Source organism: Pongo abelii, chromosome 19 (genome assembly GCF_028885655.2).
Source record: "Pongo abelii isolate AG06213 chromosome 19, NHGRI_mPonAbe1-v2.0_pri, whole genome shotgun sequence".
Taxonomy (NCBI): Eukaryota; Metazoa; Chordata; class Mammalia; order Primates; family Hominidae; genus Pongo; species Pongo abelii.
The window spans coordinates 33,561,102-33,633,190 of record NC_072004.2 but is presented as its reverse complement, the minus strand read 5'-3'; the positions used below and the strand labels follow the sequence as shown (position 1 = coordinate 33,633,190).

The 72,089-nt window shown below is 46.6% G+C and overlaps 1 pseudogene; it reads right to left on the bottom strand.

The window, feature by feature from the left end:
• Positions 1 to 33,184: 33,184 nt before the first annotated feature.
• On the bottom strand, positions 33,185 to 56,516 carry LOC134760474 (uncharacterized; annotated as a pseudogene).
• Between the last annotated feature and the right edge of the window lie 15,573 nt (positions 56,517 to 72,089).

Below are 72,089 nucleotides of genomic sequence, written 5' to 3'. Positions count from 1 at the left end.
TACAAAAGATCCTCAGAGACTATTATAAGCACCTCTATGCACACAAACTAGAAAATCTAGAAGAAATAAATTCCTGAGAATATGCAATCTTTAAAAATTGAATGGGAAAGATATTGAAACACTGAACAGACCAATATTGATTTCTGAAATTGAATCAGTGATTAAAAAAAAAAAACCTACTAATCCAAACAACTCTAGACCAACTGGATTCACAACCAAATTCTACCAGATGTATGTAGAAGAGATGTTACAAATTCTACTGCAACTATTTCAAAAAATTAAGAAGAAATGACCTCCCCCCACAAGTCATTTTACAAAGCCAGCATCACCCTAATATCAATGCCTGGCAAAGACACAACAACAAAGAAAACTACAGGCCAATATCTCTGATTAATACAGATGCAAAAATCTTCAACAAATTACTAGGAAACCAAATTCAATAGCACATCAGTTAATTCACCAAGATTAAGTAGGCTTCATTCCTGGGATGCAAGGTTGGTTCAACATGTGGGATTTAATAAATGTGATTTACCACATAAACAGAATTTAAAACAAAAAAACATATGACCATCTCAACAGATGCAGAAAAATATTTTAATAAAATCCAACATCTGTTTATGATAAAAATTCTCAAGGCACAAGATATTAAAGGAACATGCTCCTTAATAACAGCCATCTATGACAAACCCATGGCTGACATCATACCGAACAGGCAAAAACTGGAAGCATTCCCTTAAGAGCTGAAACAAATTATGGATGGCCACTCTCACCACTCCTATTCAACATAGTTCTGAAAGTGCTAGCCAGAGGAATCAGCAAGAGAAAAAAAAAAAAGGATATCCAAATAGAAAAAGAAGTCAAACTACCTCTCTTCACCTGATATTACTCTACACCTAAAGACTCCTACAAAAGGCTCCTGAACTGATAAATTATTTCAGGAAAGCTTCAGGATACAAAACCAATGTACAAAAATCTGTCACATTTGTGTACCCCAATAACATTCAAGCTAAGACTGAGAACAAGAACATAATCTCATTTGAAATAGTTACAAAAATTAAAATACCTAGAAATACATCTAACCAAGGAGGCAAAAGATATCTAAAAACTGTAAAACACTGGTAAAAGAACTCATATATGGCACAAATGCAAAATTATTCCATGCTCATGAATTGGAAGAATCAGTCAGTATTGTTAAAATGGCCATATCGTCCAAAGCAATCTACAGATTCAATGCTATCCCAATGAAACCATGAATATCATTTGTCACAGAATTAGAAAAAAAAAAAAAAAGACGACTCTAAAATTCATTTGGAGCCTCTAAAAGCCTGAGCAGTCAAAGCAATTCTTTGAAGAAAGAACAAAAGATAAATATCTAATATCCAAATTGTAGTTGTAGGTAAACCATGGCATTTTGCCTATGCCCTTTCCTTTTCATTCCGTAGTAAGTTTTATAATTGCAAATGTCTCACGTGTGTGCATACATATCTGTGTATGTGTTTGCATGAGTGTGCATAAACTAAGAAAGCCCTTTTAGTCCACATTACCTGGGAGCAATTAATAGTCATATGATAAAAATAAGTATACAAAAATAAAAATTACCTTTACAGAAGCTAAAAATCAACAAAGAGTAAAAGTCAACATTCTTAATATTCATAGAAATGTGGAGACACACCCTCTATTTCCATAAGATGTCCAAACAATGTTTGAGTTAAGCTTCTCGAATTCTCAATAGTTTACACGGATGTCAGTTCATAAGCAGTACACATAGAACATGGAGACTAGTATAATTCCTGAAGGGTTAATTTACAAATGGATGGATTAGGGTTGGGGTAGAGATACCACAAAAGATAGTGAAGTAACCTGTCACTTCCTAGCAGCCATTTCCTTACCACAAGCACATCTGATGGAGAAGGTGCATTACTCATCATCAGAAGTAAAACATCCTGTACAGTCTGTGTTTTGTTTGAATCAGTGGTTAAAGATGTAGCTACTTACAGGGAAGAGGTAAGATGGATTAGTATATTGGTCTAACTCTTCATCCTTCGCAGCTCCTGTTACGGGTTCACCATGAGCTGAGGCCATTTAGAAGTCAGAGGACCCAGAAAACACAATGTACATTAAAAAAGGTAATGGAAAAAAGTGGCACATGAATCTAAAGACGCAAATAAGGTATCTTTCACAGTTTAGAAACATTAGTTTTCATAGAGATAACTTTTTCAAACACATACATGAGATAGTGTCTCAAACACATACATGAGATAGTGTCTCTAAAATGCTTAGGACAATGTCTGGCTTGCATGAAAGAGGTTCTAAAAATTTGTTAGGTTTGGCCAGGCACAGTGGCTCACACCTGTAATCCCAGCACTTTGGGAGGCTGAGGCAGCGATCAGCTGAGTTCAGGAGCTTGAGACTAGCCTGACCAACATGGAGAAACCCCGTCTGTAGTAGTAAAAACACAGAATTAGTCAGGAGTGGTAGCGCATACCTATAATCCCAGCTACTCGGGAGGCTGAGGCAGGAGAATCACTTGAACCCAGGAGGCAGAGGTTGCAGTGAGCCAATATTGTACCATTGCACTCCAGGCTGGGCAACAAGAGCAAAACGCCATCAAAAAAAAAAAAGAAAATTATTAGATTCATTTTTTTTCCTATATTTGCAAAATTTTCCAGCAAGAATGAGTAAATAGAAGACTCAAGGGCCCTTTTCTCTCAGAAGAAAGCATTTACTATGTTAAAGTGACACAAGCTGCATGTTGATGATACATCATTACACAAACATTTGACAACATCTGCTCCTTCTTTATGAAGTAATTGGCATCAAGATTTAATCTATCAAATACATTTACTATGTGCCATTTTGTATAAACATATTTATATTGCTTTGAAATGAGCAGATATTTGCAATGATACTGTCCTTGAGTGGAGTGTTCATATTACTTTAATTTGGTCTGATAATTGTGGGTAGCAAAATCTAATGGTTGTGGGACACAAACTGTTAACATTGCTAACTGAGGTACGCATTCAACTATGTTTGTATATACTTAATAGTTTTTGATGCTTCCTGGTGTACCTCTTGAGGTGGATTTCAAGCCAGTGCCAAAGATCTTGTTTGTATATACATATATTGAGGAGATATAGCAAAGTAAATAGTTTCTACAGGACTCCATGTCGTTGATGTCACACCGTGATAGGCAGCAGTTGTTCCATAATCTCTGCTAAAACTCCTCATATCTAATAGCACTGCAAATAAGAGAATGGACTTTATTCATGCCAAAGTCAAACAGAATCCTCTAAAAATGTAAAGGAATAATGGTTTTAATGCAAATATTTCTTTTTTGAACTCTAAAATATAGCTTTAGAAATTTATTGGTAAAACATATATATAGTCTACTCTTGATACCTTGAAGAAAAATCTGTCCTGAATTTTTGTACATTTTTTTCTCTAGACATAAATGAAAAAGAATTTTAGAAGACTACTTTACCAGAACTGTTAACATCTAGCATCTTTCAGTTGTATGTGATTTGGGGAAAGAGAAGAGGAGAGAGATAAGGTATTAGATACATTTTTGCCAATGACAGTTAGTAGACAAAATTAAAATAATATGGGCATAACATCTCTAACCAAGCACAATTTCATTGCAAATATCTGTTCAGCTCAAAGCAATATAAATCTATTTTATACAAAATGTTATTCAGCAAATAAATCCAATAGCTTCAATCTTGATGACAATTACTTCATAAAGGAAAAATATTTCAAACATTTATGCAATGATACATTGTCAACATGCAACTTGCCCATGCCAAATATACACTTCATTGTTTTCATTATCAACAATAATTCTGCATATCTCCTCTTGTTCTAGCTGCCACTTAATTTGTCAGCAGAATTTTCTAGAAAGGTCTTAGAGATCAAAAATGTTTTTTAAAATGCTGACGACAGAGAAAAAGGACATGATTAGGAAAGAACAGAGAAACAGTGGTAATAACCAATTTTAACATTTTTTGGAATACGAAAGTAAAAAAAAATGATAGTAAATTCATGTTATGACATGTAAAACAAAGTATGCTTAAGAAGTAGTGTTTGTTTTTTGTTTTGTCTACCTACTGGCAACCTCCTCTGTCTGCTGTAAAATGCTACTAGGAAAAGATGTTGTAGAGAACTTATAGATATTTGTAAAATTTTATATCTCATTTTAAAAAGTATGCCAATGACCGATAGATGTATACTAATTTAGGTAATCTGCGTGGATCAAATTGAGCACCCCAGATCTCAAAAAATATTCCAAATAGATTACCTATGTGTATCTTGATTCTGGTAGAGGCTGTCTGGTCAGTCTGTAATTACATCATAGTAAAAATCATGTTGGTTCAATTAAATAAAATATTATTTATTTAAAAATATAACAGTATGCCTCAAATATGTATGAAATATATTTCTACACTGATATACAAAAACCCAATTTTCTAATATATTGTGTAGAAGAAGCATATGGTTTGATGTTGCAAACCATAGTTGGGTGGTCTGTTAGATTTTACAATAAACATACTGCTCAGCAGGATCACAGAGGAATGTGTGGTAATCAGGTAAGAGTGATGAGGTGAATATATTGGCAACCTGGAGGTTTGAAAAAGACATCTGAGCAATTCTTGTAATTCTTTATATTTCCAACCTATATAGCAAAGGCAGAATTAAGCACAGAAAAAAAATGATCAGGCAAAAAGAAGAAAACACGATATCTTTTCACTGTCTAGCATGATTTTTTGCATGATCCATGGAATAAAAATATAAAAAATTAACTTTCATAAGCAATATAATCTAACTTGCTTATAAACAAAAAAAGCTGTCTTCATCACTAAGATCATGTTTAATCTACAATAATTTTCATTTAGGGAATTTTATAGATTCTTTGAAGTATCAAAATATCTGTACATAATTATAGCACCAATTATATGAGTTGCAGAGGTAAATTCTGCTTGAGGAAACATAAGAAAAGAGAGCATATGTTTTATTTTTTTGCTTCATAGACATTTTTTCTTTTTAGAATAAAACTCTTCACAACCAGAAAAATACATTTCAATCTGGTTTTTAATTTAAAAATAAATCATGTGTTTCTTCATGATTAGTCTCTGATTTGAAAGCTTAGTCATTTGGGAAAAAGTAAATACTGTTCAATCAACACAGTATTTTCTTCTTTAAACTTTTTATTCATGTCTTTTAGTTTACCAGTACCAATCCTGAAATACCTAACACTGAGGGTTTAAAAATTTCGCATCTTTAATATTCTTTTTTAAATTAATGCCCCTTTTAACACCTAGAACTCATTGCCTAGTGAATTCCTTGACGTAGTCTCCAATGGGTAATACATAGCTAAGCTTCCATTGGACAGGTAGTATCTATCTCCTTTTTGATTGATTAAAAGGGAGTAAAATACAAAGTATTAAGTAAAACAGTAATTGAAATACAAATATTTTAGATTATATAACCATCAAAAAATTATTCATACATGAAATTGAAACCGTTTCATTGCACGTATTTTACTGATTACAGAATTTGTAATGCATGTACCCTGTGAAGAATAAAAATATCTTTCCAGAGTATCAAATATGTCACTGAGAATTTTATAGAATATGCTGCCTGGGAAGAAGTAGAATCACCTGACATTGTTATACATTGGCAAAGACAGAAATAACAGCTTGTGCCAATGCACAATGCCTGGAAGTTTGTTGATACAGGTGAACATGGACAGATCTTTCTGTAAGCAGTATCATCATTGGTTTTCTACTTAACAGAAATGAAGGACCTCATATTTATGATGACATATTAGAAATCATGAGAATGAAGCTGTTCATTTTTCTTCTACTACTTTTCTCTATCAAATAGAGACACTACTAGAAGAGTGCATAGTGAGTACTTACCGACAAGGTAGAGTTAAAGTTATCCATTCTGTTTAGGTGATCTTGCCCAAATCATCGTCCAATATAGTATTCCACTCTTGCAGTAAAGAGTGGTTATCCACCGATTTTTAAAGTTCTAAGTCTGTATCCTTATTGGAAGATGCAGACAGAAGAGGGAATTGTTTGAAGTTTATGAGTGTAGAATAGGGAAAAGTAGCACATGCTTGCATTTTACTTAGAGTTGTCTGGGTGGTCATAAAATCAAACCACCTGTTTAGGAATAAGAAGAACTTAGTGGTAACAGACATCAATAAGACAGAGCACATCTCCAATGACCCCAGAAGGATAAGATGCATAAAGAGCTATCACAAAAGGTTAAAACTAAAGGAGAGAAGAGGGATCAGTGAAACAGGAAGATGTATACAGTGATAGTTCTGAGAAAGGTTATTTTACCTTAAAATGGCTTTTGTTTTGTTTTGTGTGTGTTTTTTTTTTTTTTTTTTTGACACGGAGTCTGGCTCTATCGTCCAGACTGGACTGCAAGCTCCGCCTCCCGGGTTCATGCCATTCTCTTGCCTCAGCCCCCTGAGTAGCTGGGACAACAGGCACCTGCCACTACGCCAGGCTAATTTTTTGTATTTTTAGTAGAGACGGGGTTTCACCGTGTTAGCAAGGATGGTCTTGATCTCCTGACCTCGTGATCCACCCACCTCGACCTCCCAAAGTGCTGGGATTACAGGCATGAGCCACCACACCCAGCCCCTAAAACGGCTTTTAAGTATTTTATTGAATGAAAACACCAGATATACTCAACACCAATACTAACACAAAAAGACTTGGCAGCTGGGCGCGGTGGCACACACCTGTAATCCCAGCACTTTGGGAGGCTGAGGCAGATGGGTTCATTGAGGTCAGGAGTTCAAGACTAGCCTGACCAACATAGTGAAACACCATCTCTACTAAAAATACAAAAATTAGCTGGGCATGATGGCGGTCGCCTGTAATCCCAGCTACTCAGGAAGGCTGAGGCGGGAGAATTGCTTGAACCCGGAAAGCAGAGGTTACAGTGAGCCAAAATCACACCACTGCACTCAAGTCTGGGTGACAGAGCAAGATTCCATCTCAAAAAAAAAACAAAACACAACAAAACAAAAAGACTTGGCAAACAAAGCATTGTTGCTCTTAAGATAACGATTTTTTAACCATTTCCAATTTAAGGTCCAAGTGTCCTGACCCCCACGTCTAAGAGATCATTGCTAGTCACAAACGTTCAAGAAAACAATAATCCTAGCTTATACTTCCCAATAACTAATTAGAAGTGTCTCTTCTGCAATTTGATTGAATCATCTCCAAGGAAAAACACTGTTGTAAAGAATAAATATATATAATTATGTACATATTATGTACAATTTTAAATATAGTACAGATATTTTAAATATATATTTCATTACATTGATATTTTAAATATATTTTATTACATTGATGTACTCTCAAAAATAGTAAACATGCAAACTAAACTCCTAACTGTTGTTTAGACCACACTATAGACACATGTAGTCAATAACCTTTCTCCTGAACTGTAATCTCAATGAAATAAACTGATCTTTAACCCAAAGAAATGTGAAGATCATCAGCATGGGATTACATTTCCTTTATAATGGCTTTAATCAAGTGTAACTATACTGCTGAGTATAACTACAATTGCATTAAATTGCAATTCACTTGAGAACATTCAAGAGTCCTTAAACTTTCAAAATATAAATAAAACCTAACAATATTAAAAACTGATTTTCAACAGAAAATGTTTTTACCTTGTATTGAAATTATTAGACACACTACAATTACCCAACTTCAACCTGTTCGTTAGATATTTTTCTGAATCCAGAAGCTAGTAACATATAATCTCTGTACATAACATCTTTACAAGATAGTTTTAAATATGACATATTTACAATCACTTAAATTTTGTTTTTGCTACCGATTGACTAGTGATAATTCATACAATATCCTCATTTTTCAAGTAATAAGCTGTTTTATAGCAGTTAGCATTGAGATTGCTCCACAATCAATTTTCCTCAAACTATAATTTTCTTCTTCTGAAATCGAAATTAATCATAAATAGTAATATCTCTCATGGAAGGACAATTAAGGAGAAGATGTAATGGGTGATTAGTGGACAATTATCTTAGTTCTTTTTACAAAATTCAAAGACTTAATTTTTAAAACAAATTCAAAACCTTTTTTATATATTTGAATATCTTATCCACAACTTGGATATGAAAACTTATATTTTTTATGTTTCTACACTGTAGTTTTGAGTTACCTTTGTGCCATAATCAATTATGGACAAAAAATAAAAATACTAATACAGCACAAGATTTAAGAATGAAACATAATCCTTACCCCTTCCCCCTTTCTGAAAAAGATTATAACAACAATGATTATAAAAATGCATATGTAGCATAAAAACTTTTCATATCCTGATTCTATTGCTGATAATAAAGATATAGAATCTCTTTAAAAAGAAGATAACTGTGGCATTTTAAAAGTATAGCCACAAATACTTTGAATGTCCTGACATCGAAGGGTAGACAGACAGGCTGTGATTGCTTAAACTGAGTATTAAAGTAATTCTATGTGACTTCCGAGGCAAGATTATTAAAGGCAATACAGTGACCCATTAACTGAAACACTTAGGAAAGCTACCTGTATGATTCCATGCTGTGAGGAAGTTCAAGTTACATGAAGAAGCAATATTCAGACATTTTGGTTAAGAGATTATTTTGAGCCCAGCTTTTAAGTCATACCAATGCAGGAGCCAAACATGTAAATGAAGAAGCTTTCAGAAAATTTCATTATCCAACTAAATTCATTCCTAGACATCTAGGACTTCTCAGAGGCCCGAAGTATTGTAGACCACAGAAATGTCACCCCACTTTGCATTTTCAACCCCCTGACCCCAAAATATATGAGGATGACAAAATGGTTATTGCATGATGCCACTGAATTTGAGCAGTTTGTTTTGCAGAAATAACTAGCAGAAGCAATCACAAATAGAAATGTTTTCTTTCTCCACAATTTGGAAGATGATGGTCTTAGTAAGACAAAAAGGAAAGAGGAGAAAATGTGGCATAGCACAAACCTGAGTCTTCCATTTGACAGCTGTCAATTTTGGCAATTGGTATTTAAATCATGGATAATATTCTCATATTCTGGGCATTTATGAAAGGTTAAATTAGATAGCATAATTAAAGTATCAGACACAACTGTGCTTTCAACAAAAAAGTGCATAATTATTTCATCCCTCCCCTTATTAAATAAATTTTAATAGGTCTTTTTATAGGTGAAACATTATTGCCAGAAAACAATTTCAAGCTATATAAATAAGAAAAAAATGTTTGGCTTTTTTGAAATTAAGGAAAATTTCATAGTGAAGAGGTATCGGTAATGCAGTCTACAGACATAAAAAAATCATTCATTTTAATAAATATATGACTATCTCACAGGAAGAATGTAAAGTTTCAGATACACAGGTAAATGAAAGGGTTGCATTTGTAGTCCTCATGGAATTTAGAATCTAGCAAGTAAATAAATGGGAATCACAATTTTTATCCTGATGAATTTTTAATAAACAGACCACAATACTATGGGAATATAGAGCAGCAAAATTTGCCCTTGTCTCCTTGAAAATAAACCATTAAACTGATTCAAAATAATAAACAGTAGCTAGTAAATATTAGAGAAGTATGCCTTGAAGCAGCAGCAATAGACATAAAAGCTGTGAGAAGAATGCAGAACATCTTAGCGAAATCGAGAGACAACTAGTGTGTTTAGGTCACAGACACCAGTAAGCGCACGTGACTGGAGAGAGAAGTCAGGGCTATATGAAAAGGACCTTTAGTAGATTACCGAATTTCTCTTAAGGGCAATAGTATATTATTCAAAGGGTTTTAAGCAAGTGATTTCAGATATTAGTTTTAAAATGTTAGCTAAAGAACGCACAATCTATATGACTCTCCAGACTAAAACTCTTAGGGATTTTCATACTTTTTTTTCCCTTTTGGTGCTCATGACATACCCTAATTCAAAGAAGGTTTGGGCATTATTCTTCTATAATTATATAACATACATAAGAATACTTGATTGAGGATTTGTACTGTCATGCCCTGATTTAGGAAACAGAAATATAAAGCCTTTTTATCACACACACGATACAACTGGCAAAACTATTTAAATTTATCGCTATGTTGTTTCATGATTTAAAAAAAAAAAATCCTACAAGCTGAGTTTACACTCCAAACTCTATCCCAAGGATAGCAGGAAATTTCATAGAAATTAAGAGGATTGGTTAAGTTTTGAAAAACTAGTATGTAGCTTTATATGATTACTAAATTGAAGAACAAAATATTATATTATGATAAACCTCTCATATTATTTTTTGTCATGGTTTCAAACGTCTATATATTTGCTTCACATTTAACTATTGACACTTGTAGTTTGAAAGCCTCTTAGTCTTTCTTGCTGTCTAATGGATGTTTGCTTAATAGGCCTTGATACTATTGTAGGCTTGAATTTATATAAATCTTACATCCAGAACACACAATATAATAACTACCTATCCTATACAGAGGGTCCAGATATTCTACCTGTGTCTTTCTGGTCTCATTCACAGAACTTATTTCTACTACTGGTACACTCTTCTCATGAGAAAACAAACAAAAAACAAAAAAACAAGTCTACTTCCTCTTCACTCTCTTGCTTCTGCTCCCTGTCTCATGAATTCAATTTGCTGGTTCTTTGCTCATGGGAAGGTTGCTTGGATCCAGAATGTGACTTTCCTTTCTGTGGTACTGGCTCTTCTGCTAGCTTCTTTCCTTTTATCCTTTTATTAAAAACTATTCTAACATATTTTATTTTCAGCATATTTCCTACCAACATTCATCAGAATTAGTAAGGAATCTCTGATTAAAATTAAGCATTATGGCTATGTAAGTTAAATGAAAGTTGAGTATATTCAACATGTATAAATATTGGCATAAACATAGCATCCAAGAACACACTCTTAAAAGATAACTAAAACACTTAACTTTGATTTGTGAGAGCTTGTTTTGAAAATGAAACTCCAAGTCTTTGCTATTGTGAATAATGCGGCAATAAACATACGTGTGCATGTGTCTTTATAGCAGCATGATTTATAGTCCTTTGGGTATATACCCAGTAATGGGATGGCTGGGTCGAATGGAATTTCTAGTTCTAGATCCCTGAGGAATCGCCACACTGACTTCCACAAGGGTTGAACTAGTTTACAGTCCCACCAACAGTGTAAAAGTGTTCCTATTTCTCCACATCCTCTCCAGCACCTGTTGTTTCCTGACTTTTTAATGATTGCCATTCTAACTGGTGTGAGATGGTATCTCATTGTGGTTTTGATTTGCATTTCTCTGATGGCCAGTGATGGTGAGCATTTTTTCATGTGTTTTTTGGCTGCATAAATGTCTTCTTTTGAGAAGTGTCTGTTCATGTCCTTCGCCCACTTTTTGATGTCCAGCAATGATAGACTGGATTAAGAAAATGTGGCACATATACACCATGGAATACTATGCAGCCATAAAAAATGATGAGTTCACGTCCTTTGTAGGGACATGGATGAAACTGGAAATCATCATTCTCAGTAAACTATCGCAAGAACAAAAAACCAAACACCGCATATTCTCACTCATAGGTGGGAATTGAACAATGAGAACACATGGACACAGGAAGGGGAACATCACACTTTGGGGACTGTTGTGGGGTGGGGGGAGGGGGGAGGGATAGCATTGGGAGATATACCTAATGCTAGATGACAAGTTGGTGGGTGCAGCGCGCCAGCATGGCACATGTATACGTATGTAACTTACCTGCACATTGCGCACATGTACCATAAAACCTAAAGTATAATAATGATAATAATAATAATAATAATAAAAGAAAAAAAAAAAAAAAAAAAAGAAAATGAAACTCTACACCCACACACAAACGTAACATTTACCAGAAAATTTTCGAGTTTTTTTTCAAAGGAATGTCACCTACTATGATCACAAAAGTTGGATGTCAGGAGTGATTAATTATCTCATACTTTTATTAGCCACAATGCTTAGACAGTAGAATTAAAAGTTTTAAATTGGGACATAAATCTGAAAAAAAAGTTAAATTGGCTCTGTGGGATCTTATGTATAACTAAGAATGCTTATATTTTTCAGCAAACTATTCTCTTTTAAAGTTTTGATTTATAGCCAATTAGTTTTCCTGTATTCTGAATAATATATTTAATGAGAAAAAAACGTTTTCTATATGTTGTTTTAGAAGAGATGGAAAAGCACTTCAGAATTGATAGTTTTTTTCTGACAAAGTAATTTTTCACTTTGTTACAAATTCGAGTGTGTCAACATCTACTCTGTATATTAAAGTCTATTCAACACATGCACAATAGAAATAATATAATTCCATTATATCATATATAATGGAAATAATATAAAATACAAATGACTGTGCAAATAAGTTGACAAATTGTTGAAAGTTATTTGCTAGAACATGAAAGTCAAATAATAAAAGTTGGGAAATACCAAAATTATCATGTGCTTTTTTATCTGTCTGGGGAGATTGATTACTTAATCCACTTCTTTTTAAAGCTTCATGAGCACTCGATAATATTCATACAAAGAATGTCAGGATTTCATGTTGATCTTCCTATTGTCTTTTGTTTTAACAACAAAACAACCTTTCAAAGATAACAATATAAAACAAAAATTATTTGAATATCTAGTAGACTTCTCTGGGAGAAAGAAATACACTGAGACCGAATTTGCTGTAGAGAGTGAGATTCCAATGCATATTTTAGAAGAAAGAGGAGAAATTAAAGAAAACCTTAATTTCCTTGCATAAGAAATAAATGCAGAAGTTCCACCTCTACAATGGCAATGTGAAGAGCTCCATGGAACTTTTATAAAATTGTTGAAAATTATAAAACCACCATCACCTATGTCGCTTGAAAAATCATAATGGTACGTAGAAAATGATGAAGTATTTATTCAAGAAAATCTTCTGAAACTCACTAAGAACAGTGAGAGTTTTTTTGCATTTGATCCACAACCCATTCTTGCAATGTAGCCAAGAACACAGGACTTTTACTAGACCCTATTGAGGGGCTATAGTATCTTTTTGGGAGTAACAGTACATTAGAATTTTTCATTTCTACCCCCACCTGCTGCCACTACCTGTTCTTGAGGTTAAGCTTTTGTTGAATGTGGCCAAGAAGTAGGATGTCACTTCTTCCTACCAGCTTTAATTCATGGAATGAGGACTGTTTGGGTGCAACACACTGAGAACACTGAGCCCTGATTGCCTTCTTTCTGGTTTGTAAGGCAAAGTTCTCATTCCAGGAGTGGCAGACTGGGATTACCAATGGCTACTCCTCATCCCGGTGACCCAGTCTCAAAGTAGGGCTGTCACTCCGAGAGGAGAATGCTGCTCTCTTTGCTGCAATCACCAGAGCCAAAGCTCAGAAGTTTTGCCCAAAGGAAGGGGCAGAACATACAGCAGAGAGTGTAAAGCTTTTCCCAAAAGAAGAGTCTGAGGAAATTTCAACTTCATTGAAAAACAATGAAGTGATGGTAAAAAGCAAGTAAGAGAGACCGGCACTTTATTACAGACATATGCTTTGAAACACAGGTCAGCTAGTTTACCAGGAATAACCCAGGAAAAAGACAGTTAAGAAGAGCCCTTCTGGTGTCAGGAAGAAGTTTCAAATGCTGAACAAATAAAAAGACCTGAAATAATAAATAAGACTGTTAATATAACAAAAGCTGTAAATACACAGTATGTTTCTTTTTATCTTTTTTTAAGATATAAAATTATGTCAAGTGTATTAGTCTGTTCATGCTGATACATATATATATATCAGAGACTGAGAAATTTGTAAAGAAGAAATTTATTTCTCATAGTTCTGCAGGCTGGAAGTTTAAGACCAATTTGCTGGCAGGTTTGGTGTCTGCTGAGGTGCCTTGAATACTGCATCTACCAGAGAGGATGAATGCTATATTTTCATATGGTGAAAAGGATGAAAAGGCGAAGGGTCCTAATTCCCTCCAGCCCTTCTATAAGACACTCTGAAATTAAGTTTCAACATGAACTTTGGAGAGGACAAAACAACAAACCATATCAAGTAACAGTTATAACAATAAATTATCGGGTATATAGCATATATAGATGTAATGTGTACAGCAATAATAGCATAAACAGAAGGAGAGCCAAAGTATACAAAAGTGAACAAAAGTAAAATTTATATATACATAGGTCACTAGAATTGCTATGCATCTAAAATTGATTCTGTTAAGATGTATACAGTAAACCCTGAAGTAACAAGGGAAACATTGAAAAAATATAGATAAATTATTAAATTTAAATTAAATGTTTTATAAAAAATACCTAATTCAAAAGAAAGCAGTAAAGGAGGAATAGAGGGATGAAAAGACATAAGGTATACAGAAAACTGAAGTAAAATGATGGATGTAAATCTAGCTATACTAGTAACCTCAAGTGAAAATGAATTTAAATATTCAAATAAAGGAAATATTGTCAGACTGGAGGAAAAATTAATTAAACAAGATGCATCTACATGTTGTCTGCAGGAGACACACTTCAGATCCAAAGATGAAAATTCATAGAAAAAAAAGGATGGAAAAGTTGTATGATGCAGGCAGTAACCTCAAGAAAGCTGAAATTGTTATATTAATCTCAGAAAAAATAGACTTTGAAACAAAAGGGGTTACAGAGGTAAGGAGAGATTTCATAAAATTAAAAGGACCAATATCTCAAATGTAAGTAATTATAAGCATATGTATGTGTGTGATGAAAGGCTTCAAAATCCATTGACATAGAAACCTCCAAAAATGAAGATTAATTAGACAATTTAACATACTTCTTGCAGCCTTGGATACTCACTTTCACAAATGGATAAAATGACTAGGCAGAAGACCAACAAAGAAATACAACACTTGAACAATACTATAAAATAACCAGACTGATTAGATATTTAAGGAACACTGTAACAACAGTAGATTCTCAAGTGCACACGCAACATTATCCAGGAATACCACATCCCAGGCCATAAAATAGACCTCAATGAATTTAAACATTGGAATAATACAAAGTATATTTTCAGACAATAATTGAGTAAAATAATAAATCAGCAATAGGAAAATTTGGGAAACTCAGAATTATGTGGAAATTAAACAACATGCTATTAAATAACCAATGGGTCCAAGAAGAAATAAATTAGAAAATACTTTAAGAATGCATATCTCCTATGTGATGCAATAAAAGTAGTTCTCATACTCAAAAATTACATTCTCTCACTTGCCACCACAAGGCACTGAAAAAAAGAGCAAATTGAAACTACAGCAACCACAGGAAAGTATTAGGGATATACAAATTACTGAAATAGAAAAACAATTGAGAACCTCAACAAAGCCAAAAATTGTTTCTTTGAACACATCAACAGTGGCCACAATTTAAACAGACCGACCAACAAGGAGGAGAAACTATTCAAGTATTAATGAAATTTTTAAAAGGACACTAAACTTAAAAAATTATTTAAAAAGTACCTATGTACAATTATATCTAAATTTTAGATATTTTTTAAGAACTGGACAAATTCTAAGAAAGATTCAAATTAGCAAAAATGAGTCAAGGAGAAATATAAAATCTTATCAAGGGACTAAGTTAGTAATCAAAGCTACCACACCTCGGGAAACAACAGCAACAAAATCTTCTAGCCAAGAATGCCTCTACCAAACTTTTAAAGTTGAATTAATACAATTATTTACAAACTCTTGCAAAAAAAATAGAGAATACACTTCCCAGTTTATTCTATGAAGCTAGTATTACCCTAATAACAAAACCAGACAAAAGCATCAAAAAAAAAAACAAAAAAAAAACACACAATATCTTTAACAATAGATGAAAAAAATCCTCAGCAAAATGCTAATGATCAAAATCCAGCAATACATAAAACATAATATACTATAACCAGGCAGGACTTATCTCAGGAATGCAAGAAAAATATAAAATAAATGCATCATTAACTAGAGTCAATTATACCGAGTTTCATTTTCCCTATTGATTATCTACTAAGTTGCTTCCAGTTTTACAGTATTTTTTACTGCCATTCCTAGACTCATATCTGGACTGTTTCACAGTATCGACTTTAGAGAATATAGAGGGGTAATCTTGGAAATAGAGAAACACTATTTGTTCATTGATTTTAAAAGCATATATATATACACAAGTAGTCAAAAAGTCATTTTAGCCAAAATGAATTCCATGACAATGTAAATAAAATAACGAAATGATACCATCAATCAAAAAGAGATGAGAAAATGGAGGAAATGAATATTGGAAAATAGAGTCACTGACTTAATTGTTGGATTTCTGGTGAAGCAGATAAACAAATTAAATTCTCTTCTGTAGAGTTATCCTATCTAGGGCCACATGTCTTTAACCTGGCACCAACGAAGTACTAAAACCATATAACAAAACATTCTTTTATTAATTCCATATTCATCAAATGATTTTCTGGTATACATTTGGGTCCTCATGTAACTTTGTCTATGTAGAAAGAACACTTTTGTTAATTTAAAAGGAATATTTCAGTTCCTACGCATTTCTTTACGTTAACTGGTTTCAACACAGATCTCGGTTAATGTTAGTATACCCCCTACCCAAAACAGGATTAATAATCAGGTATCTGGGCAGGAAATGCTTTGCCGCAGGGTCTACCAGCAGTGAATGAGTAAGGAAATGATTCTTTGTGTCTTTCTGTAGTAAAGAATTCATAGCTTCTGTTTTAACAAAGCATAATTATAGCTACCAATATTTTGGAGCCATAAATCATCAGTAAAAGGCTATATTTGTGTGCAAAACATTTGATATAAAAAGTTAAGGCTTCCAGTCTTATTATAACTTTTCTAATTACATGGTACTATATTTTCAGATATGAGTACACACAATGAAAACAATTTAAACAAAATTACCATTCACAGTTTGCCTTCTTTTCATCAAATTGGTCTCATGTCATATAAACGTAGTTTATTTTAGAGATGCAGTGTTCCTTTGTATTCATAGCATCATCACTCAAGATGGTATTATGGTGAACATCTGGGTCATTACACTGGCTTATACTTTAACAGATTGCTATGAAATTGGATCTTAACCTTAAGCTCCAATGTCTGTATGGCTCTGATAATGCTGGAAATGCAGTCCTCCTTGTACTTAACCTTAGGAAATGAATAAATGGCTATATGGACTCCTGCCTCCCTTTGTGCTTTTATATTCCTGAGGGCATGATTTTGTAATACTTCACAGAATGTCAAAGATTAATTGTGAAATAGTTGGATGTAAGTTATTTGGATGTCCCTGACACAACATCTGCATGTAAGATAATACACTATTTTCATTTATGATTTTGTCAACTTCTCAAAATACAGGATTGGCTTTTAACTGAAACTATTTCTGTGTGCTGGCATAATACCATTTGTGCTATTTTGTTATATTTATTCTGTATAATAAAAAGAGACATTAATTAAAAGGGCTTTTGTGCTTATTTTAGACAATAAAAAAATTTATTATGAAAGTTTACACGTAAATATGCTGGATAGTCATTTCATAATAAAGTATGACATTATTTTATTTATGTCTCCCCAAGGGTAAAGATCATTCTAGCAGAAATATCTCCTGTATCGGTATTTATTCACCTAAATAGACAGTTTTGGTTAAAATTTTAATGAAAAGTCATGCTTATATTACTGTATAATTTTGTATATGCATGTATATTTATCTATTCAAAGTAAAGAGGTAGTTGACATGAAGGGATGTCTGCCTAGTTCACAAAAGTATGACCATGAAAATATCATTTCTATGATACTCCCTCCTTATGGGAGCTATCCCTTTGTCACTCCAACCTTGAAACTAATGTCAGAGATTATAGTATCTACTTCCCTGTGCTGTAATTTTTGATCCAAGTAATAGATCCATGATCTGAGAATAGTCAAAGTGAATCTCAGATTTTTCAAGAGTTGGAAAGAGTGAAGGTTTCACTTCTGATGGTGTATGTTGTAGGAATGAGTCTGTATCTGTCAGTGCCAAAGAAAGAAAGATGGAATAAGAATAAAGCTGATGCTCAGAGAAGAGGGAATGAGAGAGGTAGCATTGACTATTTAAAATCCGTCCTGAGGTCAGCCCCACAAATGCATTTTCTGTTATTTTATTTCAATACTGATGAAAACCTTTTTATGTTCATAGTTAGTTCAAATTAGTTTTTTCTATTTCAATTGAAATAACAGGTGTAAAAAAACACAAAAGTACCCCATTTCCCCTTGCAGATGTATTTTTCTGAAGCTAGACTGATGTTGAAATACTCAAGGTCAACCTAAAATGATACTATTTTACTGATGCCTTCATTTTTAGTATCTTTTCCTTAGATTTTACAAGAGGTAAAAACATCTACTACAGATGTGTTACCTTTTGAGGTTGCTTTTCGTCTTGTTATCTGGTGTGTGTGTGGCTGGGACAATGGAATACGATGGAAAGACTGAAAATGATACAATTCCAAAAAGCTGTTTTTACAGTTTGAAGCCTAGCCTCAGAGTAAAATCCCAATACTATCATGCAAAAAATTACTAGGTTTGCACCAAGGATGAATAGTTTGGAAAACTAAAAAGGCCTATGAGGCCCTATAAGAAGAACCTTATTAGTGTTTAATAAAGGTAAAGGTAAAGTACAACAGAAATAAAATGCAGGAAATCATTGAAAGTCTGTCTTTCAGGATCCTTTCTCAGTCTCACGGACACATTTTATCTGTATATTATGAACCTTCAAGATTTGAGCTTACTATAATAATTTAAAGGAGGTGCAGAAAAGTCTTTATAACAAGCTCTCTCATACATTGTTGCTCATATACTTCTTAAAGCCACGTTGTCTAAACCATCAAACTAAATATTCTCAACGATGTAGACCAGTTGGCACTAAACTTAAAGCAACATATTATGAATCACTAACTAGCATATGCCATTTTCATCTTGCTCACGGTCAGTGTTATGCTTCCAATGCATCTCTAGATATAAATATCAAGCTGTTCCAGTCCAACTGTAAAAGCCCTCTCTTATGTAGCCATACATTGACATATATGAGAATATAAGATGTGTTGAGGAAAAAGTATCAAAGGATTGAGAAATCTACATAAATTTTAAAAAGAATTAAGAGAAAGCCAGGCTATATTTAATGTCATCAAAGATAATTCTAGTGCATTGGCATTTTTTTCAACGTGACTTTTCTTTCTTTTCCCCTTGACTGATTCTCTCCTAACTAGTTTTAATCAATTTTATAGAACAATTTGCATATAAGGCACACATTAGTCCAGTTCAGTTTTACAAATTTATAAAGCTAGATAATCACCTACACAATCAAATATAAAATATTCCCTTCACCTACACATTTATTGCACGACCTTTGCCAATGAAATTCCCCACTTCAACCCCAGAAAGGTTTAATGCATTGTCTTGGGAATTTCAAATTTTATTAACATGGAAGCATACAGTATTTATTATTTAGTATCTGCTTTCTTTCCTCTAGTATATGGTAAAAATTCCCCTTTAATTTTTTTTTTTTTGTATAAAGGAATGACAATCCTTCAACTGTAAAAACTAAAGAACATGCCACCCAATTAATCACACGCCTTAGGGTATATTTCTGAAAAATGATACATATTTTAAAAGCAACTTTATTAAAACTCAGGGCTATTAATGTATGTATACAAATACAACACTGGAAAATAAAGTTGTTTCCAGGCCGGGAGCAGCGGCTCACACCTGTAATCCCAGCACTTTGGGAGGCTGAGGTGGGCGAATCACGAGATCAGGAGATTGAGACCATCCTGGCTAGCACGGTGAAACGCTGACTCTACCAAAAATACAAAAAATTAGCTGGGCTTAGTAACCTGCGCCTGCAGTCCCAGCTACTTGGGAGGCTGAGGCTGGAGAATGGCGTGAACCCGGGAGTCAGAGCTTGCAGTGAGCTTAGACCATGCCACTGCATTCCAGCCTAGGCAACAGAGCGAGACTCCGTCTCAAAAAAAAAAAAAAGAAAAAAGAGAAAAGCTTCTGCAAAGCAGAGGAAGCAATCAGTAGAATAAAGAAACAGGCCGGGAGCGGTGGCTCACAGGCCTGTACACCCAACACTTTGGGAAGCTGAGGCGCGCCAATCACGAAGCCAGGAGATCGAGACCATCCTGGCTAACACGGTGAAACCCTGTCTCTACTAAAAAGACAAAAAAATGCCCGGGTGTGGTGGCAGGCGCCTGTAGTCCCAGCTATTCGGGAGTCCAAGGCAGGAAAATGGCGTGAACCCAGGAGGCAGAGCTTGCAGTGAGCGGAGATCGCGCCACTGCACTCCAACCTGGGCGACAGAGCAAGACTCCGTCTAAAAATAATTAAATTAAATTAAAATTTTAAAAAATTGAAACAACCCAGACAATGGAAGCAAGTATTTGCAAACTATGCATCAGGCAAGGGGTTCATACACAAAATATATAAAGAACTCAAACTGCTCATAAGCAAAAATACAAATGATCTTATTTTAAAAAATTTACCCGAAACCTTTGTCCCCCACCATTATTTCCCTACCTTCTTTTCCCGACCGCCTTTGGCCCCCTCCCTCTCACCACCCATTTTCTTCCACCATCTGCCCCCAAAACTTCATCATTTTTTGCCCACCCTCATTTCACAAAGCCTTCTCTACTCTCGTGCTCAACACTCTTTTCCCCATCCATCTACCCAAACCCTTTCCCCAGTTTCTTCCCACCATCTTTTCCCCTTATCCCTGGCCACCGTCTTTTTCCCCCTCCCACTTTCATCACCCTCTTTTGCTCCTTTAAGCAAAAACATTTTCTCCCGTCTTTTCCCAAAACCTTCTCTCCACTCCTGCTGCTCACTACCCTCTTTTCCTCCTTCATCCACCCAAAAACTGTTTTCTTCATCGTCTTTCCCCCTGTTCCTCCTTGCCATTCTCTTTCCCTTCTCCATCTACCCAAAAACATTTCCCCGGTCTTTTCACAAAGCCTTCTCCCCACTCCTATTCACCTCTCTACTGTGGGCTTCCCTCCCTCTGCTTCTTCCTTCTGAGGATTGCTCAATGTTCTGCCTAAACACAAATCTGACTGCATATTCTCTTGCTGATAAATCTTCAAGGATGCCTCTGATTCTGGGCAAAGCCTGAGCTTCTTAGTTTTATGTTCCGGGGGTCTCCATTGTTTGATATCCCTTCTCCAGCTTCAACTCTGCCTCTTCCTCCTCATCAAAGTACCTGTATTTTAATAGGCTACCTCCTCTCTTTTTCCTCCAAGATTTTCATAATTGTGCTTGTGATGATGATGATGATGGTGATGATGGTGATGGTGAAGGTGGTGATAATGATAGTGATGGTTATGTTGAGGATGATGGTGAGAATAGTGATGGTGATAATGTTGGTGATGGTGAGGAAGGTGATGGTGAAGATGGTGATAATGATAGTAATAGTTATGCTGAGGAGGATGATGATGATGATGAGAATGGTGAAGGTGAGCATGGTGATGGTGATGATAAGGATGCTGATGGTAAGGGGATAATGATGGTGATGATGAGGATGGTGATGGTGAAGGTGGTGATAATGATAGTGATAGTTATGCTGAGGATGATGGTGATAATGGTGAGACTGGTGAAAGTGAGCATGGTGATGGTGATGGTAAGGATGGTGATGATGAGGTGATAATGATGGTGATGGTCAGGATTGTGATGATGAAAATGGTGGTGGTGATAATAATGATGATGGGGATGGTGAGGATGGTGATGGTGAAGGTGGTGATGATACTGTGATAGTTATGGTGAGGATGCTGCTGCTGATGCTGGTGAGAATGGTGAGGGTGAGACTGATGATGATAATGAGGATGGTGATGGTGAGTATGGGGATGGTGATGGTGCACCCCTTGATTTGGCAATTCGACATCTAAGAATTGTTCATTTCTTCTAGGATTTTTTTTTTTTTGAGTCAAGACTTCCCTATGTTGCCCAGGCTGGCCACGAACTACTGGCCACGAGTGATCCTCCCACTTTGGCCTCCTGAGTAGCTGTAATTACAGGCATGAACCATGGTGCCTGGCTTTACCCTAGAAATTTATCCTGAGGAAATAATCAGACAAGTGTGCCAAGCGGTACTTAGAGAAGGGTATTTATTGTTGCATTGATCATAGTAGGTAAGATGTGGGAAGAATGTAAATGACCAGCAACAGATTTTGGCTAAATAGTTGTGCTACAGCTAGGCAAGGGGCTGGCTTATGGCCATTCAGAACACAGCCCCTCCTGATTGAGTCAAATCTCCTGTCACTGCTCTCACACACCACACACCTCCCTCCTTTTCAGCACAAATTACAATCATAATTTTACATTTCTTTGTGAACCTCTTTGACGAATTTCTGTATCCCTCATTAGATGCGAAGCTCCATGGAGGCAAGGAGTATACTATGTTCATTATTGTGTCTTCCACGCCACGTTAAGTTCCTGGAACACAGTACACTCTGAATAATTTGTTGTTAAATGAATGACTGAATCTATATTTCTTAGTATGGAAGGATGTTTGAAACATGCAATTAAGAGAAAGAGCAGATTATAAAGCAGCATGCATGCTGTGGTACACACTGCAAATTCCCGCCTTTCTTGATCTTCTTTGGGGGATCACATGCGCACTCTCAGTCAATAAATTATGATTGATCCAAAGTCAATCATGACAATGCTATTCTCTACTGCTAGGGATGGTCATGAGATAAGGTTCTGGCCAATCTAAACACAGATTTCCAGACCTAAAGAGAAACCCTCTGGGGGTCAACTCTGAAGTTCTTGCCTTTCTAATAAGAATACAGAAGTGACTGCTTTTGTTGGCCTTGTAAACTCATGTAGTGTTTGGAGCTTCAGTAGCTGTCTTACAGCCATGAGCTAAATTCCAATGGACTCATAAAGATGCTGGGCCTAACATTGTTGAACCAGTGAACCATAGCCAGGAACCATAGATACTCTAACTATGTAAGAAAAATGAACCTGTCTCTGTTTAAGTGACTGAACTTTCAGATTAATGCACTCCCAACAGATACAGAGCATGATCTCATATATACCTGTATGTGCAAATATGAATAGAAAAATAATTAAAGTGATTATCTCTGTGTGGTAGGATTCTCCTTCATATTTTTCTATTTTACAAAGTTTTCCCAAAGGGCATGTAAATAATAATCAGACAAAAATTTCTGTACATTCAGAAAATAAACAATGGTACTAATTTTATTTTTAAAAAATAAACAAAATATTGGGGCCCCAGAAGGTAGTTCACTACCATATGGTACGTTCATTAGCCACGACAGAGAGGAACACTTGTGGGTATCCTGGAGGACAGGTTCTGCAGCAGTGAGAGGTCCCCTCCAGAAGAGTATGTGGTTCCAATCTCCTGAGAGAGGCGGGACAGACCCCAAGGAAGTAGATGAGAACCTGAGTGAGGCTCTGTGGGGAGAGAGGATGTTCCTCAGCCCTCACAAGGACATGTCAGTTTCACTTGAGATTAGGCCCCGGCCTTGGCTGGGCAGCCTGCCAGGAAGGTTCTCAGCAGCATGGGGTGATAACAGGAGGAGGGTAAGCCTGGCAAGCTGGGGCAGCTCTGGGATCTTCAGGCGGGGCTGTCTTGGGCAGTAACTGTGTTGGCTCTAAACACAGATTTCCAGGAAGCAGAGCATTGCAATCTCTCCCACCACAAACCTGGACCATCAGGGATGTTTCCATAGCAGCATCCATGCCAGTGAGGCATCTGGACATGATCTGTGATCCCCTCTCCCACTTTTCCTTTTCTCTTAGAATGGGACAGAGCAGCCTGGAGCAGCTAGTGTTCTGTAGTGACTCCAGTTTGCTGCTCTCTTCCTCATCTTCTTCCTCCTGCCCTCTGTCTCCTCTGCATCCTTCACCTTCTACATCAGGAAGCTCAAGTCACCGGGCTGAGCCTGGGCTTCTCATCTAAATCACGGAGTGCCAGTCAACGCCTCCCTTCCTCTTCCCAGGGAGCAACTTCAATTTCCCTGCCTGCAGTGGGGAGCTAGACCCTGCTCCTTATTCCCTGTGGGACCATCCGCAGCCTGTTTCCTCACCCCTGTAATGGGATTGCAGTCCTCCCTGCCCACCTGGCAGTACTGCTTCCAGGCCGGGGGACCTCCTGGGAAAATCAACAGTGTGTGTGACACTGTGGGTGTTTGTGTGTGTGGAGGGGTGGGGCTGCCACCTGGGCATTTACAGACCCCATCCTTCCTCTCTCCCCGTGCTTGTCGCATGTCAGGAATCCCTCTCCTTTGTGCCATGAAACATAAGGCATTTTCAGATCCATCATCTCACTGAGCCTTGCATCTCCTTGGTGAAGTTGGAGTTATTGTCACCATTTTACTGATGAGTAAACTGAGGCTCAGAAAGGGGAAAGTCGTTGTCAGGGTTCCGCTGTGGACTTATAGCGGAGCTGGGATTAGGATGCGTGTTCTGGATTCCTGGCGGGGTCCTGGCCCATCTGCAGCTAAGGCCTGTCTTTCTGCTCCCATGAAGTCCCTTTTCCATTCCTTTCCTCACTATGACAGCCACTGTCACCACCACCCAGGGTCTGTGCTCACTGTCACACCACCCCTCGCTGACACCTGCGTCTGGGCTGGAACCCACCAGGTCCATCAGATGGATTTTCCTCAATGGTGGTTGGGCTCCAAATCCACTCTCCCCAGACTGACACAAATTGCACTACAGGGGGCCACAACTGTAGGCGTTTCTGGTCTAGAGGGAGAGATGGTCCCATAGAAATGTCAACATCACTTGGTGAAGAGGAGCGTGGAAACACAGGAGAAAGTTCAGGGAGTGATGTCAGGAGGAGGTGGCCCTTGAGTTGGGTCTTGAGGGATGTGTAAGAGTCTATCTCAGAGTCCCCCAGAAATCTTGGGAAATTCCTGGGTCCATTTCCCAGGGATTCTGGTACAGGCAGAGGAATCCACACTTCTCACAGGCAGGGGCTGTGACCTCACCCCACAGTTCTGATGCAGTTAGACCCTGGATCACTCTTGGAGAAATACAAGCAGGACTGAGAGACTTTGACCCAAGCACTGTGAAGGGGGTGGGATGGGAATAGATGTGGAATGGGCCAGAGGAATAGTGGTTGGAGCTATACCCTCCTGGACCACCTTGTCTAAAATGTGGCTCTCCCATCCCCCTCTCCCACTGATACATTCTATAATCCTTCACTTTTCCTTTATTTTGTTTTATTTTTTGTAGATACAGGATCTCACTATGTTACCCAGACTTGTCTCAAATTCCTGACCTCAACCATCCTCACATCTTGCCCTCCCAAAGCACTAGGATTACAGGCATGAAGCACCATGCTCTCATCACCAACTCACATGCTGAACATTTGACTAGTTTATTTATTACCTGTTTCACTCTACTAGCGTGAGGGCTACATGAGGAAAGGGACTTTGTCTATGTCATTCACTGCTGTAGCCAAGTGTCTACAATGTGTAAGGTCATGGAAGCTTTTTCTGTTTTGGTTTGTAATTCTAATTTTGGGAAGCAGAAGATATGTGAGTGGACTCAGTGGCTGACAGGAAAAGGGAGAACAGTCTTGGTGTGCACAACAGTGACAGGGAGACCTAGACAGAGAGATGTCAGAGGACAGTTCCTGGAAGAGGCTGATGGAAAGGTGGGGCAACTGGGGAGGGTCTCTCTGGACATGAATTCCTTTGAAGCTGGTAGGGAGGGAGGAAGTGCATGGGTGGAGAGGAATGCCTGAAGAACACCTCCTTGGCTTCCATATTCTTCATGAAGTGACAGGTGAGGGGCTTCCTGGGAAGAGAGGGCAGGAGGGGAGCAAATGTAGGCTGGTGATGGTGGGCCTGCAGCAGTGCCCCAGGGTGAAGGGGTGAATGCATTACTGAGGCTGGACCCTGGTCATGACCCTTGCCTTTGCCTCAAGACCCATTAAAAACCATCCTCCTCCAGTGAGGTTAGATCATGCCACTGCCCTCCAGCCTGGAGACAGAGTGAGACTCCGTCTCAAAAACAAAAACAAAAAAACAGCCTCCAGTCCCAATGTGCCCAGCTGGACCATGCGCTGCTTCCTGGATGTGCCACCATCACAACTGGAACACAAATCCTGAGTCACTGCCTCTAGAAAGCCTACCTGGATACAGTGCCCATCAGACTGGGCTCCTGCAGCACCTGGTCTGCCACTACTATGTGACTTGCCTCTGCCTGCCTCTTATCACAGGTGCCTGTGTTTTTACCTGCCTCAGTGAGGGCTATTGAGGACCGGGCCAGGCTGATCCATCTTAGGGGCTACAGCAGGTGCCAGCAATGGCTGGGCTGTGTCAGGGCTGGGCAGTAGGCAGCCCAGGTTCTCACGCTGGGCACTGGGTGCCCTTTGCGGGCTCAACTGGGCATGACCACTGCTTCTGAGTGGCCAGAAGATTCCTGGGAGAGGCCTGGTTATCTTGGGCTGACCCTCGCTCCCCAGTTCCTTCCTCCCTCCCTCCCTTGCTGAAACCCTTTTGCATGTCCTCAAAATCCTGCTCCAGCACCAGCAGCCCCCTGGTTTTCAGCAGCCTCAGGGAACTCTTCCTTTTCTTCCTTGCTGTAAGAGGTCCGATCCCCTGAAAACACTGCTGCCTTGCTGTCCTCTGCTCCAGCCCTTCCCTGAGCCTGAGCAGGATAGGTCCTCCTTGCTTCTCATTGCCTCCCTCTTTCAGCTCATCATCCTTCTCTCCCATAAAAATACATTCATGTGCCACGAAATGATGTTTCCATCAACCCAGACTGCATGTGCAGTGGTGGACCCATGAAACTATAATGGAGCCGAAAGACACTTACTGCCTAGCCCAGTGACATAACAATTGTAACGTTATGGCACAGTTACTTTAAAAACATATTTATTTAAAAACATTTATAATTCCGTAGAAAAAGAAATATATATCTGGTAGTGTAGCCTAAGTGTCCAGTGTTTATAAAATCTACAGTAGTGCACAGTCATGCCCTACGACTTCACCTTCACTCACCACTCACTGACTCACCCAGAGAAGCTTCCAGCCCTGCATGTTCCATTCATGGTAAGTGTCCTAGACCGGTGCACCATGTCTAGGTACCATACTATATTTTTATATAGTGCAATACTATGTTTTTACTGTACTTTTCATGATATGTTTGGATGCACAAGTACTGACCATTGTGCTACAACTGCCAACAGTATTCACTGCAGTAACCTGTGCCCAGGTGTGCAGCCTGAGAGCAGTAGGCTGTGCCATAGAGCCTAGGTGTACAGTAGGTACAATATTGAGGTGTGTGTAAGCACACTCTGTGACGTTCACCCAAAGAAAAATTACCCAAGGACACGGTGACACACGAAGGGAATCAGTATTGAAGCTCTTGCCCTCAGATTGCACCCTGGACCACATCCCTATGCAATGAAGACTTATCTCCCAGTTCATGGGCACTTTCTCCTGCTGAGGTGATGCCAACATGCACATAGAGAGTCCTCTTCATGCTCTGGCTCTTGGTCCCTCCACCCCTAGAGACCTTGTCTCCACCCTCCCTGAGTCACCCACTCCTACCTGTATATTCGTGTCCTTGTTACTGCAGAAACTGTAGCTACTCCAGATCCTCAATTTCAAACACCCTTTTTTGACCACCACTTTCCTTTTTCCCGCTGCCTCCCAACTCCAACACACTTCAATGACTCCAAATTTTCACTTTTGTGTCTCACTCACTTTCTTGTAAATTTCCCCTCCTCCCAGCTGAGACTATATGGTCCAGCCTGTTATCCACCCTCTCTAACACTCTCCACTCTCTTGCCCTACAATTGATTTTACTCCCACGGCAAAACTGCACTCTGCTGAAAACCAGCCACCCACTCCCTCTGCTCCTGCACTCAGGTGACTGAGCACAGCCAGAGAGAAACACACATGCATTTTGCTCTCATTTAATCATCAAGCCCAAACCCCCAGGTGGCCCTGGATGATGTCCTACAAACTCACTCATTTCCTGAGTCCATAAGTCTGCCAGACTTCTTTATTTGTTGTCTTAATAAAAATATATATAATCTAAGCATGTTATGAATACCAACTGATTTAATTATCATAAAACTCTATGAATCTGTTCTATAATAATCACCATTTCACAGCTGAGGAGATGCTGGCACAGGAAGAGATGAAGTGACTTGCCCTGGAGCCCAGGCACCCAGCTCTGGAAGTGCTGCCCTGTCCCCAAGCAACAGTATTGTGCCTTCTCCTTCCTCCTTAAACCTCTAAAACCTTCCCCAGCCTTCCTTACACCTGCTGCCTTGCTTCCTATTTCAATTTGAAAATAGATGCAATAAAGAGAGAACCTTCCCTGGATCCCACCCCCACATCTCCCCAGCTGCTTGCCTCTGTGCTTCCTTCTCCACCTCTGCTTGATTGTAGCTGGAGTGTCTGCACTCATGTTAGGGGAGACTTTTCTCCATCATATCCAGAGCTCAACCCTCAGGTTCTTTCCTGAGTGTCCACTTTGCACACTGCCTGATTCCGCAATGCAGCTCTCCCACCCATCTCACACCCTGCATGCTTACTTATTCATCATCTGTTCTGCTCTACTACAGTGAGGGCTACACAGGGGCAGGGATTCTGGGTAACTTATTCACTGCAGATTTCAGCATCTGGAGGAGTACCTGGCACCTAGAAGGTGTTGGTATTCAATGAAGTCAGTCATTTTATATGTCAGGCTCTGGCCTGCTGCTGGGGACACTAGGGTGATTGAGACAGGTGCCTGCTTATACCAAGTTTACAGTCCCATAGGGGAGACAAACACATTGCCTGACAAATTTGCAGGCAGCCATTTATATTTTTCATCTTACAAAGCAGCCCTTATTGTACCTGAGAGGAAATGCACTCAAGCCGTGAGCTGTAGCCCCACCTCCCCTACTTCAGGATAGAAAGCCCCAGCCTCCAGCCCTTACATTCCTGGGCCTCCAGGGCTCCCTGGACTTTAGGAAACAGCTAGTAAGGGAGTCCAAGTCCACTTTGACTCAGAGCTGTGGGATGTCAACAAGGTGCTTCCCCTCTCTGGTCCTCAATGTCTTTGTCTATTCCAAGAGATGATGGTGCCAGCTCAGCAAGCTCCATGGGGCTGGGGCAAATAGGACAGGGAGGGTGACAATGCTTTGTGGACAGAGAGGAGGAATTCTGAGTGGCTACCGGAAAGGCACCATGTTTATTTGACAATTTCAAACATGGCAGAACTGCAGAACACAGACATCAAGACTCCCCTGTAATTCCATTTGGAGTCTAAAGCTTAGATTTTGTTTTGTTTAAGCAGTGGCAAACATTATGTATAGATATAGATGTGGGATCATAAAATGCGTTTAAAATTTATTGATGTGGGATGACTTTGCCTATCAATATACAAGCATTTATTTTGTTTTAATAGCTGTGAAATATCCCACTGTATGAAGAGACTAAAATCTGTCCTTCTATTGTGGATATTTGGATTGATGAACCATTGGACCAAAACAGAGAGGGCAATCAAAGCATTTGACAGCCTGGCAGATCAAAGTGAGAGGTTCATTAGAGAAGACAGTAATGCTAAAAGGGGAAGAGAGCTAAGTGAATCTACCTGCCACAGTCAGAGCCCAGAATCCCACCACCCTAAGAGGCAGGAGACAACGTGGCTAAAAGGGCAGAGGCCCCCAGGGCTTCCAGCAGTGCCAGTTGCAAACTTGTCATCCCACCCTGTGTGTGGGCTTCCTATGCCCTGGACAGTCTTTCCTGAGGCAGAGGCTGTTTTAAGAGCTTAGAGCACCCATTCTACAGCAGATTTTCTTATGAATGAGGTCCCTGTTCTGTGCTCCTCACCTATCCTGGGCCGTTTTCCCAACTTGACTTTGGGTAGTGGGTGGATATAGGCCCCAGGTAAACACGAGGCCCCAGGTGGACATCAGGGCTCAATTGGACACACAGGCTCCAGGTGTATATCAGGCCCCAGGTATATACCATTTTCCTGGTACGTATTAGTAACCAAGGGGACACTGGAGTCCAGGTATACATCAAGCTCACATGTGGACACCCAGGCCTCATATGGACACCAGCCTACAGGTGAGCATCAGGCTGCGGGAGGATACCCAGGCCTTAGGTGGATATCAGGCTCTATAAGGACACCAGGCCTCATGTGGACAGCAGGGCCTAATTTGGGACTCAGGTTCTATGAAGACACCTAGGCCTCAAGTAGCATCAGGGCCAAGGCAGATACTAGACTCCAGGTGGACATCAGGCCCTAGTTGGACACTAGGCCCTAGGTGGACACCTGGGACTCTGGTGACCATCAGGCCCCAGATTAACTCTAGGCCTTAGGTGAACATCTAATCCCAGTTGGATATCAGGCCCCAGGAGAACATCAGTCCCCTGATGTATATCAGCTTCCAAGTTGACATCAGGCCACAAGTGGACACTGGACTTGAGGTGTACATCAGGCCTCAGATGGACACCCAGGCCCCAGGTGTACACCAGGCTCAGGTGGAAATCAAGGCACAGGTAACACCATGCCCTAGGTGGTTACCTAGGCTTCAGGTAGACATCAGACCCCAGGAGGACACCTGGGTCTCAGGTGGTCATCAGGCCCTAGGTGGAAACTCAGGTCCCAGGTGCACATCACTCTCCAAGTGGACACACAGGCCCCATGGTGATACCCAGGTTCCAGGTGGGCACTGGGCCCCAGATGAACACCAGGCTCCGGGTAGATACCAGAACCTGGGTGGACACCCAGCTCTGAGGTGGATATCGGGCTCCAGGTGGACATCAAGCCTCAGGTAGATATCTAGTCCCCAGGTGGACATAAGGCCCCAGTTCGACACCAGACCCTGGGTGGATACCTAGGTCTCGGGTGGATGCATCTCCAGCTGAACATCAGGCTCCAGGTGGACACCCAGGCCCTAGGTGAACACTAGGTCTTAGGTGGACATTAGGCCCCAAGTGGACAACCAGGCCCCAGGTGGACACCCAGCCTTATCATGGACATCAGGCCCTAGGTAGACGGCAGGTTAAAGGTGCATATGAGGCTCCCGATAAACACCAGTCCCCAGGGAGACCCTTGTCCCCAGATGAACACCAGCACCCAGGAAGACATCCACCTCCACCTGCACATCATTCCCCAGGTGTATACCTAGGCCCTATGGGAGCACCAGGCCCCAAGTGAGTACACAGATCCCTGGTGGCCATTAGGCACCAGGTTGACACCCAGGGCTTAAGTGGACATGAGGCCCCAGATGAATGCTAGTCCCCAGGTGGATAAATAGGCCCCAGGCATACATCAGGTCTGAGGTCTATACTCAGTCTTCAGGTGGACACTAGGCCTCATGCAGACACCAGACCCCAGATGGATACCAGGCCCTATGCAGACACCAGTCTGCAGGTGGACCGCAGGCCCCAAGAAGACATTATGCCCTGGGTTGACACCTAGGCTTCAGGGGAACACTAGGCCACAAGTGGTTCCCTATGCCCCCGGTGGACATCAAGCCTTAGTGGAATTCCTAGTCACCAACTGAACATCAGGCTGCAGGTGGATGCCCAGGCTCTAGGTGAATACCAGGTCCCACATGGACATTCAGCCCCAGGTGAACATCAAGCCCCAAGTGAATACCTAGGTTCCTGGTGAACATCAGGACCCAGGTGGCACTCAGGCCCTACACTCAGGCCGTAGGAAATCAGAACATATGTGGACACTCAGGGCCCAGGTGGCTATCAGGCCCCAGGTTTATATCACTTTCCTGGTAGACATCAGTACCCAGGTAGATACTGGACTTCAGGTATACATCAGGTTCCTAGGTGGACACCCAGGCCCCAGGTGGACACCAGCCTGCAAGTGGACATCAGACCACAGGAGGACACCCAGGACCCAGATAGATATCAGTCTCCAGAAGAACACCCAGGCCTCAGGTGGACATCAGGTCCCAGGTTAATTCCAGACCCCATATGGAACTCGGGCCCCACCTGGACACAAGTCCCTAGGTAGATACATAGGCCCTGTAGGCCCTGGGGAACATCAGGCCTTAGGTGAAGTTCTAGGCTACAGGTGGACATCTTGCTCCAGTTGGATATCTGGTCCCAAGTGGATATCAGTCTTCAGGTGGACACAAAGTCCCAAGTTGGACATCAGGCACCAGGAGGACTTTAGTCCTCTGGTGAACACCAGCTCCCAGGTTGACACCAGGCTACAAGTTGACACCTAGGGCCCAGATGGTCATGTGACCCCATATGAACACTAGTCCCCAGTCAGCTAGGGCCTGGGTCCACCTGGAGCCTGATGCTTAGCTAGAAACTGGATATCCACCTGAGGCCTAGGTATCTACCCAGGGACTGGTGTCAAAGTGGGGCCTGATATCTACCTGGGGACTAGGTATGCACCTGGGGCTTGATATCCACCTCGAGCCAGATGACCTTCTGGAGTCTGATGTCCACCACAGACCTGAGTGTCCATCTGGGGCCTGGTGTTGATTTGGATTCCAGTGTCTACCTGGAACCTGGGGTCATGTTGTTCACTTGGAGCCTGGAGTTTTCACCTGGGGCCTGGTAGACATCTGGCCCCAGTAAACATCAGCCTGGGGCCTGGTTGTCCACTTAGAGCCTGGAGTTTTCACCTAGGGCCTGAAGATCACCTGGGACCCAGGTGTCCAGCTGGGACACCAGACTCCAGGTGTACGCCCAGGCTCCAAGGTACAACAGGCCCCAAAAGAACTCTAGGCCATATTAAACATCAAGTCTCAGGTGGATGCCCAGGCCCCATGTGTACACCAGGCCCCAGGTAGACAGTGGACGCCAGCTGAACATCAGCCCCAAGGTTGACACCCACACTACAGGTGGATATCAGGCCCCAGGTGAATACCTATGCTTCAGGTGCGCATCAGTCCCCAGGTGAACATAAGGTCACAGATAGACATCAGGCTTCAGGTGCACATCTGGCTCCAGGTAAACATTAGGCCTTAGGTGGATACCCAATCCCCAGGTGGACATCAGAGACCAGGTTGACACAAAACAACCCCAGTGGGTATCATGTCCCAGTGGACATTCAGGCTCCAGGTAAACACACCAGCCCCACCGTAACCGTAACCACCTTAACGAGAAATAGTAGATCTAAGTACCATCATGCTCCTTGCTCACAAAAGGATGCTTAGCTATTTTATTCAAAATACAACTCCATTCATCACTCTAAGCAGCGATGTGTAGAAAGGAAAAGAAAAATAAACCAGGCCTCAAGGAATCCATCCAAAATGAGGTAGATATTATAAGGGACAGAAATCCCCAAATGAAATGTTATAGTTGACATAGAATAGTCTTTAAAACCCATTAATTTTCTCGCACATTTGATACAGAGCATTATTTCCAGAGACTGAACCTAGAAAGAATTGCTTAAGACTAGAAGTCTTGTTCCAGCCTAGATTCCACACTGTTGAACATCTATACTTAGTACACCACATTATACATAGCACTGACATGACCTGTGTGCATTTAATTTTCTAATACTTGTTCATCTCTGGCATACTTTTTATATATATATAACCTATATAATGTACATACATACAAGTACACACACACACAAATATATAAGGGTAGGATAGTATAATTGTGCAGTAACGTTTCTTGTGAAAGTGGTGGAAAGTGAATTGCGTTGGCCACATGCTGGAATGTGCTTCCATTGGCAGAAGTAAGGCTTTCAAAACTAGTCGTTTTCATTTTTCTTTAGCAACTGGGAATATTAATAATTGAAGATGTGTTGGTATAAAAATAATCATAATAATCACAATGAAGTGGTGTTAATAATTATATCACAAGATATAATAAACATTATAGATATTATAAGATGTCAAAAAAAGAAGATGTCATAAAATCTTTGAGATGATTGACACGTTAAATGCGGCCTCCTGTTCCGCCCTGGGGTGCCACTCTCGTTGGGTTCTTGGCGGTGCTCACCCTACTTCACCTGCTCAGCCTAGGCTCCTGCGCCCCAGGAGTCGCGCCATGGGAGCGAAGACCTTGCCTCGGCCCTAGACAAGGACAATGAGGAGGGGGTGCACGTGGAGTCCCCGCGGAGAGGCTGGACGCCGGGCAGGAGCCTTTGCGGGGGTGCACAGCCTCCTCTGGAAGCCCTGGTCGCTGCCCAGTGCCTGCTGCGCCCTGCGAGCTCCGCGGCGGTGGACCCAGGCCTGCGCTGCCGGCTGTCGGCCCCGCCTGCGGAGCCTCTGCCCTTTGTCTTGCCCCTGGGGCCCGGGCCTCAGCTGGCCCGGGGTTCCTGATGTTAGCTGACGATGGGCTGGCCTCTGGGACTGGGTCGTGGGCCTCGTGCAGTGGCCGCCGCGTCACCAGCGCCAGACCTCCCCGAGGTGCTGCTGGCGATGCGGGAGGCCCGGGCTCGGGGTCTGCTGGGCCCCCTGGCGCTGCGAACCCCGTCACCTTCCATCGCGGCCACCATGCTGCCCGCTGGTCAGCCCAGGTCTGCAGCCTTCCTGGGACCCCTCAGGCCCCAAGGAAGCCGCTTGCGACACCAGGGCCGCCTGAACTTCCGCCAGGGCTGCGCCGCCCAAGTGGCTCCAGCCAGCCAGCCCTGGCCCATGAACGAGACTTTCCGCTCCCCGAGAAGATCGCCCTCGGCAGGCATACACGGCCATGGAGGATGCAGCGGATACCTTCCAAAGTTTGTGGACACTCTTCTGCCACAACAAAAGTTTCGCCATCAGCTGCGATGCCGACTGGGGCGCAGAGACGCCTCCGGGAGTTGGACCAGGCAGTGCCTTTGCTGGGCATCCGCAGTGCTGACCACCCCAAGTGCAGATCCCCACTTCGTGTTCCTCCTACTCCACGTTCCACATCCAAAGTTCTCTCACCATTTCTAAGCAGGAGAAATCAAAAGAAACTGAAATCAGAAAGAAAGAGAGAGAGAGAAAGCCATGATCAAAAAAAGAGCAAAACCTTTTGGAAAGCATAAAACGCCCCAAAGCCAAAAACTAATTCTTATCTCTTTTAAACCTTCTGCACTTCTCCAATGATGAATGATTTATTTTTTTTAACCACTGGCAATTCATAATTATTAACTTCTCTGGCATTAATGAATAGAAGTTGAATCACATGTGGTAGTATAATTTGTATTATATGAAGTTTTCCATATTTTAAAAAATAATTGTCCAGTTTTTCTCCATGGATTAACAATTAATGGAAAATTTTCAACATTGCTGTGTTAATGTCTCCTGAGATAATTAGATGTGAGTAATTTTTATAAACAGAATTTCCTGGGTGGAATTTCTCATCTTCAGGAGCTCCATAAATAACAATATCCCAAGAGAACTGTGAATTTGGGAACTGAAAGAACTGAGTCCCAACTTGTCCAGCCTGGAAGCTTTTGGGTGATCACTCTTGCAGGTGACTTCACTGCCTTCTGTTGAAGGGCCAGTGAGAGCCTGGGGGTTTCAACTTGCAAGAGCCTTACCATTTTAGGGTTAGCATTAACAATGAGGAAAAGGCATACTTTTTTGATATTCTCCGTATGTAATAAAATAGTTACCAAAACAAAGCAAAGTATGAGTGGTGACTATTGAGAGGACCCTTTCTATCTTTGCTGGATTCCCAGAGATTTCTGGGTTTCTTTTGGAGTCAATAGTATTTCCATGTTAATTCTGAGCTCTTAAAACCCACAATGTGAGTTGCAGCCAGTGACTAGAGTTGCAGCCAGTGACCAGTGTTGCAGCTTGTTAAACTGATCACTGGTGGTAGAGCCTTTTCATTCTGCTCACTTCTTAAAAGGTCAGCTTGGTCAGAGATTAGTGCTATCCTGCCACAAAGAAGCAGTTAGGAATCAAGTAAAGGAGTCAGCTAAAAGCGTAATTACGAAGTAGTGAGGTCACAGCTAGATGGTTGTTGATCTCATTTTCTCTCTGCTGCTGATTTCAAGGCTTTATATTGTGTTTTGATGTAACATAGAATGTATACTATGAAGGACAAACAGTCTGTTAGCTTCTTGGAGCTATACTCCGTTACTGGAGCAGGGGACAATTTGAAGGACTTTATTACTTAGACAGTTTAATCTGCCTTTGGCTAGGATAAACTTCAAGTTCCAAGGGCTGGGTTCAGTTGTTATGCAAATTTAGATTGTTGCGGTAAAATTTCCAAAAAAAAAAGGATAGGACTCTTTAGATGAAATAAGAATTTAACTGTATTTGAACCCTGTTGAAGGCCAGACAAGTTTAGGCAAAATCCCATGACTGATGAGTCCCTTTAAATTCCAACATATAATCGATGTTGGTAAATATGATACGTGCACTGGAAAAGGACGTGTATCCAGTAGTCGTTGAGTGTCCCGTTCTGTATATGTCAGTTTATGTCAAGTTTGTTCATTGTGTTCATCAAATCCCCCTTTCTCTTATGGATTTTTTTCTGTTGGTTCCATCGGTAATTGAAAGGTATGTTAAAATCTATATTGTAGATTAGTCCATGTTTCTTTTAGTTATATCAGTTTCTGTAGTAAATAATTTGAAGGGATATTTTATATTTAGACATATTTAAAATTGGCATACTTTTCTGGTGACTGACATCGTAAAACCTTTTTTATCTTAGCAATATTTCTTGGCTTAAGTCTAAACTGTCAATAATAACATAGCAACATGAGCTTTGTGCTGATTAGTGTTTGCAGGCATGTTTTCCATTGTTTTACTTCCAAATGTCTGGATTCTTGTATTCAGATAAATTAATTAAAACATAAAAATTAAATATAATATAAAACATTAAAAAGTGAATATTCTAAAAATCCAGCCAGAGATGTTTCACTTTTAATTGAAGTGTTTAGGACCACTTCTCTCACACTGTGTGCTGAGGTGCCCTGAGATGCTGTGTTTAACTGACAGGGGCAGCAGCGGATAGCGTGTGAGTATGTGTATGTGTGTGTGTGTGTTTGAGATGGGGGTCTCACTCTGTCCCCCAGGCTGGAGTGGAGTGGTGAGGTCTAGGCTCACTGCAGCCTCTGCCTCCGTGAGTAGCTGGGACAACAGGCAAGCACCACCATGCCTGGCTAAGTTTTATGTAATTTTAGTAGAGACGGGGTTTTGCCATGTTGCCCAGGCTGTATATTTTTGAGGGAAACAAAGCAACATTTGCTGGAGACCTTAAGAACTACTAGCCTGAGGCAGTTCATAGTTTCAAAAGTAGTTAGAAGTGCATTTCTTTACCTTTAAGGTGGATGTTGTTAATTACCGTGATGAAAGGAAGTATTGTGCTAAAGTCAGTGTGGAATAGGAATAAGGTCCAGTGGTTGAGATCCAGTCCGATTTTAAGATTTGAAAAGTTGTGCTGTGTGCCCAACAGGCACACACATCCCATTAGTAAGTAAATTGTGCTTTTTTAAGAAAGAAACAAAAATATTGTTTCTACTTCCATTGCACGTTATTTTTATATGTACTTGCAAATCCATCACCAAAATAAAAATAATGAACATATCCAGCACTCATAAAAGTTTCCCCTTGCCCTTTTATAATCCCAAACTTTCTGTATCTTCCTACCTTACCACTCTCCCTGACAATCACCAATCTGTCACTATAAAATAGTTTGCCTTGTCTAGACATTTATATAAATGAAGTGTAGTATGGACTCTTTTTTGGAGGGGTCTGGCATCTTTCACACAGCATAATTATTTTGAGATTCAGCTGTATTGCAGGCATCAATGGGTCATTAATTTTATTACTGAGTAGTATTCTATTGTGCAGATCAGTCACAACTTATATATCCATTTGCCTGTTGGTGAGTTTTTGCATTGCTTCCAGTTAGGGACTTACACAAATACATTTGCAATGAACATTCATGTACATAAGTTCTTATAACTTTGAGTAAATATTAGGAGTGTAATAGCTAATAGGTTTAGGTTTAGTTTTAATAGACCATCAAAATGTTTGCCAAAATGGTTGTACCATTTTATACTTTTATCAGCAGTATATAAGAATTCCACACTCTTGCCAACACTTTGTATGGGCCTTCTTTTAAAATTTTAGACATTTTCATGTGTGTACAATAGAATTTTATTGTGGTTCCATAATGCCTAATAATATGTAGTATCTCTTTATGTACTTACATGCCATCTGTATATATTTGGTAAAGTGTATGTTCACATTTTTTTTGCTTCTTCCTTTTTTGTTTTTTTCTTTGCTTATTTTCTCATTATTAAATTTTAATTATTTCTTTATATACTCTGGATTCAAATCCCTTATTAGATATGAGACTTGCCAGTATTTTCCCCTTGAGTTTTCTTTTTTGTTCTCATAACACTATCTTTCAAACAGCAGATGCTCTTAATATTGATGGGGTCCAATTTATTAATTGTTCTTGTGCATTTGGTTTTTGGGGCTTCATCTAAGACATTTTTGATTAATTGAATATTACAAAGATTTTTTTTCTGTATTTTCATCTAAAAGTTCAAAGCTTTTAATACTTTATTTTATATTTAAGTCAATGGTCCTATAAGTGACAGAGCTTTAACCCAAGTCGCTGTCATGCATAGCTGGACCCAGGGGCTTATATAAAATCGTCAAGAAATGTTCTCCTTCTTTCTCTCGACACTTTTCCTTTTGTTTTAGCCTCATTTTTTCCTTCTGAAGATGACTCTCCTCTCTCTGTAGCAAGAGATAGTGTGACAAATAACCCACTTTACTTTGTCCTCACAGACCACAGTGGTAGAAAAAGCAAGAGTCCTTCCTGATGATTCCAAAAAAAAAGTACTGAAACAGTTGCTATGATCCAAGGGTAGAGTCTTTTGCCAGAGCTGGGCATCATGATCACCTCTGGGGCTGGGGCTGGTAGGTTGGGTCAGGCCCAGTTGGTGCTCATTGAAATGGTCCTCAAAGAAAAGGGGGGCTCTCAAGAGGAGAGTTGCTGAACAACCCACCAAAAAATAGCCACTGTGTACATACCTACAATTCCTTGCCATTTTATAAGCAACTGGTTGGGTGGAAAATGACTAGAAATTCAGTTGTCATTAACTTTCCTTTATAATGTCAGTAGAATGAGCCATACATTTCACATGTTGTGGGTTATGTCCATGATAGTCATTTCTGTATATTAAGTATCAATTTGAAGTATCATCTGAAGAAATACACTATTTTGTGATGTTATCCTTAAATTAATATTTTTAGGATAAAGAATTGTAGGATGAAAGAAAAGTCTAGGATAGAAACAAAAGAATAGGGAAAATGGGAGCATGGATATACTGCAGAAAATGGCCAAACAGGAAAAGTACTTGTGAGAGGTATTGAAGTACATAATTGATATCACATAGACCTCCAGGAAATTACAACTACTGGCATAAGAACAAACTATCTGAATAGTCTTTGCTAATACTGAGTCTTTTCTGCTTGCAAAAGAAGTAAGAATGGTAAGGAATTGGGACATTGTTCAGATAGGCCTGAATGCATTTATTCATTTACCTGTTGATGGGGTTTGGGGGTATTAATGAAGGATGTTAATAAATAATAATGGGCATGTTAGGTAATCATAATTGATTTGTCCATTTGGTCTGAAGAAAATTTTGCCTACCTTCTCTTTTGTCGAGGGATTCATTTTTAATGTCATGTTGGATTCTATGGCTTACTGAATGTGTAATTGCCTATTTATGGATTCTGAAGAATTTTATAAAATGTATTTGCCAAACATTTTGAAAACTTAGAACTTCTCCAAGGAAGAAGTTCTTTAGTGCTTAGTGCTGCCCTGACAAATATGGTAGCCACAGCCATGTGAATATTGAGCACTTGAAATGTGGCAAGGCTGGACTGAGATGTGCTGTCAGGGTAAAACACACACCAGATTTTGAAGACTTGGTAGGAAATAAAATTAAACATATCTAATTAATAACTTTTATATTGGTTAGACATTGAAATAATATTTTGTATATATTTTACATATAAATATACATTCATGTGTATGTGTAATTAATATCTTCATATGAAACACTTCTCAATTACAATTGGAAGAATGATGACTTTGTGGTGGAGAAATCTGGCACAAACTTGATCATGTGCCTTCTGCTGTGGTGTCCTAGGAAGACCACAGCAGTATTTCTGTGGTTTTCTTGTGAAAGATACATGACCTAAGTCTGGATGTGGAAACACATCAGATGGAAAAAGACGAACACATCCTTCATAAATGCTTATGCTCTTTAAAACTCTTAAGGTTATGAAAAATAGGGCAAAACAGAGGAACTGTTTGAAGTTGAAGGAGCTTAAGAGACATGACAATTAATGCAATGGGAAATCCTGGATTGGATCCTGGATTACAAAGTTCAAAAAAAAAATGTATTTAGGGCACAACTGAGAAAATTTGGATGAGATTATAGCATCTGTTGATTGGACAGCAGTGTTGGGTGAATGCTGATATCCTGATATGGATGATTATGTTCTGGTTATGAGAACTTTTCCCAGATTCCTCATTGTTTGCCCAGTGGGTTCACAGACAATGTGGCGATGGTAGCAGGAGAAGATGCTACATGTTTCCAATAACATGAACTTCCCTGCAGCAGTGCTGCCTACTGCCCAGATGAGTGCCCTGACTGCCGACAATGAGCAATGCTGAGACCCTGGAAAGAGGAACTGCCTTGCCTAGACCAGACAGATTTCTGGTAATGTTGTAATAATATTTTCTCCTTTCCTTCATGGAAGTGGTAAAGAATTGCCGTCGCTGGAATAGATGCATATCGGAATATGGACTCTGCTTCATATGCTTCTCATAGCATCAAATTATTTACATTTTCTGAGTTCTTATTCTCTGCTATCATACAATTACTACTGATGATGGAGCTTATTTTACAAAAAAAGAAGTGATGCGATGGGCTTCAGCCCATATTTATTGGTCTTGTGACATCCCACATCACCCAGAGGAACATGACCTCACAAGAATCAGTTACTTCACCAACTGTGAGACCCTGAGGGGCTGGGTTTCTATCTTACGAGATGTGTTAGATGCCCTGACCCAAGAGCCCTCCTACCCAGAATGCATGGTTCCATGAAGCAAGGATCATTGTGATGGTGGTGATGATGATGGTGAGGATGGTGATGGTGAAGGTGGAGGTGGTGATAATGAAGTGGTAGTTATGTTGAGGATGATGAAGTTGAACATGGTGATGGTGAGAATGGTGATGGTGGTGATTGTGATGGTGATGATAAGGATGGTGATGGCGAAGGTGGTGATGATAACAGTGATAGTTATGGTGAGGATAATAGTGATGATGATGAGGATGATGGTGGTGAGAATGGTGATAGTGACGATGATAGTGATGGTAATGCTGATAATGATTGTGATTATGAGGATGGGGAGGGTGACAATAATTATTATGGTGAGGATGGTGATGGTGAAGGTGGTGATAATGATAGTGATAGTTATGGTGAAGATGCTGGTGTTGATGATGGTGAGAATGGTGAGGGTAAGAATGGTGATGGCGATGATGATAGTGTTGGTGATTTTAAGGATGGTGATGGCGATCATGGTGATGATGATAATGGTGCTGACTGGGCTATGAGGTAATGGAGGCAGAAAAGTGGCAGTTTCTAGGAAGTATAGAGCCAGCTGGGAACTGCAAGGCAACCTTAGTGGGGGTGGAAGATGTCGGGCCTCTGCCTCATTTCTAGACATCTGGGGAAAGCTCACCCCTCACAGTAGTTTCAGGAACCCCTCCATCCAGCATTTCCTTCTCGCAATCAGCATGGAGCTTTTGGGGTGCAGAGAAGTGTCTTCTATTCACTGCACTCTGTGGGAAGGGAAAAGGGGGAGTGGTATTTATGAACCCAGTATAATACAGTAGGGTCTCATCTAATATATTTTGGGAGAATTTTCAGCTGAAGAGAGCAAGCCTCAGAGAAGTCAGGTAACTTTATCTTCAATAGCATCCAGTTGTGATTTATTGAGCAGTTACTATGTGCCAGGCAACATGCTGGGTGGTTCCTTATATGTTATCTCATGAAATCCTACAGCAACACAAGACAGGCATAACTACCCCATTATAAAAACTGTGGTAAAATAAACTAAAATTTACTGTCTAACTATGTTTAAGTTTACATTTCAGTGGCACTAAATACATTCACAATGTTGTGCAACCAATTTCCAGAATGCTTTTCATCTTGTAAAACTACAATTCTGTAACTCATTTAAAAACAACTTCTCAATCACCACCCTCCCCAGGACCTGGTAGCAACCATTCTCCTGTCTGTCTCTATGGATTTGACTACTCTAGGTGCCTTGGAAAAGTGGAATAATACAGCACTTGTCTTTTTGGTCTGGCTTATTTTGCTCAGTCTAATGTCCTCAAGGTTCATTCTTGATGCAGCAGGCATCAGAATCTCCTTCCTTTTCAAGGCTGAACACTATTCCACTGTATGAATAGTCAGCATTTTGTTGATCTGTCCATCCATCCATGGACACTTGGGTTACTTCCACCTTTTTGTTATTGTGGATGATGCTGCTCTGAACATGGTTGTGCAAGTATCTCTTCCAGGCTAGCCCCATTATACAGAAGAGCATAGAGAGATTCTGGGAGGAGGGATGACCTGCCCGGGGCCTTTGGTGAGGTCCTGGTGGAGGATCTCCCAGACCTCAAATGCAGAGCTCCTCTCCTCACCTCACTGCCTTTCTCAGGACCTGCCTCCTGCCCCACCACACAGTGCCCACTCCCTAGTACTAGACTTGCTAAGGCCTCTTGATCCCTGAAAATTCAGGGACAGGGACTGGTGGGCACAACTACAGTCACTCACTTCTCTGTCACCTACTGCAGATTCTGTGCCAAACAATACATGATAATGACCTGCTTTCCACTCTTTCACCAGATGTGGATGAGGCGCCTATTGCATGCCAGGCATGTGTGGTCACTGGACAGAGACCCCTGGGAAATGAGAAGATGTGAGCTCCTCAAGGCCAGGGGCAGCCCTTTCACTTGCGGCTACTCTGTGAGGGATGGAGGGGAACCCTGAAGCATTGGAGAAGTGCATGAGTGACCTAGCTCAGATGATGATATCATAATAACCCTGTTTATTATCACCTACCATGTGCCAGGCATTGTGCGAAGTACTTTGCACACATTACCTGCTGTAAAGCTCAGAGACAACTGTAGGAGTGAATCTGTTATACCTCCCACTTTACAGGGGAGGAAACTGATGCCCAGAGTGGTGAACCAGTCTTCCCCAGGCCTTGCAGCTAGTCTCTTGGATGCAAATCCAGGCGGTCTGACTCAGAGATCCCCTCATCCTCTTGGTTTTTGCCCCTGCAGCCCTCTGGCCTGTCCCCAGAGCCCTGTACCCTGGGCCACCCCGAAGATGACTGGACATGGGCTTCAGCAAAGGCAGCAACCCCAGCACATCTCCATTTGATAGGGAGGAACCTCAGGCCCACCACAGGAGCCCTGGGCTGCAGGTGGTGTAGGTGCTGGCTGAACCACAATGCACCCATGTTGGAGGATGCACCCTAGGATGGGAAGCAGCAGGAGGTCTCCCTGCCCAACAACTGGTAGTGGTACCTGAGAACAAAGGAGGAGAAGGAGGCTTTGAACACAGGTGTGGAGAAGCCCAAGGAGGAAGAAGAAGACTTGGACTATGGACTGCTGGATGGCCTCAAGGACCCACTCCCAGAAAAGCAACTTTGAGACTTATACCCAGGGCTGAGATGAAAGTGCTCCCTATTTTCTATCCTGGAACTGCTGCAAACCTCGGTGTGACATCACAGGGCCTCATTTCCCTATTTGTAAAATGGGATTATATAGGGGTTCCAATGAGACACTGGACCGAGTGCATTTTGAGAATTGTAAAAAATGTACAGTGAGGGAATAATTATTATCAATGGACCATTGCTCTTCCAATAGTTAGTATTCTTTAGCAAATATTTGAAGGTAAAATATGATTTGTTGAGGAGGTTTGCAGCAGCTGAGACCCTCAAGAGTCTTTTCTGTCTCCGTTCAAAGCTGGCCTCTGACAGGGACCTTCTTGGTGCCACCCCTGGGCCTCTCATCCTTTGTGCAGGCTTCTCAGGGTTCTTATTTCTATTGCATCTTGTGGTTCCCCAGTGGATGGTGTGCTCCATCTTCACTCAGAGCTAACTGCATCTTCTCCAGGCCCATGTCCCTTGTGCAGCACCCACTGCTCCCTCACCAGGATTCAAACCTTCTGTGACTGACCTCTGCTGACCTCCCTCATTCTTTCTGCTCCTCCAGTTCCATGCCTGTGCCCCTCAATCCCGTGGCTCACACTCTCACCCAAGCTGTTCTCCATCGGGATTTCCTTGGCTCCCTTTTCTGCTCGGCAAATTTGTGTTCATCCTTCCAAGCCCTGCACAGATGTCCTCCTCTCAAAGCTCTCCCTGAGGTCACAGAGTCCAGGAACAAGGTAGTCCTTTCTCCTCTGCTGCCTCTGGGTTTTGTGCCTTTATCACTTTGGTGTGACTGCCTGCCTCTTGCTGAAGGGAGGCATTTTGGCTTTACTCACCTCAGTATCTCCTGGGTCCAGCTGGGTGTCTGGCCTGGCCCAGAATCGGTGCTCATCGAGGGTGTATAGAACTCACAAGGACCAAGGAATGTCTTGCAAATAATACCACCCTCCCACACTTCTCCAATGTTTACTTTCCAAGCTCCTTTATTCTTTGACATTCAAATTTCTAAATGGCCTGTATGTATTTACAAAGCCTGGGAAAACGCCTTCAGAGGACAAACACACCCTACCGGCAGAATGTATTTGCATTGACTAGGATTATGGATGAAATTCAGCTTTCTGGAAAATGAATCATTTGGCATTGGCTGAGTATCTGCTCTGTGCCAGATACTAAGCTGTGATCTCTAGAAAGAGACATGAACTACTGACACAGTTGTTGACCCTGAACAGCTCAGAATCCAGTGAGCTTGATTTCTTGTAAGTTAGAGACCGAGTTCAGAGTAGAAGCTCAGGCAGGAGGAGAGAAGTAAAATGGACATACCAGAGGCAGTGACAGCCACACAGCTGTCTGGGGACACTGAGTGCAGCAACAAATAGCTTAGGCTGCTTTGGCAGCCCAGGAAGGTATCACGGTTTGCTATTGCAGCATCTCACTGATGCATTTGTTATGCTGATCTCTGCAAAGCCCTTCTGTGCCCCAGCCCAGGATGGTGGCAGCCATGCTGTGGAGAAAAGGGTAGTGACCAGGACCACAGGCTCAGAGCTTGCACCCTGGACCGCCTGGGAATGGGAGCTCTTCACATGTTCTCTGCCTCTGTGTTCAGGTTGGGGTTCCTGGCCAAGGAAGGGAGATGACCCCCATGCTGAGTCAAAGGGACACACTCCCGGGAACAGACTGTCTTTTCTTTCTGGGTAATTTCTGCCTGTGCAGTGAATGGTGAAACCAGACACATCCTCTCTGTTGGTATGACACAAAGACAGGCGTTCCTGCTCATGGGCTGAATCTTCAGTTGAGGGGAGGTGTAGCACACTCCTGTGCTCTGCTGACTAAGGCAGGGACACATGTCACCCCATCAGAATGACTGCCAGACCAATGGCTAAAATAAAATCATTTCCAATATTCAAAGGTGTCACCTTCATTCATCTACAAATATTTTTCCTTTTCTTTCCTTTTCTTTTTTTTTGAGATGGAGTCTTGCTCTGTCACCTAGGCTGGAGTGCAGTGGCATGATCTTGGCTCACCACAACCTCCGCCTCCTGGGTTCAAGCGATTCTCCTGCCTCAGCCTCCCGAGTAGCTGGGACTACAGGCGCCCACAACCACATCTGGCTAATTTTTGTATTTTTCATAGAGACAAGGTTTCACTATATTTGCCAGGCTGGTCTTGAGCTCCTGACCTTGTGATCCACCCGCCCTGGCCTCCTAAAGTGCTGGGATTACAGGTGTGAGCCACCTCACCTGGCCCAAGTTTTTTTCTATAAAATGACCTATTGCACTCAGGATAGGGTAAATGAGGCATCATGCCTGCTGTCAACATGGGCCCTATCTGGAAAGTGAGTGCCCACCACCATGGCACAGTGCTTTGCAGTGCCTGTGTGGTGCTGAATCTCAGGAGCAGCCCCCATCCTGTGAACCAGAACTACAGGGACCTTAGACATAAGCAAAGACCTCTGGTGGCCAGGCCTGCCAGCAAGCAGATGCTGACTCTGTCCCGGGGGTCTGCAGGGAGGTCGGGCCAGTGGAGAGGTGGCGAGACCCATGTGTGGTCTCCCCCACTCCCGCCCATGCTATGCAATGGGGGCGACCACACACCCGATCTGCCTGGGAGGGTCCTGGTGTGCCCACTGCCTCACTGAGTTATGAGGGGTACTGCCTCTCACATCTCACCGGTATCGCATTTGAAGGACAAATTATGTCTTCCCTTCTCCACCCTGCGGAACTCCGTTTCCTCATGTGCAAGTGGGGGATGATGTGCTTACATGGTTCTGCAGTGGGGGTATCGATGGGATCCATCTGTCAATACCCTGCATCCAGTGACCACCTGGAGCACACCTGCAGCTTGCAAGCTGGGCTTCCTGCTGCAGGGAGGGGAGGAAGCACTGCCTGGAGCCAGGGAGCTTCTCTGAAGGAGGTGTTGGAAAGGACTTGTTCCAGAATTTGGGCTTGTATTGGAAGCTTGGGGGAGGGTTGAAAGAAGACTTTGCTCCAGATTGGATGCTGTCAGAGGCAGGGTGTATTCTATCACCTGGCATCATCCCCAATCTTACCTAGAAGGAAGGAAGACAAGGCCAAAGCTAACGCTGCAATTGACAAAGAGGTAGCAGTCATGACATAGACACACAGGGGAGGGGGTGTGAGGTCATTTTTGTCCATGTTTTGCATGAGCTGAGCCATGATAGCTACCAAGTGACCTTGCTTTGTCTTGACCCATCATGGTCACAGAGCGACCTTGTCTGATGCTGACAACCTGTGCAGTTCAACAGGAGAACACCAACGCCTTGCCAGCAGTGGTTGCTGTCCTCCTGAGGCCTCGCTGATCCTCCTCTGGGACCGACTGCTGACCGTGGGAGGTGTGGAGTGGGATGGGAATATGCCGTGGGTTTTTTTTTGCAGAGCAAGGGCAGAGGACTCTGATGCCTTCAGCTCTGGCCATCCTGAGTGCTGTGATCTGCTTCCCCTGCTTCCTACACCACCCGCAATCCCACCACACTGCTGCAGTCACTGCCAACTCATAGTGCCTTCTAAGGGCCCCAGTGTCTCTGGGACACCCCCTCTCCCCTGGGAGTGAAGCAAGGTGCTCATGAAGGTCCCAGGTGGAGGTGCTGAAAGAGTGTGGAGGTGGCTTCCTGAGTGTCAAAATCTGGGATTCCAGCTTTCAGCCTCAGGCTCCACATGTGTGTGCTGAAGTGGAATTTTCTGCTCTCATTCACTCTCCTGTCTGGTCAGAGGAACTTGGGGAGTTTCCTCTCTAGGGGAGGGAAAGGCCCTGGAGAGGTGGCCTTGCCCTGAACTGGGAAGGGGTGGGCACGGGAAAGCAGGGGCCTGGGCTCTGCCTACTGCTCGCTGACAGCTTGGGCACAGCACTGCCTTCCCTGGCTCCTGTCTCTTTTCTCTGTATGATTAGGTGGAGGTGGATGGGATTCTGCTTCTACTCCCGGTCCTTGGGCACCATGTCAGGTACTCACACACTTATGACCCCATCTGGTCCTTGGAACAGCACTGGGGGATGGATCTGTCAACCTCACGTTGCAAATGTTTCTTCTAAATCCCACACTCTGAAGTCAGAAAGACCTGGGTTTGCCCTCAGCCATGGACGGTTGCTTGCTATGTGACCTTGGACAAGTCACTGCCCTTCTCTGAGCCTCAACACCCACATTTACACAGGGGAAGAATAATACCTCCCTCTTGGGCTGCTCAGGCACATTGAAGGTGCTCAAAATGTTGGTCTTTCCTTCCCTTTCTAGGTCTCCATTTCCTCATCTACACAGTGGGGAGCAACTCTGTCCTGATTATAAAGAATACAATAGGTGAATGCACTCAGCAAGCCTGGGGACAGGGATGCATAGAGAAGCTTCTTGCAAAGGTGAAGAATGTGTGCTCTGAGCCCCACGCTGAGTGGCAGGTGAGAGGACAGCAAGCCCAGCGACTGAGGCCTATAAAATGCCCCCTGCAGAGAGGGAGGAGGAGCAGTGTTCTAAGGTGGGTGGTTGGCAGCATCCCCAGTGCTTGCAGGAGGAGCAGGACTGCTTGTACTTGCTCAGGTGGGTGGTAGGCTAGGTGCTTAGGCATCTGCTGGGTATCAGATGCTGCACAGGCATCATGTCCGTGAATTTAATCTTTCCATCATCCCTGAGAGGTGGGCATTACAGGGGCATAGTGGGATTGAAACACAGGTCCCCTGAGCCTGTGCCTTTTCTACAAGGCAACTTGGTTCACATGTAATATTAGGACCCAAAAATACACCTGCTATGCTGTGCTCACCAAATTTCATAACATCCTTGTGACCTGCGAGGTTGCTATACTGTCATCATTTTATGGATGAGAAAACTGAGGTTCAGAGAGGCTGAATAGTTTGCTCATCCTTCTAAAGAACTAAAGGGAAGAGAGGTGCTATAGCTGTGGGGCCTTCTATTCCTGGCAGGAAGTGTGCAGTGCCCTAGGCCATTCTGACCCTAGTGCAGGCAGGAGAAAAGGCACATGAACAAATCCAGCAGCAAGCTTCCACTGAGGGCCTCCCTGGCCTTTCCTTGCACTAGTGCTGAGGGAGAAACAGCCTTGTTCCTTCACCTAACATGGTTTCCTGCCACCCCCAGGATAAATGTCAGAGTCCTCAGGTCTGTGTTTGATACTCTTCATGGTCTGGTCCTACCTGCATTTCCAGCCAAATTCTCCACTACGGCCCCCAGTGCAGCAGCCCTGGCCATCTGTCCCATCCCACCATCCTGCCTTGGCTCAAGCTGTTCCATCTGTCCCATGCTATTCACACATAGAACAAGGAGAAGTTTGATAGAGGCTAGCCTGAATTTTCCATTTGAGAGCATTTTCAGTTTCTGGAAACAGACATTTCACCCAAAATTCCAGATTCCCTGCTTCTCTGAAAATACATACATACATAAATACATAAATCTGCTCTTACTCTGCACTATTCTGTTTTTTGAGACAGAGTTTCACTCTTGTTGCCAGGCTGGAGTGCAGTGGTGTGATCTCCATTCACCACAACCTCTGCCACCCAGGTTCAAGCGAGTCTCCTGCCTCAGCCTCCTGAGTAGCTGGGATTTACAGGCATGAACCACCATAGCTGGCTAATTTTCATGAACTTTTTTTTAGTAGAGATGGAGTTTCACGATGTTGGTCAGGCTGGTCTCCAACTCCTGACCTCAGGTAATCCACCAGCCTCGGCCTCCCAAAGTGCTGGGATTACAGGTGTCAGTCACCTCACTTGTCCAGTCTGCACTATTCCTTAGTGTCAGACTATTTGAGCCAAACAATGTCTTTCTCATTTGGACGTGACCTTCAGGGTCTAATTTTTGTATTTTTAGTATAGATCAGGTATTTTTTTTTTTTGACAGAGTTTCACTCTTGTCACCCAGGCCCAATGGTGCAATGGCATGATCTCAGCTCAATGCAACCTCTGCCTCCTGGGTTCAAGGGATTCTTCTGCCTCAGCCTCCCGAGTAGCTGGGATTACAGGCACCTGCCACCACATCCGGCTAATTTTTTGTATTTTTATTAGAAACAGGGTTTTGCCATGTAGGGCAGACTGGTCTCGAACCCCTGACCTTAGGTGATATACCCTCCTCAGCCTCCCAAAGTGTGGAATTACAGGCATAAGCCAGAGTCTGGCCTCATCTGGCTAAATCTTTGTATATTTGAAGAGACAGCGTTTCACCGTGTTGGCCAGGATGGTCTTGATCTCCTGACTTCGTGATCCGCTGGCCTCAGCCTCCCAAAGAACTGGGATTAGAGGTGTGAGCCACTGCACCCAGCCTCAATGTAGCTTATTATCAAAGTATTTACATAGAAAAATTAATCAAAGGGCACAAGCATTTCAATACTTAGGTTAAGATGAAATCTGTGCCCAGCAGAGTGCCAGACACACATGAAATGTTTTGTTCATGAAGCAACCACAACTTAAAATGATTTTCTGTTATTCGTTTTGGTATGTTATTTTGGGAATGTGATTAATCACCTATGTCAAGGACGTTGGGAAGAATTTCCAGATACTCTGATATGCATGACATCTTAATCATACAATATAAATCAAGACTACCTTAGGAAATTAGGTATCACGGCCAAGGACCTTTACAATTGAAGATAAATTAAAATTACTATTAAACTTGTAACAGTCAGATGGGTTGGCAGGCAAGGTGTGCCATTTTTTTCTCAGCATTTTTTCTTTTCCTTGATTCAATAAAACAAACTTAAACGCCAGCTATCTGCAGAACCCTCACTAGACTATGTTTAATGATATGTGAAACACAGCCTGCGCACTCACAGATCCTTGCCACGTCCCGTTCCCATCCTCTCAAAACCTGTGTTTCCCTGTGGCTAGATTTCTCAAGAAAATGAAAGAGAGAGACGAACGAGAACCATCTTCTTTCAGGTCGCTCCGCACTGCTCCTCCAGTGAGGCTTTTATCCTTGACTGGGGGGTTCAGGCTTTAATCCTAGAAAAGAGGCCTCTCAGGGTGGGGAGGTGATTTAAATTCTTACTAGAGAGATGCAGCTCCCCACCTCATCTGGACCTTCACAAACCTAAACTGGAGCCGCTGGAAAAATGACTGACAACCGGCCACACAAGCCAGGCAGAGACGCAGGGAGAGGCTGACCACAAGAAAGGCGGACGTAGAAGACACTGACCTCTGGCGCACAGGGCACATGTGTCCCAACACACACACACACACGCACACACAGACGGACACAGAGCAAATGAGTGAGAAAGGGGAGAGAGAGAAACAAGAGAGAGACATACGCACACACACAAACGCACAAAGACATACAGCAGTGGCACGGTAACACCTACCCTAGGCAGCCCCTGAATTTTCAGGGTTCTGCTCTCCACGACTACAACCCACTGGTGAGAGAGCAGCCCACGGACACATAAGCAAACCTCTCCTTTTTTGAAGAGACTCACTGGCACACCGTCCGTGCAGGCCTGAGGCTGGGATCCTGCGCTGCTTCCCCGGCCCTCCGCCCGCAGTTTCTTCCTCCTGGACGACCCTCCATGAATCCCGGCCTCCAGAGACCATCCTGTTGATGCCCTGGCCAGGACTGGTCTTAGCCCCGACTCTGACTAATCCCTCTAGTCCTAGGTACTCGGGAGGTGGAGGCAAGAGAATCACTTGAATCTGGGCGGCAGAGTTTGCAGTCAGCTGAGATCCCGCCACTGCACTCGACTGAGTGACAGAGTGAGACTCCGACTATAAAAAAAAAAAAAAAGAAAGAAAAGAAAAATGATCCCGGAGCGGCGGCTGCGGGGACTGGGGCGGCGGTGCGTGAAGTGAAGTTTGGGAGAGGGGTCTCGTCGACCCTCCCTGAATCCAGGCCTGAGGCTGGGATCTCGCGCTGCCGCCCTGGCGATACGCCTGAGGTTTCTTCCTTCTGAGGTTTTTTCCTGGTGGTCGACCCTCCGAGAATCCCAGGCTCCGGAGACCATCCTGTTAATGCCTTGGCCAGGACTGCTCTCAGACCCGACTCTGACGCACTATCACCCCGGGCTCCTACTTCGCAAAGTCTCAGGGACCCATCCCCGGGCAAAGGTGGCAATCACTAGGACCAAAGCGGAGGCTCAGACCTTGCGCTTGCGCACTGGCGAGGCCGAATCTCCGCTTGCTCCGGAGAATCAGGCCGCTGATCCTTTAAAAAATGGCGGCGACGCGCGGTTGAGGGGACTGGGGCAGCGGTGGCGGCGGCAGCGCAGTCCGAGGCCGCGGCTGGGAAGAGGACTACGAGAGGGTCCTGCGGGAGACCGAAGGGTTGGACCCATAGAGGTCCTGTCATCAGGACCTTCTTGATTGATCTTCTTCTTTGGTTCCCTGTGGAGGAGGAGTTTCAGGGTGCGGCTGGGCTCTCTGGACTCCTCTTCAGATCTGACTATGGATCGCACGGGGTGATCAGGAATGGGGTTACAATGCAGTGAGGCGGGAAGGGTCTCACTGGGGCACAGAAAGATCCTAAGGGCTGCAAGGTGTACTGTCAGCTGAAAATGCACTGACCTATGAGCCCACCGCCTCCCTCCTTCCTAGGTGGAGCAGTGGCCTGACTTCATCTCCAAGGTCCGGGACTCTGGCATCCTGACACTGCTTTCCGCGGCATGTGCAAGGACAGACAGAGGCGAGTCCAAGATGGAGCCAATGTGACCACAAGTGGCACTAATGTTTCCCAAGAGCAGATGGAGTCAGTGTGTGTCTTTGATTGCCGTATGGGGCGATGCTGAGATGGATAGTGACGTCCAGGTGTGCACAGGTGGGTCACTGGAACATCCCACACAAAGCCAAGGAAAAGCCAAGCACACTAGAAAAGCTGTGAGACAGGGCCTGTGCCTGAGTCCAAGCCACATTCAGGGATGACTGCCAGAGGGGCCAAGAGGTTTCGACAAACTACACTGCACCGACATCCCGCCACCGGTAGGTACCCGTGACTCCACCTCCCCTGCACCCAGCAAAACCCAGTCCCTTTGGCTCCTTGACATCCGTGGCAGCCAAAAGATTCGGTGCCTGAAGGCACTTTCCCCAGGAGCAGAGGAACCGGATGGCCCTCAGGAATGAGAGAGGAAGGGCAAGTGGGATGTAACACTAACTTTCCTTGAAGGCAAAGGTCAGCCATGGTGGGGTTGCTTCCCGCTCTTCCTGGACTGACCATGAAGCAATTACTTGGGACATGCAGACCAAGGGAGCTTCCCTGTCCAAGACAGGTACGGAAGCCCAGAACTCCAGGATCATCACACCCTATCATCCAGAAATCGGTTTGGAGAGGGAAGCAATCATAAAAGGGGCCCCAACGAAATTTCTCCCTAATGGACTGGGAAGTGTTCTTTGTTGAAGACATGGAGCCAGAATAAGAAGCCTCTAGGCTTCACAGGAACTGGGCAGACAGAGCAAGAGGGAGGACACAGCAGAGGCCAATGTCACAACACAATGCCACTATCACTAGCATCGAGGAAAAAGTGCCAAATGGGTGACTTGGCGAGGAAGGCCAGTGTTTGAGTGACAGACATGCTTGCTCCATCTTGTTGCCATCTTCCTTCTCCATCCCAGTGTATAGCTTTGGGTAGATTTCTCAATGAGGGCAAAGGGCGAGAGGAGTGAGAACCGTCTTCTTGAAGGTCTGTGGGCACACTCCTGCGGGTGGACAATGAGCACCTGTGAGGCCTTTGTCCTTGGCGGGGATGCCGTCATCTTGGTCCTAGCAAGGAGCCTGCACACAATGGGAAGGGTATTAAAACTCCTGCAAGACAGGCCGGAGGCACGAAGCCCCTTCACCGAAGCACAGCCATGGAGAACTCCTGCTATGCCAAAATTCAGGGACTGGATATTAAGACAACAGTGGAAATCACTGTGAAGAGACAGTCAGCTACAGCCTTGCGGAGGCGCATTGGCTGGGCCGACTAAAGCTCTGGTGTTGGAAGTCAGGCTGCTGCTCCTTTAAACAATGGCAACTTCGCGGTAGCAGAGGGGCTCCTGTTGAAGCCTCCGCAGCGACTGGATCCGGGGTCCAGTTTGGGGAGCCTGGGAGAGGGTGCCGCGGGTGTCCTGTCCCAGGGCCAAACCGCCAGGAGTCCTGTCCTCCGGACCTTCTTAAGGCGACTTCCACCGAGGGAGGGGGAGCTTCAGGACGCCTGCTGGGTTCTCGGAACTCCCCTTCAGATCCGATTTTGGCCCCCTCCGAGTGAGATAGGATGGGCTCACCACATCTGGTGAGGCAGGCAGGGCCTCGTTGCAGCATAGAATGATCCCATGGGTCTCAAGGCATGTCGTCAGCTCAAAATTCAATGATCCAACAGCTCTCTGCCTCCCTCCTCCTTTGAAAGAGCACTGGCCTGCCCGGCTTCTAAAAGCCCTGGGGCTCCGGAAGTCGACAGAAATTTACAGGACACGTGCAAACAGGAAAAGGGACAAATCCCAGGTGGAAACCATGCGATGACGCGTGGCACTGGCCCATCCCACAGCAGATGGCATGAATGTGTGTAACCAGAGGAATGTGGGGCAACACCAAACCAAACCGTGGTGTCTAGATATGTGCCCAGTGGAAGGGGGTAAAAAGTGACATTTCCATCACAGCAATGGAAAATTGAAGAATACCCGGGAACGAGGAGGGGGCCTGTGACTGACTGGAGCCACATTTTGAAATTAATGTCAGAGGAGCAAACAGGTTTCTGCAAAACTCACCGCACCGCCAAAGCTCCATCACCCAGGTAGCCCTCACAAAACGTCCCCTGCACCAAGCTCCAGCACCAGCCCCAGACCCAGCCCCAGCCCCAGACCCAGACCCAGACCCAGACCCAGCCAAGTCCCTTTGGTTCCCTGACATTCGGTACAGCCAAAAGATCTAGGGAGCCAGTCCACACAGGAGTAGAGGAGAGGATGTCCCTCAAGAATGAGACAGGAAGTACAGAGGAAATGCGACACGATCCGTGCAAGAAGACAAGGCCATTCACGGTCGCCTGGCACTCATTCTAGGCATTCCACCAACCCATGAGAGGAAACATGGAAACAAGCAAGCTTTCCTGCCTGATAAATTTATGGAAGCGAAGAGTTCTACGGTCATCAGACCTGCCTAATCAAGCAGAAACAGGTTTGGAGAGAGAAACAATCATGACAGGGATCTTCGGGAAGTGTCTCCCTGACAGACTGGGAAGTCAAGGACTGGGAAGTCCCTGACAGACAGGGAACACATTAGGCAAGAGAGATAGGCATCTAGGCCAGGGGAGGCAGAGCAAGAGGGAGGACAGCTAAGAAGGAGCAAGAGGAAGGAAAGAGCAGAGGGAAGACAGAGCAAGAGGGAGGACAGAGCAGAAGCCAGAGCCTAGGCAGGATACAGCACCATGCAACATCCGCGGGCATAAGGGGAGGGGTTCTAGAAGGATGGCTTGTCCAGAGACGCCAGCGTTCCAGTGACAGGGAATGTTGCCATCTCCCATTCCCGGCTGCTTCTTCTACACGGTATAGTGGTTTGGTTTCATTTCTCAGAGAAGAGCCGTGAAAAGATACAACCATCTTCTCTGATGTGGGTCTGCTCCCCTACTGCAGGACAAAGAGCTCATGTGGGGCTCTTTTCCTTGGTTGCTGTGTGGTCATCTTGATTTTAGAAGAGGCAACCCATGTTGGGGATGAGATTTCAATTGCTCCGAGACCGGATGCATCTCCTCACGTGGGTCAGGCCTTCACACACACAAAGCGGATCGACGGCGGCGAAAACGATTAACAACCGGCCTCATGACCCAGGCAGAGACGCAGAAAGAGGCTCAGCAAAGACAGGCCGACATGCCAGAAATCGCTTTGTGGTGCACAGGGCACATTCGTCCAAAGACACACACGCACAAGGGCACACACACACACTAACCGACAGAGAGAGGGAAAGAAAGACACAGAGACTGAGAGACAGAGAGAGAAGAGAGAATGGGAGAAACACACACACACACACACACAGAGTCATACAGCAGAGGCATTGAAACACACCCCTCCAGGCAACCTCTGAGGCGGCGGGGTTCTGCTGTCGACGAGAACGACCCTCGGGTGAGAGAACAGCCCAGGGGCACGCAGGCCGACCTGTCCTCGAGATGACGGCGGCACGACTTTTGGGGAGACTCACCCCAACAGCGTCCGGGCAGGCCTGAGGCTGGAATGTCGTGCTGCTTCCCCCGGACTCCGCCTGGGGTTTCCTCATCCTGGTCGGCCCTTTGCGAATCCTGCCAACCGGAGACGTTCCCGTCGATCCCGTAGAGATGTCAGGCCGGAGCCTCAGAGCCCCGCCACCCAAGCACTGCCGCGGAGGGCTCCTGCTTTGCCGAGCCTCAGGGACCGGTTTCTAAGACAACCGTGGGAAGCACTGTGACGGCAGAAGCCGCTCGCGCCTCGCGCATGCGCATTGGCTGGACGGAATCGCGCTCCGCTCCTGGCAGTCGGGCTGCGTCCCCTTTAAATAATGCCCCCTCTGCGCGGCTGCAGCGAGGCTCCCGCTGCAGACGTGGCGGCGTGTGGATACGGGGTCCAGCTTGGGACGCCGTGGGAGAGGGGGCCGCCGGTTCCCTGTCCCAGGGCCAAACCCCCAGCAGTCCGCCCTCAGGATCCCCTTGAGCCGACTTCCACCGAGGGAAGGGGAGCTTCAGGACGCGTGCTGTGTTCTGGGGACTCCCGTTCAGATCCGATTTTGGCCCCCTCCCAGTGAGATAGGATGGGCTCACCACATCTGGTGAGGCAGGCAGGGCCTCGCTGCAGCACAGAATGATCCCATAGGTCTCAAGGCGCAGCGTCAGCTGAACCTTCACTGATCCATCAGCCCACTGCCTCCCTCCTCCTTCGAAAGAGCAGGGGCCTGCCCCGCTTCTAAAAGCCCTTGGGCTCCGGAAAGCTGACCGCGCTTTACAGGACACGTGCGGGCAGGAACAGGGGCGCATCCGCGGTGGAGACCATGAGACCCCGCGTGGCACTGGCGTATCCCAAAGCAGATGGTGTGAAGGTGTGTCACCGGGGGCATATCGGGAGACGGCGAAACAAACGGTGGTGTCCAGGTATGGGCCAGTGGAAGGCGGGAACAAGTGACCCTTCGGTCAATGCCAAGGAAAATCAAGGAACACCTGGGATTCGGTGGGTGGGGGGCCTGTGCCTGACCCAAGCCAGGTTTTCAAATGCCTATCAGAGGAGCAAAGAAGTTTCTGCAGAATTCGCCCCACATCCAACACTCCTCCTCCCTGGTAGCCCTGACGCAACTTCCCCTGCACCCAGCCCCAGCCCCAGCCCCAGCCCCAGCCCCAGCCCAGTCCCTCTGGTTCCCTGACTTTCGTTTCGGCCACAAGATCAAGGGAGTCAGTCCACACAGGAGCAGAGGAGAGGATGTCCCTCAAGAATGAGACAGGAAGTGCAGAGGAAATGCGACACCACCTGTCCTAGAAGACAAGGCCAGTCACGCTCGCCTAGCGCTCATTCTAGGCAATCCACCCACCCATGAGGAGAAACCTGGAGAACAAGGAAGCTTCCCTGTCTGAGACACGTATGGAAGCCAAGAAATCCAGGGTCATGAGACCTGCCCAATGAAGCAGAAAGACGTTTGGAGAGAGATACAATCATGACACGGATCTGCAGGAAGTGTGTCCCTGACGCACTGGGAAGTCATCTTTGTTGAAGACATTTGGCCAGAGCGAGAGGCATCCAGGCCCCTGAGAAACACGTGAGGCAGAGCAAGAGGAACGATAGAGCAGAGGCCAGAGCCTCGGCAGGATATAGCGCCGTGCCACCGCCAGGGGCATAAGTGGAGGGGTTCCAAAAGGGTGGCTTGTCCAGAGAGGCCAGCATTCCAGGGACAGGGATTGTTGCCATCTCCCATTCCCGGCTTCTTCTTCTACACGGTATCGTGGTGTGGCTTCATTCCTCAGAGAAGAACCGTGAAAAGATACAGCCATCTTCTCTGATGTGGTTCTGCTCCGCTACTGCAGGACAAAGAGCTCTGGTGGGGCTCTTTTCCTTGGTTGCTGTGTGGTCATCTTGATCTTAGAAAAGAGGCAGCTCATGATGGGGATGAGATTTCAATTGCTCCGTGACCGATACATCTCCTCACGTGGGCCAGGCCTTCACACACCCAAAGTGGATCCGCGGCGGCGAAAACGATTGACAACCGGCCTCATGACCCAGGCAGAGACGCAGAAAGAGGCTCAGCAAAGACAGGCCGACATGCCAGAAATCGCTTTGTGGTGCACAGGGCACATTCGTCCAAAGACACACAAGCACAAGGGCACACACACACTAACCGACAGAGAGAGGGAAAGAAAGACACAGAGACTGAGAGACAGAGAGAGAAGAGAGAATGGGAGACACACACACACACACACACACACACACACACACACACACACACACACAGAGTCATACAGCAAAGGCATTGAAACACAACCCTCCAGGCAACCCCTGAGGCTGCGGGGTTCTGCTCTCGACGAGAACGACCCTCGGGTGAGAGAACAGCCCAGGGGCACGCAGGCCGACCTGTCCTCGAGATGACGGCGGCATGACTTTTGGGGAGACTCACCCCAACAGCGTCCGGGCAGGCCTGAGGCTAGGATGCCGTGCTGCTTCCCCCGGACTCCGCCTGGGGTTTCCTCATCCTGGTCGGCCCTTTGCGACTCCTGGCATCCGGAGACGTTCCCGTCGACCCCGTAGAGATGTCAGGCCGGAGCCTCAGAGCCCCGCCACCCAAGCACTGCCGCGAAGGGCTCCTGCTTTGCCGAGCCTCAGGGACCGGTTTCTAAGACAACCGTGGGAAGCACTGTGACGGCAGAAGCCGCTCGCGCCTCGCGCATGCGCATTGGCTGGATCGAATCGCGCTCCGCTCCTGGCAGTCAGGCTGCGTCCCCTTTAAATAATGAACCCTCTGCGCGGCTGCAGCGAGGCTCCCGCTGCAGCCGCGGCGGCGTGTGGATACGGGGTCCAGCTTGGGACGCCGTGGGAGAGGGGGCCGCCGGTTCCCTGTCCCAGGGCCAAACCCCCAGCAATCCCGCCCTCAGGATCCCCTTGAGCCGACTTCCACCGAGGGAAGGGGAGCTTCAGGACGCCTGCTGTGTTCTGGGGACTCCCGTTCATATCCGATTTTGGCCCCCTCCCAGTGAGATAGGATGGGCTCACCACATCTGGTGAGGCAGGCAGGGCCTCGCTGCAGCACAGAATGATCCCATAGGTCTCAAGGCGCAGCGTCAGCTGAAACTTCACTGATCCATCAGCCCTCTGCCTCCCTCCTCCTTCGAAAGAGCAGTGGCCTGCCCCGCTTCTATAAGCCCTGGGGCTCCGGAAAGCCGACCGCGCTTTACAGGACACGTGCGGGCAGGAACGGGGGGAATCCGAGGTGGAGACCATGTGACCACGCGTGGCACTGGCGTATCCCACAGCACATGGTGTGAATGTGTGTCACCGGGGGCATATCGGGAGACGGCGAAACAAACGGTGGTGTGCAGGTATGTGCCAGTGGAAGGGGGGAACAAGTGACCTTTCGGTCAATGCCAAGGGAAATCAAAGAACACCTGGGATTCCGTGGGTGGGGGCCCAGTGCCTGACCCAAGGCAGGTTTTCAAATGCCTATCAGAGGAGCAAAGAAGTTTCTGCAGAATTCGCCCCACCCGCAACCCTCCTCCTCCCTGGTAGCCCTGACACAACTTCCCCTGCACCCAGCCCCAGCCCCAGCCCCAGCCCCAGCCCCAGCCCAGTCCCTCTGGTTCCCTGACTTTCGTTTCGGCCACAAGATCAAGGGAGTCAGTCCACACAGTCCACACGCAGAGGAGAGGATGTCCCTCAACAATGAGACAGGAAGTGCAGAGGAAATGCGACACCACCTATCCTAGAAGACAAGGCCAGTCACGGTCGCCTAGCGCTCATTCTAGGCAATCCACCCACCCATGAGGAGAAACCTGGAGAACAAGGAAGCTTCCCTGTCTGAGACACGTATGGAAGCCAAGAAATCCAGGGTCATGAGACCTGCCCAATGGAGCAGAAAGACGCTTGGAGAGAGATACAATCATGACACGGATCTGCAGGAAGTGTGTCCCTGACGCACTGGGAAGTCATCTTTGCACAAGGGCACACACACACTAACCGACAGAGAGAGGGAAAGAAAGACACAGAGACTGAGAGACAGAGAGAGAAGAGAGAATGGGAGACACACACACACACACACACACACACACACACACACACACACACACACACACACACACACGCAGAGTCATACAGCAAAGGCATTGAAACACAACCCTCCAGGCAACCCCTGAGGCTGCGGGGTGCTGCTCTCGACGAGAACGACCCTCGGGTGAGAGAACAGCCCAGGGGCACGCAGGCCGACCTGTCCTCGAGATGACGGCGGCACGCCATTTGGGGAGACTCACCCCAACAGCGTCCGGGCAGGCCTGAGGCTGGAATGCCGTGCTGCTTCCCCCGGACTCCGCCTGGGGTTTGCTCATCCTGGTCGGCCCTTTGCGAATCCTGCCAACCGGAGACGTTCCCGTCGACCCTGTAGAGATGTCAGGCCGGAGCCTCAGAGCTCCGCCACCCAAGCACTGCCGCGGAGGGCTCCTGCTTTGCCGAGCCTCAGGGACCGGTTTCTAAGACAACCGTGGGAAGCACTGTGACGGCAGAAGCCGCTCGCGCCTCGCGCATGCGCATTGGCTGGACCGACACGCGCTCCGCTCCTGGCAGACAGGGTGCGTCCCCTTTAAATAATGCCCCCTCTGCGCGGCTGCAGCGAGGCTCCCTCTGCAGCCGCGGCGGCGTGTGGATACGGGGTCCAGCTTGGGACGCCGTGGGAGAGGGGGCCGCCAGTTCACTGTCCCAGGGCCAAACCCCCAGCAGTCCGCCCTCAGGATCCCCTTGAGCCGACTTCCACCGAGGGAAGGGGAGCTTCAAGACGCGTGCTGTGTTCTGGGGACTCCCGTTCAGATCCGATTTTGGCCCCCTCCCAGTGAGATAGGATGGGCTCACCACATCTGGTGAGGCAGGCAGGGCCTCGCTGCAGCACACAATGATCTCATAGGTCTCAAGGCGCAGCGCCAGGTGAACCTTCACTGATCCATCAGCCCTCGGCCTCGCTCCTCCTTGGAAAGAGCAGGGGCCTGCCCCGCTTCTAAAAGCCCTGGGGCTCCGGAAAGCCGACCGCGCTTTACAGGACACGTGCAGGCAGGAACAGGGGCGAATCCGAGGTGGAGACCATGTGACCACGCGTGGCACTGGCGTATCCCACAGCAGATGGTGTGAATGTGTGTCACCGGAGGCATATTGGGAGACGGCGAAACAAACGGTGGTGTCCAGGTATGGGCCAGTGGAAGGCGGGAACAAGTGACCCTTCGGTCAATGCCAAGGGAAATCAAAGAACACCTGGGATTCGGTGGCTGGGGGGCCTGTGCCTGACCCAAGCCAGGTTTTCAAATGCCTATCAGAGGAGCAAAGAAGTTTCTGCAGAATTCGCCCCACACCCAACCCTCCTCCTCCCTGGTAGCCCTGACGCAACTTCCCCTGCACCCAGCCCCAGCCCCAGCCCCAGCCCCAGCCCCAGCCCCAGCCCCAGCCCAGTCCCTCTGGTTCCCTGACATTCGTTTCGGCCACAAGATCAAGGGAATCAGTCCACCCAGGAGCAGAGGACAGGAGGTCCCTCAAGAATGAGACAGGAAGTGCAGAGGAAATGCGACACCACCTGTCCTAGAAGACAAGGCCAGTCACGCTCGCCTAGCGCTCATTCTAGGCAATCCACCCACCCATGAGGAGAAACCTGGAGAACAAGGAAGCTTCCCTGTCTGAGACACGTATGGAAGCCAAGAAATCCAGGGTCATGAGACCTGCCCAATGAAGCAGAAAGACGTTTGGAGAGAGATACAATCATGACACGGATCTGCAGGAAGTGTGTCCCTGACGCACTGGGAAGTCATCTTTGTTGAAGACATTTGGCCAGAGCGAGAGGCATCCAGGCCCCTGAGAAACACGTGAGGCAGAGCAAGAGGAACGATAGAGCAGAGGCCAGAGCCCCGGCAGGACATAGCGCAGTGCCACCGCCAGGGGCATAAGTGGAGGGGTTCCAAAAGGGTGGCTTGTCCAGAGAGGCCAGCATTCCAGGGACAGGGATTGTTGCCATCTCCCATTCCCGGCTTCTTCTTCTACACGGTATCGTGGTGTGGCTTCATTCCTCAGAGAAGAACCGTGAAAAGATACAGCCATCTTCTCTGATGTGGTTCTGCTCCGCTACTGCAGGACAAAGAGCTCTGGTGGGGCTCTTTTCCTTGGTTGCTGTGTGGTCATCTTGATCTTAGAAAAGAGGCAGCTCATGATGGGGATGAGATTTCAATTGCTCCGTGACCGATACATCTCCTCACGTGGGCCAGGCCTTCACACACCCAAAGTGGATCCGCGGCGGCGAAAACGATTGACAACCGGCCTCATGACCCAGGCAGAGACGCAGAAAGAGGCTCAGCAAAGACAGGCCGACATGCCAGAAATCGCTTTGTGGTGCACAGGGCACATTCGTCCAAAGACACACAAGCACAAGGGCACACACACACTAACCGACAGAGAGAGGGAAAGAAAGACACAGAGACTGAGAGACAGAGAGAGAAGAGAGAATGGGAGACACACACACACACACACACACACACACACACACACACACACAGAGTCATACAGCAAAGGCATTGAAACACAACCCTCCAGGCAACCCCTGAGGCTGCGGGGTTCTGCTGTCGACGAGAACGACCCTCGGGTGAGAGAACAGCCCAGGGGCACGCAGGCCGACCTGTCCTTGAGATGACGGCGGCACGACATTTGGGGAGACTCACCCCAACAGCGTCCTGGCAGGCCTGAGGCTGGAATGCCGTGCTGCTTCCCCCGGACTCCGCCTGGGGTTTGCTCATCCTGGTCGGCCCTTTGTGAATCCTGCCAACCGGAGACGTTCCCCTCGACCCCGTAGAGATGTCAGGCCGGAGCCTCAGAGCCCCGCCACCCAAGCACTGCCGCGAAGGGCTCCTGCTTTGCCGAGCCTCAGGGACCGGTTTCTAAGACAACCGTGGGAAGCACTGTGACGGCAGAAGCCGCTCGCGCCTGGCGCATGCGCATTGGCTGGATCGAATCGCGCTCCGCTCCTGGCAGTCAGGCTGCGTCCCCTTTAAATAATGAACCCTCTGCGCGGCTGCAGCGAGGCTCCCGCTGCAGCCGCGGCGGCGTGTGGATACGGGGTCCAGCTTGGGACGCCGTGGGAGAGGGGGCCGCCGGTTCCCTGTCCCAGGGCCAAACCCCCAGCAATCCCGCCCTCAGGATCCCCTTGAGCCGACTTCCACCGAGGGAAGGGGAGCTTCAGGACGCCTGCTGTGTTCTGGGGACTCCCGTTCATATCCGATTTTGGCCCCCTCCCAGTGAGATAGGATGGGCTCATCACATCTGGTGAGGCAGGCAGGGCCTCGCTGCAGCACACAATGATCCCATAGGTCTCAAGGCGCAGCGTCAGCTGAAACTTCACTGATCCATCAGCCCTCTGCCTCCCTCCTCCTTCGAAAGAGCAGTGGCCTGCCCCGCTTCTATAAGCCCTGGGGCTCCGGAAAGCCGACCGCGCTTTGCAGGACACGTGCGGGCAGGAACGGGGGGAATCCCAGGTGGAGACCATGTGACCACGCGTGGCACTGGCGTATCCCACAGCACATGGTGTGAATGTGTGTCACCGGGGGCATATCGGGAGACGGCGAAACAAACGGTGGTGTAAAGGTATGTGCCAGTGGAAGGGGGGAACAAGTGACCTTTCGGTCAATGCCAAGGGAAATCAAAGAACACCTGGGATTCCGTGGGTGGGGGCCCAGTGCCTGACCCAAGGCAGGTTTTCAAATGCCTATCAGAGGAGCAAAGAAGTTTCTGCAGAATTCGCCCCACCCGCAACCCTCCTCCTCCCTGGTAGCCCTGACACAACTTCCCCTGCACCCAGCCCCAGCCCCAGCCCCAGCCCCAGCCCCAGCCCAGTCCCTCTGGTTCCCTGACTTTCGTTTCGGCCACAAGATCAAGGGAGTCAGTCCACACAGTCCACACGCAGAGGAGAGGATGTCCCTCAACAATGAGACAGGAAGTGCAGAGGAAATGCGACACCACCTATCCTAGAAGACAAGGCCAGTCACGGTCGCCTAGCGCTCATTCTAGGCAATCCACCCACCCATGAGGAGAAACCTGGAGAACAAGGAAGCTTCCCTGTCTGAGACACGTATGGAAGCCAAGAAATCCAGGGTCATGAGACCTGCCCAATGGAGCAGAAAGACGCTTGGAGAGAGATACAATCATGACACGGATCTGCAGGAAGTGTGTCCCTGACGCACTGGGAAGTCATCTTTGCACAAGGGCACACACACACTAACCGACAGAGAGAGGGAAAGAAAGACACAGAGACTGAGAGACAGAGAGAGAAGAGAGAATGGGAGACACACACACACACACACACACACACACACACACACACACACACACACACACACACGCAGAGTCATACAGCAGAGGCATTGAAACACACCCCTCCAGGCAACCTCTGAGGCTGCGGGGTTCTGCTGTCGACGAGAACGACCCTCGGGTGAGAGAACAGCCCAGGGGCACGCAGGCCGACCTGTCCTCGAGATGACGGCGGCACGCCATTTGGGGAGACTCACCCCAACAGCGTCCGGGCAGGCCTGAGGCTGGAATGCCGTGCTGCTTCCCCCGGACTCCGCCTGGGGTTTGCTCATCCTGGTCGGCCCTTTGCGAATCCTGCCAACCGGAGACGTTCCCGTCGACCCTGTAGAGATGTCAGGCCGGAGCCTCAGAGCTCCGCCACCCAAGCACTGCCGCGGAGGGCTCCTGCTTTGCCGAGCCTCAGGGACCGGTTTCTAAGACAACCGTGGGAAGCACTGTGACGGCAGAAGCCGCTCGCGCCTCGCGCATGCGCATTGGCTGGACCGACACGCGCTCCGCTCCTGGCAGACAGGGTGCGTCCCCTTTAAATAATGCCCCCTCTGCGCGGCTGCAGCGAGGCTCCCTCTGCAGCCGTGGCGGCGTGTGGATACGGGGTCCAGCTTGGGACGCCGTGGGAGAGGGGGCCGCCAGTTCACTGTCCCAGGGCCAAACCCCCAGCAGTCCGCCCTCAGGATCCCCTTGAGCCGACTTCCACCGAGGGAAGGGGAGCTTCAAGACGCGTGCTGTGTTCTGGGGACTCCCGTTCAGATCCGATTTTGGCCCCCTCCCAGTGAGATAGGATGGGCTCACCACATCTGGTGAGGCAGGCAGGGCCTCGCTGCAGCACACAATGATCCCATAGGTCTCAAGGCGCAGCGTCAGGTGAACCTTCACTGATCCATCAGCCCTCGGCCTCGCTCCTCCTTGGAAAGAGCAGGGGCCTGCCCCGCTTCTAAAAGCCCTGGGGCTCCGGAAAGCCGACCGCGCTTTACAGGACACGTGCAGGCAGGAACAGGGGCGAAGCCGAGGTGGAGACCATGTGACCACGCGTGGCACTGGCGTATCCCACAGCAGATGGTGTGAATGTGTGTCACCGGAGGCATATTGGGAGACGGCGAAACAAACGGTGGTGTCCAGGTATGGGCCAGTGGAAGGCGGGAACAAGTGACCCTTCGGTCAATGCCAAGGGAAATCAAAGAACACCTGGGATTCGGTGGCTGGGGGGCCTGTGCCTGACCCAAGCCAGGTTTTCAAATGCCTATCAGAGGAGCAAAGAAGTTTCTGCAGAATTCGCCCCACACCCAACCCTCCTCCTCCCTGGTAGCCCTGACGCAACTTCCCCTGCACCCAGCCCCAGCCCCAGCCCCAGCCCCAGCCCCAGCCCCAGCCCCAGCCCCAGCCCAGTCCCTCTGGTTCCCTGACATTCGTTTCGGCCACAAGATCAAGGGAATCAGTCCACCCAGGAGCAGAGGACAGGAGGTCCCTCAAGAATGAGAGAGGAAGTGCAGAGGAAATGCGACACCACCTGTCCTAGAAGACAAGGCCAGTCACGCTCGCCTAGCGCTCATTCTAGGCAATCCACCCACCCGTGAGGAGAAACCTGGAGAACAAGGAAGCTTCCCTGTCTGAGACACGTATGGAAGCCAAGAAATCCAGGGTCATGAGACCTGCCCAATGAAGCAGAAAGACGTTTGGAGAGAGATACAATCATGACACGGATCTGCAGGAAGTGTGTCCCTGACGCACTGGGAAGTCATCTTTGTTGAAGACATTTGGCCAGAGCGAGAGGCATCCAGGCCCCTGAGAAACACGTGAGGCAGAGCAAGAGGAACGATAGAGCAGAGGCCAGAGCCCCGGCAGGATACAGCGCCGTGCCACCGCCAGGGGCATAAGTGGAGGGGTTCCAAAAGGGTGGCTTGTCCAGAGAGGCCAGCATTCCAGGGACAGGGATTGTTGCCATCTCCCATTCCCGGCTTCTTCTTCTACACGGTATCGTGGTGTGGCTTCATTCCTCAGAGAAGAACCGTGAAAAGATACAGCCATCTTCTCTGATGTGGTTCTGCTCCGCTACTGCAGGACAAAGAGCTCTGGTGGGGCTCTTTTCCTTGGTTGCTGTGTGGTCATCTTGATCTTAGAAAAGAGGCAGCTCATGATGGGGATGAGATTTCAATTGCTCCGTGACCGATACATCTCCTCACGTGGGCCAGGCCTTCACACACCCAAAGTGGATCCGCGGCGGCGAAAACGATTGACAACCGGCCTCATGACCCAGGCAGAGACGCAGAAAGAGGCTCAGCAAAGACAGGCCGACATGCCAGAAATCGCTTTGTGGTGCACAGGGCACATTCGTCCAAAGACACACAAGCACAAGGGCACACACACACTAACCGACAGAGAGAGGGAAAGAAAGACACAGAGACTGAGAGACAGAGAGAGAAGAGAGAATGGGAGACACACACACACACACACACACACACACACACACACACAGAGTCATACAGCAAAGGCATTGAAACACAACCCTCCAGGCAACGCCTGAGGCTGCGGGGTTCTGCTCTCGACGAGAACGACCCTCGGGTGAGAGAACAGCCCAGGGGCACGCAGGCCGACCTGTCCTCGAGATGACGGCGGCACGACATTTGGGGAGACTCACCCCAACAGCGTCCGGGCAGGCCTGAGGCTGGAATGCCGTGCTGCTTCCCCCGGACTCCGCCTGGGGTTTGCTCATCCTGGTCGGCCCTTTGCGAATCCTGCCAACCGGAGACGTTCCCGTCGACCCCGTAGAGATGTCAGGCCGGAGCCTCAGAGCCCCGCCACCCAAGCACTGCCGCGAAGGGCTCCTGCTTTGCCGAGCCTCAGGGACCGGTTTCTAAGACAACCGTGGGAAGCACTGTGACGGCAGAAGCCGCTCGCGCCTGGCGCATGCGCATTGGCTGGATCGAATCGCGCTCCGCTCCTGGCAGTCAGGCTGCGTCCCCTTTAAATAATGAACCCTCTGCGCGGCTGCAGCGAGGCTCCCGCTGCAGCCGCGGCGGCGTGTGGATACGGGGTCCAGCTTGGGACGCCGTGGGAGAGGGGGCCGCCGGTTCCCTGTCCCAGGGCCAAACCCCCAGCAATCCCGCCCTCAGGATCCCCTTGAGCCGACTTCCACCGAGGGAAGGGGAGCTTCAGGACGCCTGCTGTGTTCTGGGGACTCCCGTTCATATCCGATTTTGGCCCCCTCCCAGTGAGATAGGATGGGCTCATCACATCTGGTGAGGCAGGCAGGGCCTCGCTGCAGCACACAATGATCCCATAGGTCTCAAGGCGCAGCGTCAGCTGAAACTTCACTGATCCATCAGCCCTCTGCCTCCCTCCTCCTTCGAAAGAGCAGTGGCCTGCCCCGCTTCTATAAGCCCTGGGGCTCCGGAAAGCCGACCGCGCTTTGCAGGACACGTGCGGGCAGGAACGGGGGGAATCCCAGGTGGAGACCATGTGACCACGCGTGGCACTGGCGTATCCCACAGCACATGGTGTGAATGTGTGTCACCGGGGGCATATCGGGAGACGGCGAAACAAACGGTGGTGTGCAGGTATGTGCCAGTGGAAGGGGGGAACAAGTGACCTTTCGGTCAATGCCAAGGGAAATCAAAGAACACCTGGGATTCCGTGGGTGGGGGCCCAGTGCCTGACCCAAGGCAGGTTTTCAAATGCCTATCAGAGGAGCAAAGAAGTTTCTGCAGAATTCGCCCCACCCGCAACCCTCCTCCTCCCTGGTAGCCCTGACACAACTTCCCCTGCACCCAGCCCCAGCCCCAGCCCCAGCCCCAGCCCCAGCCCAGTCCCTCTGGTTCCCTGACTTTCGTTTCGGCCACAAGATCAAGGGAGTCAGTCCACACAGTCCACACGCAGAGGAGAGGATGTCCCTCAACAATGAGACAGGAAGTGCAGAGGAAATGCGACACCACCTATCCTAGAAGACAAGGCCAGTCACGGTCGCCTAGCGCTCATTCTAGGCAATCCACCCACCCATGAGGAGAAACCTGGAGAACAAGGAAGCTTCCCTGTCTGAGACACGTATGGAAGCCAAGAAATCCAGGGTCATGAGACCTGCCCAATGGAGCAGAAAGACGCTTGGAGAGAGATACAATCATGACACGGATCTGCAGGAAGTGTGTCCCTGACGCACTGGGAAGTCATCTTTGCACAAGGGCACACACACACTAACCGACAGAGAGAGGGAAAGAAAGACACAGAGACTGAGAGACAGAGAGAGAAGAGAGAATGGGAGACACACACACACACACACACACACACACACACACACACACACACACACACACACACACACACGCAGAGTCATACAGCAAAGGCATTGAAACACAACCCTCCAGGCAACCCCTGAGGCTGCGGGGTGCTGCTCTCGACGAGAACGACCCTCGGGTGAGAGAACAGCCCAGGGGCACGCAGGCCGACCTGTCCTCGAGATGACGGCGGCACGCCATTTGGGGAGACTCACCCCAACAGCGTCCGGGCAGGCCTGAGGCTGGAATGCCGTGCTGCTTCCCCCGGACTCCGCCTGGGGTTTGCTCATCCTGGTCGGCCCTTTGCGAATCCTGCCAACCGGAGACGTTCCCGTCGACCCTGTAGAGATGTCAGGCCGGAGCCTCAGAGCTCCGCCACCCAAGCACTGCCGCGGAGGGCTCCTGCTTTGCCGAGCCTCAGGGACCGGTTTCTAAGACAACCGTGGGAAGCACTGTGACGGCAGAAGCCGCTCGCGCCTCGCGCATGCGCATTGGCTGGACCGACACGCGCTCCGCTCCTGGCAGACAGGGTGCGTCCCCTTTAAATAATGCCCCCTCTGCGCGGCTGCAGCGAGGCTCCCTCTGCAGCCGCGGCGGCGTGTGGATACGGGGTCCAGCTTGGGACGCCGTGGGAGAGGGGGCCGCCAGTTCACTGTCCCAGGGCCAAACCCCCAGCAGTCCGCCCTCAGGATCCCCTTGAGCCGACTTCCACCGAGGGAAGGGGAGCTTCAAGACGCGTGCTGTGTTCTGGGGACTCCCGTTCAGATCCGATTTTGGCCCCCTCCCAGTGAGATAGGATGGGCTCACCACATCTGGTGAGGCAGGCAGGGCCTCGCTGCAGCACACAATGATCTCATAGGTCTCAAGGCGCAGCGCCAGGTGAACCTTCACTGATCCATCAGCCCTCGGCCTCGCTCCTCCTTCGAAAGAGCAGGGGCCTGCCCCGCTTCTAAAAGCCCTGGGGCTCCGGAAAGCCGACCGCGCTTTACAGGACACGTGCAGGCAGGAACAGGGGCGAATCCGAGGTGGAGACCATGTGACCACGCGTGGCACTGGCGTATCCCACAGCAGATGGTGTGAATGTGTGTCACCGGAGGCATATTGGGAGACGGCGAAACAAACGGTGGTGTCCAGGTATGGGCCAGTGGAAGGCGGGAACAAGTGACCCTTCGGTCAATGCCAAGGGAAATCAAAGAACACCTGGGATTCGGTGGCTGGGGGGCCTGTGCCTGACCCAAGCCAGGTTTTCAAATGCCTATCAGAGGAGCAAAGAAGTTTCTGCAGAATTCGCCCCACACCCAACCCTCCTCCTCCCTGGTAGCCCTGACGCAACTTCCCCTGCACCCAGCCCCAGCCCCAGCCCCAGCCCCAGCCCCAGCCCCAGCCCCAGCCCAGTCCCTCTGGTTCCCTGACATTCGTTTCGGCCACAAGATCAAGGGAATCAGTCCACCCAGGAGCAGAGGACAGGAGGTCCCTCAAGAATGAGACAGGAAGTGCAGAGGAAATGCGACACCACCTGTCCTAGAAGACAAGGCCAGTCACGCTCGCCTAGCGCTCATTCTAGGCAATCCACCCACCCATGAGGAGAAACCTGGAGAACAAGGAAGCTTCCCTGTCTGAGACACGTATGGAAGCCAAGAAATCCAGGGTCATGAGACCTGCCCAATGAAGCAGAAAGACGTTTGGAGAGAGATACAATCATGACACGGATCTGCAGGAAGTGTGTCCCTGACGCACTGGGAAGTCATCTTTGTTGAAGACATTTGGCCAGAGCGAGAGGCATCCAGGCCCCTGAGAAACACGTGAGGCAGAGCAAGAGGAACGATAGAGCAGAGGCCAGAGCCCCGGCAGGACATAGCGCAGTGCCACCGCCAGGGGCATAAGTGGAGGGGTTCCAAAAGGGTGGCTTGTCCAGAGAGGCCAGCATTCCAGGGACAGGGATTGTTGCCATCTCCCATTCCCGGCTTCTTCTTCTACACGGTATCGTGGTGTGGCTTCATTCCTCAGAGAAGAACCGTGAAAAGATACAGCCATCTTCTCTGATGTGGTTCTGCTCCGCTACTGCAGGACAAAGAGCTCTGGTGGGGCTCTTTTCCTTGGTTGCTGTGTGGTCATCTTGATCTTAGAAAAGAGGCAGCTCATGATGGGGATGAGATTTCAATTGCTCCGTGACCGATACATCTCCTCACGTGGGCCAGGCCTTCACACACCCAAAGTGGATCCGCGGCGGCGAAAACGATTGACAACCGGCCTCATGACCCAGGCAGAGACGCAGAAAGAGGCTCAGCAAAGACAGGCCGACATGCCAGAAATCGCTTTGTGGTGCACAGGGCACATTCGTCCAAAGACACACAAGCACAAGGGCACACACACACTAACCGACAGAGAGAGGGAAAGAAAGACACAGAGACTGAGAGACAGAGAGAGAAGAGAGAATGGGAGACACACACACACACACACACACACACACACACACACACACACACACAGAGTCATACAGCAAAGGCATTGAAACACAACCCTCCAGGCAACCCCTGAGGCTGCGGGGTTCTGCTGTCGACGAGAACGACCCTCGGGTGAGAGAACAGCCCAGGGGCACGCAGGCCGACCTGTCCTCGAGATGACGGCGGCACGACATTTGGGGAGACTCACCCCAACAGCGTCCTGGCAGGCCTGAGGCTGGAATGCCGTGCTGCTTCCCCCGGACTCCGCCTGGGGTTTGCTCATCCTGGTCGGCCCTTTGTGAATCCTGCCAACCGGAGACGTTCCCCTCGACCCCGTAGAGATGTCAGGCCGGAGCCTCAGAGCCCCGCCACCCAAGCACTGCCGCGAAGGGCTCCTGCTTTGCCGAGCCTCAGGGACCGGTTTCTAAGACAACCGTGGGAAGCACTGTGACGGCAGAAGCCGCTCGCGCCTGGCGCATGCGCATTGGCTGGATCGAATCGCGCTCCGCTCCTGGCAGTCAGGCTGCGTCCCCTTTAAATAATGAACCCTCTGCGCGGCTGCAGCGAGGCTCCCGCTGCAGCCGCGGCGGCGTGTGGATACGGGGTCCAGCTTGGGACGCCGTGGGAGAGGGGGCCGCCGGTTCCCTGTCCCAGGGCCAAACCCCCAGCAATCCCGCCCTCAGGATCCCCTTGAGCCGACTTCCACCGAGGGAAGGGGAGCTTCAGGACGCCTGCTGTGTTCTGGGGACTCCCGTTCATATCCGATTTTGGCCCCCTCCCAGTGAGATAGGATGGGCTCATCACATCTGGTGAGGCAGGCAGGGCCTCGCTGCAGCACACAATGATCCCATAGGTCTCAAGGCGCAGCGTCAGCTGAAACTTCACTGATCCATCAGCCCTCTGCCTCCCTCCTCCTTCGAAAGAGCAGTGGCCTGCCCCGCTTCTATAAGCCCTGGGGCTCCGGAAAGCCGACCGCGCTTTGCAGGACACGTGCGGGCAGGAACGGGGGGAATCCCAGGTGGAGACCATGTGACCACGCGTGGCACTGGCGTATCCCACAGCACATGGTGTGAATGTGTGTCACCGGGGGCATATCGGGAGACGGCGAAACAAACGGTGGTGTGCAGGTATGTGCCAGTGGAAGGGGGGAACAAGTGACCTTTCGGTCAATGCCAAGGGAAATCAAAGAACACCTGGGATTCCGTGGGTGGGGGCCCAGTGCCTGACCCAAGGCAGGTTTTCAAATGCCTATCAGAGGAGCAAAGAA